A 58,486-nucleotide genomic window follows, 5' to 3' on the forward strand; every position below is an offset into this window, starting at 1 on the left:
CCAGAGGGCACCAACGTCCTTCCCAGTGACACAGCGCGACTGGCTCCTGGCCAGACCTGGTCCAACACTCACGGCTCCAGGTTTATCTGATTGGAACCCACATTACGATGGAGACCTCCTTTCTCTCCATGCGCAGTAGCTGCCCATGGGGCCACCCCCTGGGGCCCGTGAGGTTGTCTCATCTACCCCCGACTCTGGTTGTCCCTCGCTGCTCTGTCCTTGTGTCGACTACCCCAGACATCGACGCTGAGGCCGGCACTGGGCTCTTTGCACCGCGAAATCTCATCAGCCGGGTCGGGGCCCTGGAGCCGCTGAGCTGTGGCCCTGAGCAGTTGGCGGGGGGGGGGGGGGGTGTCTCTGCTCAGCAGCTGGTCAACTCGGCTAGGACAGGACAGGCAGGCTGCCTGCCACGGATCACCAAAAAGGGCCAGAGGCTTCCACCTTGCCCTCCCTCCTCCCGCCCCACCAGCTGGCTGGCCCAGAGGTTCAGGACCCTGCCCACTACTACTCCCCAGATGATGTGCTCTGGACCCGGGCGGCCACAGAGAGGTGAAGCTCCCCCACGGGGCTGGGGGTTCCAGGTCTCCACCTCATCTATATCTCTGTACCTTGCTCGTCTACTCCCCTACCCCTTCTGCCCAAACACGCTGTGACTTTGTAGCTCTTTCCTGCCTCCTCTTCTCTCTCCGCTGTGTGACCTTGAGCAAATCACCTAACCTCTCTGTGTTGCTTCTCTGAAAACAGGATGAGAAGAGCTCCTATCTTATGGGTTATTATTAGAATTAAATGCAAAGCCCCAAGAACAAACCTCAGGCCAATAGGAGGTGCCTTCTGCGCATTCGCCCCATAGAGAAAGTGTCCAGGGTTTCCTTCGGACTCTTCCTCGAAGGAGACCCCTTTAGGGTGTACCTCTGGCCTCCACCCCCGTGGCAGGAGCTCCTGATGTCCGGCCTCCCTGCGGGTCCCCATCTCCTGCCTACAATACGACCTTCCTTGGGCCCCGGGATTCAGGACAGCCCTGCTCACGTGGCTCCCGTTTGCACATGGAGTGCAGTGTCCACTGGGGAATCTCAGCCCCTCCAGAACCTTCCTCCCCCCTCTTCTCCGTTCTTCCTCCTCAGCAGAGACTGAGGCTGGGGAGGCCAGGCACCCCGATTCACCTTCTCTCACTAGCCAAACACTGCCCCCTTTGAGCCCACCTCATGCCCTACCTCCCCTTGAATCCCCAGGGACGCCTCCCGCCATGGACGCCCACAGTGGGAGCAATGGGTCCACGTGTCCTCCGTGAGCCCTAACTCTGGCCGGAGCTGGATGCCACAGCGAGCAACGCCAGTCAGCTCTGCCCTTTGGGAACCAGGGGTGTGGAAGGATCCAATCCCGCAGTCCGAACACAGAGGGGCCCTGGCATCTGTGGCTTGATCGGCCTCAGAAGCTGGAGGACATTGCCCACGGCATTTGCAGGCGGCTCGTGCAAGGACAAGGGTGGGCGGGACCACGGCCCGCGGAGAACTCGCGCTTGTCTGATGGGGACAAATGACGACCCAGCAAGGACCATAGCCAGACCTTCAGATTTTTCAAGAGAAACCTGACATTGTCTAATATGTAAGTGCTGGCCATTGATTCAACTCCAAAAAGAAGCAAATAGGAAACCTTGGCAGCCAATCAAAGCACGTCTGCGAACACCTGCGGCTCTAGACCCCAGGTGTGGACCCCTGGGGGAGACGAAGACCTCCAGGTCTGCAGGGCAGCTCAGTGGCTCACGCAATGCCTGTTTGGCCATTTTCCCTCTCCGGCTTCAGAGTCCCCTTGGGGCAGCTGGTCTCAAGTGGCCTCTTCCGTCTTAGGGTTCCAGCTGTTAGTCACCATGTCCTCTTGGATCCCCAGCTTTGCGTCCAACACTGTCGGCATCTCTCTCTCACCGGGACGACAGAGTCATAAGCCAAGACTCAGAACCACGGGCCTGGGTCGGGCCCGTCTTGCAGGAAGGTTTTCTAAGCTGTGTGAGCTCAGGTGAGGTGGCCACGCCCGTCTCCTGCCCTCTAGACCCCCAGGTTTAGACCCCAACCTCCTTGGGTTTCAGCCCTGTTCTCTCCACCCCACCCCCATGTACGGGTCCCTGCTACCCTGGGGAGCTCATTGAATGTCTCCCCATGGTCATTGTCGACTGCTCAGCCCAACATGCTGCCGCTGACAGTGGCCAGGTGAGCCAGCACCAAACCTGGGGGGATAAGCAGGGTCACCAGAAGGAGCACTGGCAACTCTGGGCTTACGGAGTTTGGAGGGGAGGTCACCTTGAATTCAATGCCCAGATGCCCAATATTCCCACCACCATGCAGGTGCCCCCAGCCCTGCCCCCCCCCATCACCTACCGCCAAAGGCCAGACAGACCCGGTGGACTCACTCCCTGAGGTCAAGTCCACATGCCAAGCCCTTGTGCAGCTCCGGGGAGTCAGCGATGAAACCATAAGCAAGGGCCGGGGATGCCAAAAGGAGGTGATTCTCAGGTTCCAGAAGAGTGGGTAGGGGTAAGGAAGAGATCCTGGGGACGGGTTACTTGGAGGGTGCACTTAGCAGGCTGGGCTCCTGTGTGGGCCAAGCCTGGAGCGAAGTAGACTTTGGTAGGTGATGGGCTGTGGCGTAGGGTGTTACGGGTTCCTAGTAGGATATTATGGGTTCACAGTAGCTTAGGGCTGGCTGGGTTTCAAAGTGAGCATGGCTTGGGTGGTCTAGGTTCCTGGTAGGCTGGGTTCAGGGTGGTCTTTTGCCTGGGTAGACGGGTAGTTTGTGTTTCAAGTTGGACTGGTCTTGGGTGGTCTGGGTGCCTAGGTGGGCAGGGCTCAGGTGATGCTGGCCCATGGGTAGATTTTCTGGTGCACTGGGGTCCTGGGAGGTCTGGGTCCCGAGGCAGGGACACTTAAGATGAACCAGAATCGCTTGGGGTTGAAAGACAGGGCCCGGGGTGGCAGGGTGCAGGGTCCCAGGCTTCTCTCCTGCCGTCCCCAGGAGCACCTTGCCATCTCCCAGAACTTCAGGGCGGAGCCAGGGGTGGGGGTATCCCTGCCTTCCAGAGCCTCCTGGGCTGGATCTCACCGGACATCGGGGCAGACCTGGGCCTGGCACTGGGGCCCTGAGCCTACGTGGACCCCGCAGTGGTGAACGGCATGGTCCCAGACCGTACCCCTCTGCTTGCCCCCGGTAAATGGCCGGCGCATGGACAGACTCAGCACTGTGCCAAGTGATTTTTTTTTTTTTTTTTTGAAAACAGGCGCGGACAGGAGTGGTGAGGCAGGGGAGCGGTCCTAGATGGAAATGCTGTTCTCTATCAGCACCGGATCCAGGTAGTAGTAGGGGATGGGGAGCCCCTTGTTGCGCTGACGGATATTGTGCGAGATCTGGGCCAGGCGGCGCCGCAGGGTCTCCATGCTCCTCCGCGGGGCCTCCTCCACGAAGTGGATGTCGGGGAAGTGGCCCAGAGGCCGCTGCGGGCACGCAACCAGGCAGCTGCCGCCCACCAGCCCGGGCGCCTCCGCCTCGCCCCTGCCGCCGCCGCCGTTCTCTCCCTGCCTCCGCCCTGGACACCCCCTCGCCTGTGGTCGGGCGCCCCCCGCCCCCAGTCCTCTCCCCACTCCCGCCTGCACCCCGAGGCCCCCGGGGCACCTTGTCATCGGGCTCCCGGCTGAGTGTCCAGAGCACCAACAGGGTGATGCACGTGGTCTTCACGTCGGGCAACGTGTCCATGAAGGTCTCCAGAGTGGTCAGCCCCTTGGCCTGCATCGGTGGGTTCCTCATGGACGATGGGAAGTTGGGCATCCAGGCGGTGTACTCCAGCTGGACAGGGGCGGGGGGGGGGGATGGCAAAGGGGGGAGGGTTCTGGGTCAGACAGCACCCTCGGGACTCTGGGGTCTGAACTGAGCTAGGGACTGAAGCTGGGAGCTGGACGGAGGCCTGAGTCGGGCTGATGGCCGAGGCTGGGTTCGCGGGCTGGAGCTGGGGCTGGCGAGGACGGGTACCTGCCCTGTGTTGACAGCGGCGTGCTTGGCCGAGCAGGTGTAGATGACTATGGTGACGTATCTGATCAGCTCGGGCACCGTTCGCAGGCACTGAGGGAAGCCTGGGGGGCGGGGAAAGGCCCGGCAGCGTCAGCCCCGCCCCCGTCCTGGATGGCCGGCAGAGGGCGCCCACGAGCCGGACCGCCGCCACCGCCACTCCCCGCACCGTGTCCGGCCAACGCTCCTCGCCTCCTTTTCGGGGTCCTGAGCTCATTCTGCCTGCTTGGCCCTCCTGTGACCACAACCCCCATCCCCCAGCCTCCCACCCCCCTCCCCCACCCCATCCAGCCCACAGGTCTTGGGAGGCAGACCCAAATGGCCTTGGCCATGTCCTCCAGGGCTGCCCGAGGTGGAGGTGGGGCCCTGGGATCTTTCCTGCAGCTCCCTTAGTGGGGGCTCCCTGGTCCCAGGACTCGGGGGCGGGCGTACAAGGCTGTGGGGGAATCCCAGCTTTCTTGCCCTGAGCCAGCACAGTCCCTCATCCATACCCACCCCCCTCACTGCACACACACACACACACACACACACACACACATTCTTTTGAGCCTCTGCACTCACGCCAGGTGGATTTCTTCGTCCCACACTTAACCAAGCTGCTCACTTCTCCTTCCCATCGTCCCCAGGTTCCAGAAGCTTAACACCGTCAAACCGGACCCATTGTCTTCCTCCCCAAGCTCGTCCTTCCGGGCCCCCAGCTCACAGCATGACACATACCAGCCACCCAGTTCCACGCGGTTCCGATAGCCCCAAACCTAGGAGTGGTCCTTGGCCCCTCCCTCCAAACCCACCACGAAACCCCAACCAGTCACCAAATCCTGTCATCTCTCTCTCCCGGCCAGCTCCGGAACTCTCTCCCTTGCCACAACGGCCCCCCCTGGCCAGGCCCCTGTCACCCCCCTCTGGACACCACAGCAGCTTCCAGAACTGTCTCCGGACTCCCCAGTCTCAGGGACACATCTGCTTTCCTCGCGGACCTCCTCGACGGCGCCCTCTGGTGGTCAGGGTAATTCCAGCCTCCCTCACCAGGCCTGCCACCGGCCCCTGCTCTCGGCTTCAGCCTTAGCTTAGCCCCATAGAGTCTGGCCAACTTCCAGCCTCAGCTCAGATGCAGGGACTTCCCAGGCAGCAACCGCAGCTCCCTCTGCCCGCTCTGGCTTCCCATCAGAGCTCTTCAACCTCACCTCTAACACCTGCTGGCTAACCTCCCCACCCTGCAGCTCCTAGCCAGATGTTAGCCCGGATGTTAGGTCTCAGCTAGATCTTAGCATGCTGCTACCCTCCGCTCTCCACCCACCACCCTCCTCCAGCTGGGTTAGGTGCCTCCCCAAGTCTCTTAGTGCACCCCTACCCCACCCATCCCCCCACCCCGGACTGCAGCAGTCCTAAGACAGCATGATTGCCCGTCTACTGAGAGGACCAGCCCTGAGACTTGAGGGCAGACCCCTTCTCCTGTCTCATTCCCTTTGCCTCCCAGTACCCAGCATTTATCACATCATAGATGCTCACTAAATATTTGCGGAGCGGTGCCCAAGCGGCATGACCTCAGGATGCTCGGCGGCCGTCCTGGAACCCACCAGCTCCCCGGTTGCCAGCACGCTCTACCCTTTTCAGTTTGAGCTCACACCCCATTTCTCGTCCCACGAAGGGTTGTTTCCAGCGTGGGGGACTGGGAGCCCCCCAGATCCCCAGAGATGACCCTGACCCACAGCCCCTGAGCTCACACAGGGACCAATCGGCAGCCCTGTTTCCTTCCCCGAGAATTTGCCTCTCCAAGCTTTGGCTCCCTCGGCCCCCAGCAAGACATGTTCCACCACCAGCCGGAAGGGCCCACCCCTTAGCCCCAGGTCCGTGCAGGTGCCCAGCGCCCAGGCCCATACCTGAGCTCTCACGCCCTAGGAGGCACTCCTTAAATATCTCCTGCACCCAGGACTGCAATTCCGGGTCACCCGCCACAGCTGCGTCACACGGGTAATAGTAGGTGATGATCTCTGTCACGTACCTGACCAGGGGACAGGCCTCAGTTTGGATCCTCCCCTTCCCCGGCAGCGCTTTCCCCCGCCTTCCGCCCCAGGATGGCCCAGCCTCAGCCGCCCCAGACCTCCCCCGGCCTGCAATTGGGCACCTCCTGTGGGGCGCAGAGGTGGCCTCAGCCCCAAGCCAGGGTCCAGTCCTCAAAGCTGGCCCATGCCTGCTCCCACCCCCCAGGCCGTCCACCCTGCATGCCACAACCCGCCGGCCCGGCCTCACCTCTCCAGTGCGTCCCACACGGCCAGGGAGTCATCACGGTAGTAATACCCCGGCAGGTCCTGGACCCCGCGCTCCACGAAGTCATTGGGGAGGTAGAGGCTGTCGTAGGTTGTCTCTGACAGAGCCCGCACCATGACCTCAGCAAAGCCTTCCAGGCCCAGAGACATGCCCTGGGTGGGAGGAGGCAGCCGCTGAGGGCGGTGGGGTCCTGGCAAGGCCCCGACTCTGAGGATCACACCTGCCTCGCAGAGAGCCCACTGCGTTCTCCCACCGCCGGCCCCATGAACTCCCATGCTCCGGGCCAGCACCCCTCTGCACCCTCGTGGGCACAGCACCCACATCCCCCGGTCCCCACCCGCCGTTCCCCTCGTGATCCGAAGGCAAGTAGGAAATCTTGCTTGAAGTCTAATGGCAACACCCAGAATGGCAGCAAAGGTCTTGCTGGGGCGCGGGCAGAAGTCTTACTCTGGCAGAGAGCCCCCCCTCGTTGAGGAGGAGGGCCCGCCCGATGCTGTTGATCTGGATGGTGTACCGGGTGTGGGGGACCAGCAGCTGCAGGAGGGAGCAAGGAGAGAGGACCACAGTCAGCCCCAAAGGACCTCAGCATCATCCCCCCTCTTGTACAGCATCAAGACCCTATCACTTTGGGAAGTTCCCACTCCAAACCCTCTCTTGTGGGTGCCCAGCTGCCTCCCCAAGTCTACCAGGGGTCCCCCCTGAGTGCTGACCGAGCCAGGTGCCTTTCTGGGGGGGCCTGGGGCCCAGCCCGTACCTTGTAGAGGGGGTGGCACATGGGTAGCTGCCTTATCATGGCCAGGCAGAAGGCCTCTGCGATGAGGTGCGTCTCCAGCAGGTGGGAGATGGCCTCGTGGCAATAGAACTCCGCGTAGCGCACCCATGTCTTGGCCAGCAACCAGTCCCACTCAGAGTCACTGGGCAGGAAGATGGGACAGTCGGGTCCAGGGGTCTGGCTGAGCTACGGATGGGGAAGGAGGGAGAGTTAGGTGAGGGCACACACACACACACACACACACACACACAGACACGGCCCCCACTGCAGGAAGGAGGCAGAGAAGAGTCTGAACACACCAGGGCCCTTCCTCCCTTCTCACATTTGCTCTTGCTATCCCCTCTGCCTGTAGTCCCTTTCCTCTTCCCTCTCTCTACCTGGAAGCTCCCATTCATTCAAGAAGCAGCTCGCAAGTTGCCTCTTCTGAGAAGTTTTCCTTATTTCGATCCCGCAGCTGCCCTATTCAGCTGTACACGTTGTGCACTGCACAAGGGTACCAGCCCTCTGGGGCAAAGGGAGTAACTGAAATCCTGGCTACGCTGTTCCTCTAATGGGCCAGGAGCATCGAGGCTTGGCTGATCCCCCCACCCCAGAGAGATGCCTTTTGCTTTTTTTTTTTTTAAGATTTTATTTATTTATTCAACAGAGAGAGATCACAAGTAGGCAGAGAGGCAGGCAGAGAGAGAGGGGGAAGCAGGCTCGATCCCAGGACCTTGGGATCATGACCTGAGCCGAAGGCAGAGGCTTAACCCACTGAGCCACCCAGGCACCTCAAGATGCCTTTTTCTAATTTGGACATGACGCTGGTGGAGACCACTGGGAACATAGCACCTCAATCCCCTTTCCTGCCAGGCCACTCTCAAGACAGCGGCTAAGTCTGATTAGCTCAGTATTTCCAGCAGAGGTCTGGCCCACAGCAGGTGTTGGCTTAACAAGTAAATGAGGGAACGGACCCAAAGAGACTAGCGCAAGCAACCAAGCATGTTCCCATCTTGTCACCTCTGCACATGTATGCACAGAGTAGGCACGCTCTACACACCCCTGCATGCACCAAGGACAGCATCAGGGACCCAAGTTCACTCGTGGGCAGACAGGTGGACAGGGGCAGGACAAAGTTGTATGCACGTGGAGACAAGAAGGGACTCAGCCCGAGGCTTACACACGGAGGCACACACACAGATAGGAACATGCATAAACATATGTGTGTTCTCAGGTGCACACGCAGGGATCGAACACTCATGTAAATGGGCATCTGCCCACGTGTGCACGCACGCATGCGCACACACACTTGCATTGGCAACACGCTCACGGGGCCCCAGGCCTGCACCCCAGGCACCTGGATGGCGATGGGCATCATGTTCCCCTCCGAGCCCAAGTGCAGCAGGCAGAGGGGCGCGCAGTGATGCTGCTTCCTTCCGTTGAGCTCAATGGTGGGGATGCCTTCCAAGATGCGGTAGTCGGCCAGGTAAATGTTCCCCTTCTGCAAGGGAGCCGCAAGGGGGGGGGCAGGTAGGCACCAGCAGGGGGCACCTGCGAGCCCCGCCTTGGGTGCAGAGTGCCCTGGCCCCCCAGGTGCAGCGGTTGGCTAAGGACCCGAGCAGGGAATACAGCAGCTGGTGGGACTCTGGGGACAGCGACGGTGGGACTGGAGGGACGGGGACGCCCGGGGACGGAGGGAGGCGGGGAGGCCAGGGATCTCCAGCGGATCGGGCCTCACCTCCAGCTCCGCTTGCAGGCACGTTCCCTCGCCCAGGAACGGGGCCACCATGTCATCTGTGACGGGGAACTTGTCCGGGATCTGCGTGCAGCGGCGGAGCAGGCCTGGGTTGATGCCATTGAGGTACTGATACCCGAAGAAGCTGTCCTCTGTCCAGTGCTCGGCCACGTACTCTGGGTGGGGGACCGTGAGGGCATCATGACGCGGCCGGGTGTCCCTGAGACCCGAGACAGAGGAAGACCACGGGCACCCGAGAAGCCCCCCCCCCCCCGCCCCGCCCCAGCCTCCCCTCGAGCCGCCGGCGGCACCCAGGGCGGCATCCTCCACGAAGCCGCCAGAGGGCGCGCCCGCCCAGCCGGCCACTCGGGCCTGGGGCTGGCTGCGCCTCCATCCCGCGGCCCCGACGGGGCGTCCCGCCTCTGGCCCGCGCCCGCAGCTCCCCCCGCCGGACACCGCAGGCTCCCCCGGGCTCGCTTCGCGTCCCCCCACCCCATACCGGAGATGAAAGACTTGTGGGCGGGGAAGATTTTCTTGATGTCCTTCAACCTCTTCCACGATTGCTTGCAGTCCACCAGGCCGCGGAGTTTGAAGCCCAGCGCCCTAGGGGACCCGGTTCGAGGGGGAGGCGCTCACACAGGCAGCCCTCCCTGCGTCCAGGGGTCTGGGGGCTCCCGGGCTCCCTAGGCCGTTGTGAGCTCTGGGGCTGCGGTGGAGGCCGAGGCGCACACTCCCCCCCCCCCCGCGCGCGCGCGCACACACACACACACCCGCGCACACTCACATGGGCCCCAGGCGGAAGAAGAAGGAGGCCGTCTTGATGAAGGAGTAGCGGAGGTTTGAGTTCAGGAACTTGGTGGCCTTAATGTTGATGAGAATCGGGAAGCCGGGGATATAACCATTCCACCTGTAGGAAGGAGTGCAGGGCTGGGCCGGGGCACCGGGTGTCCGGGACAGTGCAGGGAGCGGGCAGAGCCCAGGGGTCAACCATGGGAGGGGCCCCAGGGCAGCCTCAGGTCCTCACTCGGGCCGGTTGGGGTTTCTCCGGACAGGAGGGCGGTAACTGGGGATATGCACGTAGTTGGGCAGGCCCGGAACGAAGACCCTCCAGCTGCAAAGAAAAGGAAGTTGGTGAGGCCTGGTGCCCACGGCCAACCCAGGGACGGAAGGCCAAGCCATCACGGTCCCCTGGTCCCCCGCAGCCCCTGCCGCCCTCCGCTCACTGGTAGAAGTCCTGCTTGGCTCTGATCTCTTCCTGTCGATGCTCCAGAAGGATCGGGAGCGTGTCCTCTGCTCTTGTCTTTCCTGCCAGGAGACCAAGGAGGAGGTTCAAGATCTGACCTTGGCCCTGTCTGCCCCGGACCACTTAGCAAGGATCAGAATTCAGCTCCTGCCCTCTAGACTGGCTCTATCGGCCCACAGACAAGGACGGGGAAGGCTTAGCCTAGGCTGGGGAGGGAGGAAGGCTATGTCCTCCCAAAAACTCAGAAAGAGGGACCAGGGACCACCCTTCTCTCCCTGGCTCTGCCCCTGGATCCGGACTTGCTGCCGGGAGGAAGCGCCTCTTCTGGACCCACTAAAACAATAGTCAAGGTCAGTCACGTAGCACTTACTAGGCACTAGGCACTTTCCAAACACTCTCTCCTACATATATAAATATACATGTTTAGATTTTATTTATTTATTTGAGAGAGAGCACAGACGGAGAGGGAGAAGCAGACTCCCCACTGAGCAGGGAGCTGACGCGGGGCTCGATCCTAGGACCCTGAGATCGCGACCTGAGCCGAAGGCAGACGCTTCACATCGGAGCCACCCAGGAGGCCCGACTCTACTTATATTAATAACAATCCACACAGGAACAACCTTACCAGCAGGTGTTTGTTACAGGCCTGCAATCCTGTCTCCACAATTCCAAAACCCAGAAGACTATAGACACCAACCTTGTCTTTTTCACAAGTTGAGCACAAATTCCTTGGTCTGCAAAACCTGCTCTGAATTCACCGGAGGCTATACAGTCTCTACTGAACTCACTTGGCATAACTATCGGTGGTTTTTTTCTGCAGAAATATTCTAATATTTGGCAAGGGGGTGCCCTGGTGGATATATCATTTAATGTGTAGACTGTATAAATGGAAAAATATAGATATAGATGTATATATACATACATATTCTAAATGAGATCTGAATTTCTTTCTCTGAAGATTTATTTATGAGAGAGTATGCGTGGAGGGAGGGGCAGAAGGAGGGGGAGAATCCCAAGCAGACTTCCCGCTCAGCAGGGAGCCTGACCTGGGGCTCTACCCCAGGACCCCAACATCACAACCTGAGCTGAAACGGAGTCGGACACTCAACTGAGCCACCCATGTGCCCCTGAGATCTGAATTTCAAGACCACCCTGACCCCAAAAATTTCAGCTAAGGGACCATACCGTTGTGCTCGTTTTACGAGGAGAAAACAACCAATGTTACACAGAGAGAAAGTGTGAGCTGGGATTTGAACCAAGGCAGCCTGCTTGGGACCACTTACCGCCCCCCTAGCCACGAACCACACCAAGAGTTGTTAAGCCTTTTAAAATTCCTTTTAGAGGCTGTGTCCCTGGATTCTTGCATCAGCCCTATAAAGTAGACTCTGCTGTTAGACCCATTTTCCAGAGGAGAATACTGAGACTTAGAATCCAGCTAGTAAGTGGAGCTGAGAGCCACACCAGGGCTGTCTCTGTCCAGCGTCCTGGCTGGCGGCCCCGCTGCCGTGTGCCTATCACCGCAGCCCCGTCACCTTCCCTCGAGACCCCCTTCGCCACCTCTCCTTCCTGCATCTGCCGCACCTCATGTTGTGTCCCGGGTGAGCAGTGCCCCCTGGAGTTGTGCAACCCCCGGGACCCAACTGGGCTTCACCCCCTGGGTGGGGGCCAGACTCCTTCCAGGGCTGGGCCGTGACGCAAGCTTTCTGTCCCGCTGTTGCAAGCGGCCGCTCCACCCAGCGCCATTCCTGCACGGCACCTGGCCTCGTCCTACCCGTCCCCTGCTTCCCGGCCACTGGGCCACCGTGGGAAGATCCTGCATACCCCACCGCCGCCGGGTGCGGGGAGTCGGGGCAGCTCTCCCCTCGGTCTCCCCACCCTGCCCCAGGCCTGCCTCCCTCTGCCTCTGCCTCTTACCCCAGGTCAGGCCCTGTCTCCCTGCTCCCAGGGAAATGAGAGGTGGACCAGAGGGGTCAGCTGCCCGCCGGCCGGAACTCCAAGCCCCCTCCCCTCCCGGAGGGGCGGAGCCAAGGGGACCTAAGAGGACAAGCTTGCGGTCCCCTTGTAGCAGCCACCTCCTAGGAAGCTGAGCCAAGCCCACCAGACAAGGGCTGTGGCAGGGGTGGGCACGAGGAGCTGGGACTCCCTGTCCCTCTTCCAGGGAGCAAGCGAGTGTCGGAACACAGCCGCAGCCTTGACCGCGCTAGAGAACACCCCGCCGGTCTAGCATTAACAGGCCCTCCCCGGGGTTACTGGACGAAGGGGCCGGGAGCCGCAGTGAGTCCTGGGGGAGAAGTAAGGCGTCCGTCGGAGTGGCAGGGAGGGAGGCCTTGGGATGTTCCAATAGAACATCCCGTGCCCCGCTGGAGACCCTGTTGGCTCTGTTGAACTCCCAGGGCTTCGTAAGGGAACAGGCAGCAGGTGGGACGGTGACAAGGCATCGTGCTGTGACCAGTGGGAGTCAGGAGCAGGACGGCAGGGGAGCTAGCGGAGAGCACACTTGCCTTCGGCTAAGACCCAGGATCCTGAGATCCTGAGGGCTGCCCCGAGCCCCCCCATCTGTGTCCCCGCAGGGTACAGCCCCCAGCTGGGCCCTGGAGCACCAAGGACTGAGGGTGCTATGTGAGGGCGGCAGGTGGGGACAGGCCCAGCAGGTGACAGCCAGGAGGGAGCCAGGGGCCTGGTGGCAGGGGTGGGGTGCTGAGGGCTCACCTGTTGCCTCCCTGAGGGCCAGGGTCTCGTAGCCGTCCATCCACTGGTAGGCGGGGAAGTGGTAGACGCGGCCGTCGGGGGCTCCGATCTGCACGTAGTTGCAATACCAGGAGTTCTTGGGGAGGAAGGAGTAGCGCTCCTTGTGCAGGCGGATAATGACGAGCTCCCCCAGGTCCTGCTCGCAGCGGACAGTGTACTCGTCCACCTGGGCCGGGCACGGGGCTAGGTGAGTGACAGGATCCCCCCCGCCCAGCCCCTCAGCCAGGCTCTGCTCCTGCACTGGGGTTGATGCTCACCTCCCTGGGCAGCGGGGTGACCTGATCGTGGGGCTCCCCTCCCCCACTCCCACTGGGCTGTCAGCTGCTGGGCCCCTCGACCCAAGGCTGCAACACACCAGTCCCTCCGCCTCCATTCCCAGCCACCCGCCCCCTCTTCTGAGGCCACGGGACTCACGCAGCCCCCCAGGGGCTGGTCTACAAAGGGGTCTAAGTGGGGTCCAGGGCTCCCCCAGACCTCCTGCCATCTTAGAGTGGGCAGAGGTGGTCCAGCCAGCCTCGTCTTCTCCTACTTATCAGTGAAGACGTGGAGACGCAGACATGGCCATGCAGACAGAGTGACCTGCTCATTTCACGCAGCAGCAGGTGGCCGGACCTGACCCAGAATTAGGGCTGAGGGACCAGCAAAGGGCGCCTTCCATCGTGGAGAAGGCAGGCCCCACTGGACAGGCTGGTCGGATGCCATTTTAAATCACAAATAATCCAATGTGCTTTTAAGCCATTTATGATGCAACTGAACTTGGGAAGAGTAAGGATGGGAGGGAGAGGGATGAGGGAAAGGGACAGGCCATGGGCAGGAATGAGGGAAGGAGAAAGGATATGGGGAGGGATGAGGGAGGGGGAGAGGCCATGGGGAGGGATGAGGGAGGGGGAGAGGCCATGGGGAGGGATGAGGAAATGGAGAGAGATGAGGGAGCGGGAGAGGCCAAGGGCAAGAAAGGGAGGGAGAGGCTGAGAGATGAGGGATGTGGGTGAGTGATGAGAGAGGAAGAGAGAGGAGGGGAGAGAGGGCAGGGAGAGATGAGACATGAGCACAGAGGGGTGAGCAGTGACAGAGCAGGGATGAGGCTGGGTGGCCGGAAAGCAGGGACCCAGGGACCACTGGGAGCCAGATCTGGGGAGAGGGCATCCAAAGCTGCCCTTGGAGCCCCTGCTTGCAGAGCCCCCCCAGAGTGCCCCGTCACTCCCCGCCCCTGTCCTCCTCCTGCGCACACCTCCAGCCGTCCTCGTGCTCCCCGGACACACACACACGCACACACATTCTCACACACCACACACTCACTACACTCACACTCCACACGCTCACACACCACACACACTCCACACACCACACACTTACACACCACATTCACACTCCACACACTCACTACACTCACACTCCACACACTCACACCACACACACATTCTCACACACCACACTCACACTCCACACACATTCTCACACACCACACACTCACATACCACACACACATTCTCACACACCACACACTCACATACCACACTCATACTCCACACACTTACATGGCACACACTTATACTCCACACACAATTACCTCACTTTGACATTCAACACACTCACACAGCACACGCATAACACTCACACACACAGAGCACACACACTCTCACACACCACACACTCACACACCACACATACACACACAGCACACACACGCTCATACACCACACACATATTCACACTTCACCACACACACACACACACACATACATACCCACAAGTACTCACATGCCGCACATTCACGCAGCACACACATCACTCACATGCCACACACACACCACACGTTCACACGTACACACACAGACCACATACACACAGAGCACACTCATGTGTATACACACACACACATGCACTCACTCACCGCCCCAGTCGCAAAGTCTCTCCCGAAATGGTTCAGCAGCTGCTTGTGGCTCTCTCCTCGGGTCCCCACGATGGTCAGCGAGATGGAGTCCATCGTTCCCGACAAGAGGTCGGTACCCGTGGCCACCTTGACTTTGTAGGCGGCCATGGCTGCTCTTGAGGAAGCAGGAGGGACGGCTCAAGCGCAGACACCGAGGGGGGCCACACAGGGGGCGCCCAGGCCAGGCAGGGCAAGCCACACACAGGGAGACGTGGACGGGGCCAGCCTCCCGAGAGGGAGAGGTGAGGCAGGGACGTCTGGCCCAGGGGCAGCCCGGAGCCCGGAGAGGTGTTGCCCTTGGCGGCCGGGCGGGGAGCCGGGCAGGCTGGGGCGGGGCGAAGTCGGGCGGGCGGGCGAGCCGGTGTCTGGGCCGCCAGCCCTCCAGCAGCCGGCAGGGAGGACGGGCTGACAGGCTGCTGGGCTGGGTTCTGAGAGGGTGGATGGAACATGCCTCGGATGAAGGAGGCTGCAGGGTGGGGGAGCCAGTCCAGCCTGAGCCCGGGCCCCAGGGAAGTGGGGGGACAGGGCTGGGCGGGGCCCCCAGATCATTATCGGCCTAATAAGCGCCTTCCTTCTGCCCGCCCCCATGGACTGCAGCACTGGGCACCCCTGCTGAGCCGATCCAGGGGCAGCGGTCACCCCCCCATCGTGGGGGTGGCCCAGGGGGACGGGGCACAGCAGGATCTCTCTGTCCTGCTGGCCTGCTGCTGGGCCGTTCCTCTCTGGGCAATGGGACAGGCTGGTCCATCCTCCTGCCCCAGAGCCCAGAGCCCAGGGCCCTTGAGGGGAAGAGCAGTGGATGCTCCAGCTGAGCTCAGGGCCGCAGAGAGGCTCCAGGGAGAGGGGATCCGGGAGGGAGAGAGGGTGTCTGTTGCCTCCCGCAAGGCCTGGGTCCCCCGAGCCGAGGGACGGGGTGCACACGAGAGTGGATGACACTTGCAGTGAAGCTGGGGGCACGAGAAATAAGCCACGGGATGGACATATACTTTGTGGTCTAGTCCTAACAGAATTCTACCCAGCAATTAAAGAAAAAAAAAAAAAAAGGCCCAAACTGCGATGTGGACGATATGGACGAATGAAAGAACCCGGAAGGAAAGAAGTGCACGCTCTATCGTTCCATCGATTGGAAGTTCGAGAACAGACGAAACCAAGCAGCTCCTAGGAAAGCTCGGCAATGGCGACTGAGGAGCACCTGCGAGGGGGGGAGCCGCGTGGAGAGCTGGAACCTTCTGTGTCTTGATCTGGGTGGTACAGCAGGGAACTGATGCATTTTGTTCTATGCTATCCCTCAAGTTTACAAAGTACTCATCCTCGCCCCACCCCACGCCACCCCCAAAAAACAACGGAGCGAGGAAGAGGATGGGGGTCAAGGTTGGGCTCTAATAGAACTGGGTTTGTCCGGAACCAAATCATTCATTCCTTCCGGCCTGCATCCCCTGAGGAGGTGTCCGGGGAGCACACCTGTTTCAGGCACTGTTCTAGGCCCTGCAGATGCGGAGAACAAATGAAATCCTCGTAGAGCAGTAAGCTCTGGGGGAGCTTAGGGGGGAGAGAAGGAAACAATCTTTATGTTATGAGTTTGGACATTACACTCTGCAGAAAATCTGGAGCAGGAAGGGAGTTGGGATTGGGGGGGGGGGGCTCGTTTCCAGGAGCCACGAGGACTGGCCAGGGCCCCAGGGTAGAGCTGACTTTAGGAAGGTGTTGGGACTGGGGGTATATTAGGAGAGAGGGTGGGAGGTCTACTCTCAGGGACAGTGAGGGGAGAGTCACATTCCCGCCCACTCGGCTCGGAATTACCCTCTTTGCTTCTGCCTCCCAGGAGCAGCTCCCACCAACCAGGAAGCTCCAGCCCAGGTTCCCTCAGAGGTGTCACCCTTCTGTCACCATTGAGGGAAGGTCACACAATGCCCGGGGCCAAGTTAATGTCAAAGAGGGCTGGGATTCTGAGATGGAGAGAAGATTCCAGAAGGTTCCGGATTGGGTGAGGAATGGAGAGGAGGTTGCAATTCAGGTTGAGCTTAGGGACAGGGCTGTGATCAGAGGTAGGGACTGAAATGACCTTTTTAAGACCCAGACGTGCTCCTGTCACCCCCATGCTGTCCAACCCCAGCTGAGGCCTGGTGGCTGCTCCTTCTTCTGACCTTCCCGATAATGACGTCATCCATTCACGTAGCTCCCGTGGCCTGTCTCCTAGGTCTCATCCCAAAGCAAATCACCGCCCTTCCTCCTGGAGATTCCATTCTAGGAAGGAGGAAGACAATACAGATTACTAATGAAGTAAATAAAATATGTTGGTGATCGAGTACTGAGGAGAAGAAGGGAAGGAAATTATAAAGTATAACGGAGCAAAATTTAGATAGAGAGGGGTCAGGGAAGAGCCCTTCAACAAGGGGACTTTTGAATAAAGGCGTGAAGGAAGTGAGGTCAATCCCCTCGCAACCACAGGGCCTTTGCACATGCTGTCCCACTCTACCACTTGGACCGGGTTAAGTTTCCTCTTCCTTCTGATGTCAGCTTGATAAGGGCTTCATCAAGGAAGGCCGGATTTCACTATTAATGGCTCCCCGGCCCCGCAGCTAACATCTTTGACTGATGCCCGTCCTCCCCGCTGGATTAGACTGTCCTTCGTTTGGTTGGGCTTTCTCCCCACCTCCCGGCCCAGTACCCAGCACCTGGGAGACCTTGAAACGTGATTCTTAATTGGTAGGTGGGCTGGTGCGATGAGGGTGAGGAGGCCAGGGCTGAGAAGCACATCAGGGATGGGATTGGATTAGGGGGAGACTCAGAGAGGAGAGCTAGATTGGGGTAAGCACCAGGTGGGGTGAGGGTGGGGAAGAGGAACTGATTAAGGGGATGGAGACAGGATGGGGGAGAAGGCTGGGGATAGTCGTGCCTGTGTATGACTGTGGGTGACTGGCAGGGCTGTCTCATCCGTGTGGCACAGTGCTGCCCTGGGTTGAGGACCAGGAGCTGTTGGGCAGGTCAGGCCTGCCCTCCTGGGCTCCGCTCAGCCACCCAGATGACTCTTGGGGGATGCTAGGAGCCTGATGCTGCAAATTTGCATTATAAGATGCAAATTCCAAGCCAAGTTCTCCCAGCCTCGACCTTGCAGCCACTCCCCTTTCCTCGAGACTGTGCCCCCAGGGGGCTGCTAATCTTGGAGCAGGGCAGGGTGGCTTGGGGATTGAAGCTCAGGGGGTTGGGAAGCGGCATTTCGAGGCCCCTCTGGGACACAGAGTCCCTGGGGGAGGGGGGGGTGAGAGGCCCCTCCTGAACCTTGTAATCCAGTGGTAAAATCACATAGTGGGGTGTGGGGAGGAGGCAAGGCACCTGCAAGGTAAAGCGAGAGGGGAATTGGGGGGAGCAGGACAGGGAGCTGATGGTGTAGAAGTGTTTGGGTGTCACCCCAAATGGTAGGGATCTACCTCCATCCCCCAAAAGCTGCCTCCTCAAATCATAATCCACGATCAATAGGTCTCCCCCGCCGCCGGCCAATCCATTTGTCCCCCAAAAGCAAGAGCGCGGTGGCGCTGGGTTTGATCAGGACAAGGGTCTGGAGCGGGGATTCAGTCCCTGAAGGAAACGGACGGAGGTCAGGACGGTGGGGGGACGGGACACGAATGTGGCTGAGCACGTGGATGAGACTAGGCACGAGAATGAAGATGGGGCGCTCCCCACGTACGGCCCGAACGTGGATGCGTGCCTCTGGGTAGGTGCTCACTGGGCTGAAAAACTGGTTCTCCTGGACCAGGGCCGGACCGGGGAGCAGGGGAGGTCCCTGGGAAGGACGCGAGCTCGCTGGGTTGGCTCGCAAGGGCCACCCACACAGGAAGCTGAGTCCTCATGGCTGGGGCACCCCCTGCTTGCCCCACCCCAAGCCCTGCAAGGCGGGGAGCAACCCCTGGGGCCCCGCCCCCCAGGACAGAAAAAAATCAAATGGGGTCACTCTCCTGCTTAAAACTCACCGGCGCATCACACGGTGTTGCCCTTAGAATCGAATCCAAGGACGCAGCGTGGACGTCAGGACTGTGGGTGACCAACGTCCATCCACCCCTCTGTCACCCTATCCCAGCAACTCTGGCCCTCTGTTCCTTGAGCACGTGGTCTGTAACAGCACCGCACCCCCCCCCCCCGCACCTTCCCGCACCTCCCCACTGGGCTGTCTCTAGTGGTTTGCTCTGATCCCAGTCTCAGCTAGCCAGGCACCTGCCCCGCGAGTGGCTCTCCAGGACCACCAGACCTCAGTGTCACCCCACCCCCAGTCCTGCTAACACGGGCGCCCTGTTCCCAGCCCCACCTGCGGGCTCTGGAAGGATTCATTTGTTCCTGGGCTTGCTGTCTGTCTCCCGGGCTCCCCACCCAACAGGGAACGGCATCTAGGACACGGGAGGCTTGAGGCAAGTGTATCCTAGAGTGCCAGCACTGGAAGGGACTTTCCAGGTCTTCTTGTGCCTCCCGTTCATCTGCCACGTGGGGCCACTGAGGTTGAGGACTTGCTCAACACCAGCTGGGAGAAGAGGCTGGCGAGCTTCTCAAGGCCCGGGCGTAAGGGGCCGGACCATCCAGCCTCCGCCACAGTCCCGGCCACACAGGGGTGCCTCTGGCTAGGTCTTAGTCCTTTGATCTTGGTTTATTTTCTATTTTTTTTTTTTAGGTTTTATTTCCTTATTTGAGGGGAGGGGCAGAGGGAGATGGAGGAGCAGGCTCCCCAGGGAGCAGGGAGCGCCACACGGGGTTCAATCCCAGGACCCCAGGATCATTCCCTGAGCCAAAGGCAGACGCTTACCGCACTGAGCCACCCAGGCGCCCCACTTTGATTTGGTTCTAAGGTGCACAGAGTCTGGGGATTTGGCTAAATTCTCAGGTCGGAACCTGCAGGTGAGACATTCCCAGGCACCCCTGCTCCTGCAGCCTGGCACGGGGCTGCTCCTCCGGGGATCACAGGGGCAGGAGGTGGGAACCCCACCTGCGACATGGCCCCAGACTGTCCTTCTCCACCCCCAGCCCTCATCCCCTCTCCCCAGAGGCAGCCGGAGAAGGGGTTTGGCTGAACGGTGGTGGGGAGAGGATTCTTGGGCCTGAAGGCGACAGGGAAAGGGATCTGTAGGACCATGGCTGCTCTGGAGTTTGGGCACAGCGGGGGCCAAGGATGACCATTTTGGAGAGGAAGTTCGGTCCCTGGGTTCTCGTGGGGCTGACGTAGCTCGGCCAGCACCTCCCGTCATCCTCAACCCTGGCGTCCAAGGTCAAGGCAGCTGGAGGCTCCCCACTAAATGGGAGAACGAGCCAGGCAGTGGTCTGGCGCAGGGCCGGGAGACTCTGCAGCCTAGCAAAGCCCTCGCCCAGGGGACTCTCTGCATGGGTCACCAGTTATGGCAACAGAGAAGCCATGGGACGTATTCCCCTCCCACCAGCAATGGAGGGGTGGAGGAACCATTCCCGGGTCCCTGGCCGAAGACACAGCGACTCTGGCCAGAGAGAGGCCGTGACCAGGGTTGGTCAGGCACAGAATTTGACTCTGGAGGCAGAGGAGGTAAAGGGGCCGGATCCAAAGTCAGGGGAAACGGGACACAGGGAAGGGGTCATTGGGTGGCTGTGGACTGAGAAGGTACGCATGACTGAGCTGAGGGCCGCACAGATCTCTCTCTCTTTCTTTCTTTCTTTCTTCCTTTCTTTCTTTCTTTAAGATTTTATTTATTTATTTGAGAGAGAGGGGGAGAGAGAGAGCATGAGCCGGGGGGAGAGGCAGAGGGAGAGGGAGAAGCAGGTCTTCTGCCAAGCAAGGAGCCTGATGCGGGCCTCAGTCCTAGGATCCCAGCATCATGACCTGAGCCGAAGGCAGAGGCTTCACTGCCTGAGTCCTCCAGGCGCCCCAGGTCTCTATTTCTAAGGGCTTCAGAGCTGCAAGGGAGGACATCAGACGCCCCAGACTGCCATCTGCATTGGTAATCCTGCAACCACAAACCGTCCAAAATCAGTGGTGGGACCCACGGAAGTGTATTCTCGCTCAGCTCCTCGCCTAGCCCGGGTCAGCAGGGGAGCTCTGTCCTGGTCCCTCCGAGACACCAGCGGATGGCTATCCCGTCTCCACGTAGGCTTCTAGAACAGCAGAGGCAGAGAGACAGGAGCTCTAGAGGGTCTCATGCAAGTGACTAAGTGCCCCGGGCCGGAGGGGACCCACATCCCGCGGATCCCTTCCCCATGGAGCTGGTTGACCAGAGCTCGTCCTGACTCCACCCAACCACTAGAGGCCCAGAGACTGAGTCTTCCCCGCGTCCAGAAAAGTAACCAGATCCTAGGGGCAGCGATAATGACTCCCACACCCAGTAGCTGGATTCTCAGGGTTTGCAAAGCACCTGCTTTTTTCCTATCGGCCCCGTGAGTCTGGATATCCCCTCGCCTCCGGATGGGTGACACACTCTGGGATATGAAGGCAGGAAGGCGGGCGGGGCCCGGCTAGGTGCTGGGTTGAGCTGGGAGGCCCCTGTCTCCAGAACAGACGGTCCAAGAACTCCCTGCTTCTCCCTCCTCCTCCCACCCCGTCCCATCCCCCCCCACACACACACACCCCAAACCAAAAATGAAATGTGAGCCAAATATGTTGGACTTTATTAAATTCATTGGGCTCAAGGACAGGAAAACAGCAGGGAGGGGACAGGACAAGGGCTGGGGAGGGTCCCCGCACACACCCAGACTCCCTGGCCTGCAGCTAGACGTCCGTGGAAGTTGAGCTCTAATTCTAACCCTCTCCTTAATGATGCTGATGGGGTCACCGGGGACCCCAGTTTTCCAGGCTCTTCCAGAGAGGGAAGTTAGACTGGTTGATCTTAGGTTTGGAAGAAAGCTGGAAGGTAAGAGGAAAAGTTTGAGGACGGGGGGGGGGGTACAGGAAGGGGGAGCTCAGAGTCCCTGTGGGGTTCCCAATGGGAGGAGGTAGGTTCCCACAGGAGAGGAAAGTTAGGAGCCTGCCCCAAGTAGAGCACGGGGTGATGGGCTGCCTTTCTCTCCAGGGACCTGCTGTGCCCTCGACCTTAGGCAGCGACTTCTCACCCTGGACGCTGCTGTGCGGGTCCCTCACCGCTCAGGGCCCACCTGTAGGAGGCCAGCACCACCCTGGGTGGAGAAGCCCCCAGGTGCCGCGCAAGTCCGGCTGAGCGGGTAGGAGAGGACCCTGACAAGCCGGCCCTCCTCCTGTGCTGGCGCTGGAGGCTTTCTTCCAGGGTAGAGGGAGGAGGGGGTCAGATGGACACACTATTCTCGATGAGGGGAGGGTCCAGGTAGGCGTAGGGCAGCTCCAGCCCCTGGTTCCGCTCCCGGATCTCCCGCGAGATCTGGGCCAGGCGGTTCTGGAAGGCGGCGATGCTCCGCCGAGGGGCCTCCTCCGTGAAGTGCTCGTCGGGGTAGGTGCCCAGGGGCCGCTGGAAAAAAACCAGGTGGCGGTCAGGAGGACGTTGGGGATGAGATGAAGGAGAGTGAAGGACCACGTTGGCCACCGCACAGTCACGGTGGCTCCAAGGGCTTCACCCAGGACAGCCACTATTCCCCACTCCGGGGAGCTGCGCAGAGCAGACCCGACACCCTACAACCCCGGGGGGCGGCGGGGGGGCGGGGGCGAGCTGGCCGGAATGGTCAGCCCGAGGCTAGTGCTCCCTCTGCTGGTAGCCCTCTGCCTGACAGTCCCGCTTGGAGACCGTTTCTGCACCGGGAAGTGCAGGCCTTGGACCAGACATCTTTAAGGGTCCCTTCCAGGGGCGCTGGGGGGCTCAGTCTTAAAGCATCTGCCTTTGGCTCAGGTCATGATCCCAGCTCTGGGATCGAGCCCCGCATCGGGCTCCCTGCTTCGGGGGGAGAGCCTGCTTCTCCCTCTTCCGCTCCCCCTGCTTATGCGCTCTCTCTCTAGCAAATAAATAAAATCTTTAAAAGGTGGTATGGGAGTTTCACTTTACACTGAGTGTTCATCAGTAATGACTGTCCGTACTTCCCAAATGTTTCTTTCACGTATTGAGATGATTATATGGTGTTACTTTATTGATGTAATAAATTACATCGTTAGATTTCATCAGGGTGAACCGACCTCTCATTCCTCTCATTCCTAGAATAAACGAGACCTCAGTGTGGCATATTATTGTCTTACTATGTAGTATTGGCCTTCATTGGCTAATGATGTATTTTTAAGATCTTTGCAGCTAAGTGGAACACGTTTATAATTTCATTTTCTTAATTACAGCTAAGACGTTGCAAGCCCTTGACATGGGCTATCATGACAGCGCAACAATCCTGTTAGACAGGTGCTCTTATCATTCCCACTTTACAGATAAAGAAACTGAGGCTTGGAGAGGCCTGATTACACATCCAGGGTCACACCGGGGGAAGTGTGGATCTGGGACTGGGACTTTCTACCGGAGACCCACTCAACTTCCCTTCTTAACGGCATTACCTTGGCCAGCTGCGGGTATCAAGGGTCCCAGTAACATGATTTGGGAGTGTCCACTTTTTTTCTATACTTTCGAGAAGTTTGAGTGATTTAGGAATGACTTGGTCCTTGAAGGTTGAGTAGAATCCCCCTTTGCAAGAAGGGGGATCAGACTTTTTACACCTTTTTCCATGTATGTGTGGTTTTCATCTCTTCTGGTGTCAATTTTTCTTTATCATTTTCCTAGAAAATCATCTCTTTCACCTCGATTTCCAAAACTGCAAGTCGTGTTTTCTTTTAATTTCTTCAACCTTCTCAATTATTGGCTGTTTGCTTTTCCGCTCCTCCCAAATGTTGTACATTGGTCTCTCTCTTGTCTCTCATCTCTCTTGATTGGGATTGTCTCTGGTTTCTTTATTTTATTGATCTTTTCAAAGAATCAGTTTTATGTCTTATTTACCGGATTGACATCTAACTTCTAAAACGATAGTGTAGGGGCACCTGGGTGGCTCAGTGGGTTAAGCCTCTGCCTTTGGCTCGGGTCCTGATCTCAGGGTCCTGGGATGGAGCCCTGCATCAGGCTCTCTGCTCAGTGGGGAGCCTGCCTCCCCACCCCCCACCACTGCCTGCCTCTCTGCCTACTTGTGATCTCTCTCTCTCTCTCTCTCTCTCAAATAAATAAATAAATAAAAATAAAACGATATTGTAGCTGTCCAAAAAGCAGAATACAGGAACATGACGGGCTGGGTTAAAAGCCTGCGTACTAGCTCTGTGACCTTGCGCAACGAACGTACTTAGCGTCTCTGAACCAACTTGCTTAGTTTTCTTCCCTGTAAAATGCAACTACCATTTGGGGTGCCTGGCCAGTTCCACTGGTGGAACGTGTGACTCTTGATCCTAGGGTTGTGAGTTGGAGCCCCACGTAGGGGGGTAGAGTTTACTTAAAATTTTTTTTTTAAAGGGGGCACCTGTGGGGAACTTGGGTGGCTCAGTGGGTTGGAGCCTCTGCTTTCGGCTCGGGTCGTGATCCCAGGGTCCTGGGATCAAGTCCTGCGTTAGGCTCTCTGCTCGGCAGGGAGACTGCTTCCTCCTCTCTCTCTGCCTGCCTCTCTGCCTACTGTGATCTCTGTTTGTCAAATAAATAAAATCTTTAAAAAAAATTTTTTTAAAGGGGGGGCACCTGCGTGGGTAAAGCCTCTGCCTTCAGCTCAGGTCATGATCCCAGGATCCTGGGATTGAGCCCCAGTACTGGGATTGAGCCCCGCATCAGTCTCTCTGCTTAGCGGGGAGCCTGCTTCCCCCTTTTCCTCTCTCTGCGTGCCTCTCTGCCTACTTGTGATCTCTGCCAAATAAATAAATAAACTCTTTAAAAAAATTTTTTTTAAATCTTAAAAAAAAAGGAACTACCATCTATTGAACACCTATATGTTAGGCACTGTACTAAGCATTTTAAACAAAGCTCCTTACTTACTTCGTATTTAAAAATAGCATACATAAGCCATCTGATTTAATGACTGAGACATGCTAGATCCTCCAAGAAGCAATAGCTACTGTTATTGTTCTTTTTGCTATTGTTGTCATTTTCTAGGTTGGACCCCCCACTGGCTTCTAGGAAGGAGCCCTCCACCCTCAACCTCTTGCCTACCATGCCTCACCACTGTGATGTTGTGGTTTACAGTAAGGAATGTACATTTGCGGGGGGGGGGCGCACCTGGGTGGCTCAGTCATTAGCGTCTGCCTTCAGCTCAGGTCATGATCCCAGGGTTCTGGGATTGAGACCCACGTTGGGCTCCCTGCTCCAAGGGCAGCCTGCTTCTCCCTCTCCCACTGCCCCTGCTTGTGTTCCCTCTCTCGCTCTCTCTCTCTCTGTCAAATAACTAAATAAAAAATCTTAAAAAAAAAAAAAAAGGAGCATAAATTTAGCCTTCCTCCCATTCCTGGCACAGAGCTCCTAAAACCCTTACAATTTTGTAAGCGTTTGAGTGTTAAAAGTATTTTGTTATCATAATAAGGCCCTTTCAACCACACCTGGGTTTACATTTCATTTGGTGACTTCTGGAAAGCCCCTAAGGATGGGGGCGGTTGCCAGGAAAGCCAGCCTTGTGATTAGAGGGTTGGAACTTTCATCTCCAACCCCCAACCTCCAGGGAGGAGAGTGGGGCTGGAGGTTGACTTAATCCTCAGTGGTCAAATGATTCAATCAATGGCCCCTAGGTAATAAGGAGACAGAAAAACCCTAGCAGCAGGGGACTGGAGAGCTTCCTGGCTGGGGCACATGGGGAGGTGCGGGGAGGGTGGGGAAGCCAGGGAGGGCCAGTCAGCCCTGCACCCACTCCCACACACCTTGCCCACCGCATCTCTGGCTGTTTGGAGCTACGTCCTTTTATAATAAACCAGTAATCTAATAGGTAAACGGTCTTCCCTGAGTTCTGTGAGCTGGTACAGCAAATGACCAAACCTGGGGCTGGGGGTGGGGGGCGTTGTTGTAGAAACCTCTGATTTTTAGCTGGTGGGTCAGAAACACCTAGGCTTACGGTTGGCATCAGAGGGGGTTGGCATCTTGTGGGACTCAGTCTGAATCCATGGGACCCGACACTCTCTGCAAAGAGAGTGTCAGAACGGAGTTAAATTATCTGACACCTGCTGGTCCCACACACATTCAGTGGCTAGAAGGAATGAGTGAAAGTATTGGGAATAGTAATATTCTGCAAGTAGACAAAAAACAAAACAAAACAAAAACCAGGGTGTTGGGGTGTCTGGGTGGCTCAGTGCGTTAAAGCCTCTGCCTTCGGCTCAGGTCATGATCTCAGGGTCTTGGAATCGAGCCCCACATCGGGCTCTCTGCTCAGCAGGGAGCCTGCCTCCTCCTCTCTCTCTGCCTGCCTCTCTGCCTACTTGTGATCTCTATGTCTGTCAAATAAATAAATAAAATCTTAAAAAAAAAAAAACCAAAACAGAGTGTTTTCCTTTATAATGAAAAAAAAAAAAAAAGAACATCTCCAGGTCCTTGAGAAATGGGACCAGAAAGGAGCAGGATCCAGGGACAAGTTCCTGGCATTCCCAGGCCGTGAGATGGTAATTAAAACTTGTTAGGAAGATAACACACATCTGCACCGAAAGGTGTCAAGCATGAGAAATGACATTCCTGTGACGTCAGAGGGCTTGTGAACAAGACCAGGAGGGCAGAGGCGGGACAGATGACCCCACGTGTTAATAGAAATATTGGTAATTGACGATCAAGGGGCTGCTCTCCTGACCAAGCCGACCTGACAGCCTCCTTGCCTGCTCCTGCCTAGAACTGCCCCCTCAACCATCCACACAGCCACAGAGGTGCTCTTGCTAAAACACAGATTCAGCCATGTCACCCCGGGGGGCTTAAAGCTCTTCAGGGATTCCCCGTCCTCCTCTGAATGAAGGCTGTGCCCGCACTGAACCACTTGCAATCCTACCAACACACCAACGGACTCACCTTCACTTCATTTCACTTGGTTGTGTCCTTCCTCCTGCCTAGAAACTAACCCGGCCCTTCCTTTGTCTGCCGAGCTCTTACTTGACCTGCAGGTTTCAGCTTTGATGTCATTTCCTCCAAGAAGCCTTCCTGGGTTTGCCCAGACTCAGTCAGGTTCCACAAGTCCCCATTCTCACCTCTATTACGAGACTAAGCTCATGAGGATAGGGTTCATATCTGCCCACCACTGTCTGACACATTGCAAATGCTCATGAAGTACACATTTGTGCATAAATGATTCCTACAACACTGTGATGCCCTTGTTCATGTTCCTTTGTGTCTCCTCAACTAGACTGTTGGATTCCAGAAGGCAGGAAGGTCTCATTCAGCTTTATATGTCTGGTGCCTGGTGCCATCTTGACACGTAGGGAGTCCCCAAAATAACGTGTGGTGAATATTTAGATGAATGGATGAACAGTTAATGGATGAATGGTTGGTGGATGAAGAAGTGGGTGGAAGGATGGATGGTTGGATGGATGGATGGATGGATGGATGGACAGATGGGTGGGTGAATTGGTAAACTGGCAAATTTGTTTCAATGTATGTCTTTGGGGACCCACTAAACTGGTATTTGTTTCAATGTATGTCTTTGGGGACCCAACTCTCATTTCCTGAAGAAACCAAGGAATCCAAGACAAGCTCAGCAATGGGCATAAATGACAGCACTCAGTCCCCAAGCCCCCCTGGAACAGTTACCACCACTGTCACTGCCCAGGCCCTGTAAACCCCCACCCCCATCCCATCCCATACCCCGTACACACCTGGTCTTTGGGCTCCTGGCTGACCAACCAGAAGAGGAGAAGGTTGTTACAGGTGACATTCACTTCTGGGAGGGTGTCTAGGTAACTCTTCAGGGTGGCGGTGCCCTTGGTCTGGGGTGGAGGCTGCCTCATGGATGATGGGGTATTGGGCATCCAGGCCCCAAAGTCATGCTGTAGAGACCCCACCCCGTTGAGTCAGCTGGCCAGAGGGGGAGAACCAGCTCCTTCATCATTCCCGATCCTGCTCCTACCATCCCACGTCTCGCAGTTGAGAAACGCAAGGAAGGAGGAATGGGAAGGGGGACGGGGTACAGGGTAGTAAATTCCAGAAGTGGGGTAGGAGGCTCACCCCTTGTCACTCCCCACCCAGTGTTCTTGGACTAGGTGGAGTGAATCACCAAGGAAGGAGCAGAACCAAAGAGCTGGCATGCCACCCAGTGCGGCCTGATACTCCCCTTGGCTGTGTCCTTACCAGGACAGGCCCTATAGGTTTTCTTCCCAACAAAACACCAGCTGGAGTCACCATTACAACCCTGAACCCCACTCCACCCAGACCTCATCCGACACTGACCCTTCACTCCTCCACTCCACCCAGTCACCACCCAACCTCAGCCGCAATCGTAAACCCACCCCAACCCTGACCCACCCAGGCTCTCAGTCCCAACTCTGGCCTCACGTCCAGGGCCGAGCCCAGCCTTGCATAGTCCAGTGCCCCCAAGCCTGCCCCCTGCCACCTCACCTGCCCACTGTTGACAGCGGCGTGCTGGGCGGAGCAGTTGAAGATGACGGCAGTGAGGAACTTCACCAGCTCTCCTGGAGTGCACAGTCGGCGTGGGAAGCCTGGGTGTGGGAGGAAGGGAAAAGGGTGTGGAGGGAGGGGACCGGATTCCTAGGGGCAGCTTGGGGCTGGGGCTCACCGCAAGGGGAGAGTGAGGACGAGAGGGATGAGCATTTGGCCACTATTGTCTTTTGACTAAGATTAGGGCTGGGCTGAGGTTAGGGACGGTCATCACCAAGGGTTGTGGTCTCTGAAGGGGGTCAGGATAGGGGCTGGCTACCGGGATCGGACCACAAAATGCCCAGCCAGCAGAGCTCACAAGGAAAGAGCCAAGTTCAAGCTGACAGCCAATGTGGCTCTTCTCCCCACGTCTATCTGCAGCCCCTGATAACACTTAATGATCTTTTAAGATTTATTTATTTATTTATTTGAGAGAATGAGAATGGGGGTAGGGGCAGAGGGAGAGGGAGAGAGAAAATCTTCCCACCGAGCGTGGAGCCTGACATGGGGCTTGATGCCGGGAACCCCGAGATCATGACCTGAGCTGAAACCAAGAGCCGGATGCCCAATAGACTGAACTACCAGGCGCCCCAGCACTTAACGACCTAATTCTACCCAGTTCACCAAGACTTGTCCAAGCACCCAATGGCAGAACGTCGCAACAGCTGGGCTTAGGGACAAAGGCAGGTGACCAGAGTTCGTGACTCATAAGTTCACAGTGATGGAAGCAGAAGGGGGCTCCAAGACCAGGGCTCGGCTCTCCAAGGAGAGTACAGGCAGGGCAGAAACAGACCCTGGGGCTGAAGCGCTTAGGGGAGGCGTCCCTGCAGGAAGAGAAGAGTGGGTGAGCTCTGGATGGGAAAAAGATGACAGAGGAAGAAGGCATTTTCAGGCTCAGCTCTGAGTCCTCTCCTCTCTACATCACTGCTCTCGTCCAAAATCAACGGCTTTGACTGCTTCCCACAGGCCGATGACTCCCAAATTCACACCTCCCGCTCCGCCTGGCCCCCGAATTCTAGATGAAGCCGCGGGCATAATTGCGGGTGCCCCCCTGATGCTCCAAGATGGGTGTCTGTGCCACCTCTCAGACGACACACCTGCAAACCCTGATGCTTGGCCCCCTCCCCCGCACACTCCCCAGACCCGTCCTGCCCACTGTGGTCCCATTCCGGTGGCTCTATCCAGTCGCTCAGACCACAGCCTGTGTGCTCTTTCCTCTTTTTATCTCACGCCGCGCATATCCGGCAATACTTCCAGAAGCCAATCCCGTCTCACAACCTCCCGGTCCCCATCATGTCACTCTTGCATGAACCCACCTGCTTCCACACCACCACCCCCGCCCCCGACAGCCAGAGCGACGATCCTTTAGAAACACACATCCGATCTCGTCACCCCCTTGCGAAAACCAGTTATTTGCAGAACTAGCGCTCTCACTTCTTTTAGCTCTCTGGTCAAACGTCACCTCCTCCGAGAGGCCTTCCCGGACCACCTATCCGAAATAACTCCCTCTACCTCAACGTGCTGTTTCCTCTTCCTGAACGCTCCTAGCCCACCCCCTGACATATGTGTTTGTTGATTCTCCGAATCTCCCCGCCAGAATGGGAAGCTCAGTGAAGGCCAGGAGTTCCGTCTGTCACGTTCACTGCTGAACCCCGGCCGCGGGAACAATACTTAACACTGAGGGCCCAGTAATTATTGGTTGACAGGAGTGAATGCCTGAGAAGGTAAGAAGGCAGAGCCGGAAGGAATGAGGCATCGGCAAGGCAAAGGGGCAGGGAGGGTCCTTATCGGAGGCGAGGCCGCGGCATGGGCCAGGCCACGCAGATTCTGGGGACAATTCCGGAGGACTGTGAGGGCGGTGGCCCCACAGACCGGATGGGCAGGCAGCAAGAGGCTGGGCACGGTGAGTCCTATGGAGAAGCAGCTGCCACACTATGGGAAACGGGATGGGGTGGTGACAGGGGGACAGGAGGACGACAAGAGGAATTGGTCACCCAACTGGATTTAGGCAAACAGGAAGACAGAGTGGGAGCCAAAGATGGCTTCAGGGTTTGCAGTCAGGATGCAGAGCGGTGGGGGAAAGACCAGGCGTCTGACTGGGAGTCCGGGGGAATTTTCTGGATGTTCCCTTCGCGGTAGATAGTCTAACCTGGAAGGGCTGAGATTAAAAGGCAGAGGAAGTTAGGTCCTCTGTGGGAATTTTTCTGTAGCTCCTGTTGTTAATTTGTTCCCCGTGAAATATGGAAGCAAAAGTTGCACTGACTGAAGTTAATTAATGAGTGTGCCTCGCCTTGAACTCCGATAAGCTTGCAGGTGTCGTCCGGAGAATGCTCTGAGGTACTGAGTCAGAGACAGGTTGAATACAGTTAAGATAGGAGAGTCAGCCAGCAGTAATTAGACCCCCCGCTGCCCCAGGTCTTAAATAAGAAACAGTCCCAAAGAGGAAAAAAAAAAAAAAAAAAAGCCCTGGGCAGGGGGAGGAAGCCGTCAGGATCAGGTCATCCCAGGATTAACAGTGGGCTTGCAAAGCAAGGGGCGGTTCATCCTTTAAAGATCCAAAAGGGGGGATGCCTGGGTGGCTCGGTTGGTTAAGCCTCTGCCTTCAGCTCAGGTCATGATCTCAGGGGCCTGGGTCATGATCTCGGAGTCCTGGGATGGAGCCCCGCAACAGGCTCTCCGCTCAGCCGGGAGCCTGCTTCCCCACTCCCACCCCCCCCCACCCCCGCCTGCCTCTCCGCCTACTTTACTTGTGATCTCCCTCTCTGTCAAGTAAATAAATAAAATCTCAAAGAAAAAAAAAAAGAGAGAAACCCAAAAGAGAGACCCGGGTGGCTCAGTTGGTTAAGTGTCTGTTTCTGGCTCAGGTCATGATCTCAGGGTCTTGGGATCGAGCCCCGTGTGGGACTCCATGCTCAGCGGGGAGTCTGTGTCTCCCTCTATGGGTCCATATTGGAGTTTATCGTCAATTTTGTCGAGTGTGATGACAGTATTGTGGTTCTGTAGAAAAACATTTTTTTTGAGTTGCCTATGGATTTGGAGTAAAATATGAAATGGGTGTAATTTAAAAGACTTCAGCAATAAGCAAAAGCAAGAGAATAATCAAATGAGTGCTTGTTGAATCTGGGCGGTGGGTGAGTGGGTGTTCGTTACGTTATACTCTCTACTCTATGTTTAGAATTTGTTGTTTAAAGGGAGCAAAGAAGTCTCAGAACCTGTAGCTGGTAGTTTTTGTGTGCCGGTCTCAAGGGTGACAATGAGACAGCCCCGAAAATGGAAAGTTCTTCAGGGAATGGGGGGCAGGGGGCTTTCCAAGTCTGGAATCAGCAGCAGAGGAGACGTGGGAGAAGGGATCACTCCATTACGGGAGGGTAGAGAGGAGACAGACCCAGTTGGGACAAGCCAGTAGCTGGGATGGGGTCGTGGCAGAGGCCTGGGAGGAAGTTTCCTCCCTGGGGCTAAGGGAGGACATAAGGAAGGGATGGTCTGCTGAGGGTAAGCAAAGGAGGCGGAAGAGGGGGTCAGTGGTGTCGTGTCAGTGGGTCTCAAAAGCCTCTCAGGTAGTGTCAGAAGAAGGGGGGACGTTAGTGTTAGGTGTTAGTAGGGAAGAACCAGGCGGCAGCAGGACCACGTCCCTCCATGAGGCCAAAAACAATGAAAGAGGCTGGTGGCTAGAGGGGCCACCTGGTGGGACAAGCATGAGGAAGTACCAGAGAAGGTTCCAGAATCCTCAAACTTTGAGGCTGGAGACAGCTCCTACCACATGATGGGACACATCCACCTAGCTCTGCAGGCAGCAGGGAATGGACAGGCTCAAGTAAAGGTCGAGGACGAACCAGAGGGTCACAGAGCAGTGGCCGCGAGCAAGGACTTTGGAGACCGTGAGAGCCGGCTCTGGATCCCGCCTCTGCCCCTATCTGCAAAGCCTTCCCTATGCCGGTTCCTCATCTGTTCAGCGGGGCTAATAATAGGATGTACTTCAAAGGCTTGTCCCTAAATAAGAAGCAGGTAACAGGTGAGGCCAGAGGGAACACCGGGTCTTTGGGAGCTGGCGGGTGGGGGATGGGATACCTGAGCTTTCCCGGCCCAGGAAGGCCCGAGCAAAGATCTCGCCGACCCAGGCCTGCAGCTCCGAGTCCTGCTGCACAGACGTGTTGCCGGGGTAATAGTAGCCCACGATTTCTGAGACAAAGCTGCAGGAAAGAGATGCTAGTGCCACGGGGGAGACCTTGGGCTCGGGCCTGGCCAGAAATCCAAAGCCCAGTGCCACTCAGGCTGGGGAGAGCCAGACAGCCAGTGTCCAGTGTCTGAAGGCCCAGGTTTGGGGACTCCTGAGCCACGGGTGCTATGGGCCTCCTTCCCACCCAGGGGTCTGGGAGTGGGGAGTGCACTGAGGAGAGCCTGGGGGTCCCGGCCCACACCTCACTGCTGCACCTGCTCCCCCACCCAGTTCCTCTGGACACCCTGTTCTCTCCTTTCTCTGCTGCCGTGTGCATACACAACCCAGCCCCTCCCAAGCCTGCAGTCATTTCATCGAGGACCCCAATCCCAATTCTCACCCTGCGGGAGCTCCCTGCGGGGGCCTGAAGCACCCACAACCCCCAGCCCCAAACGCTCCAGCCGGCACGAGAACAGGGGTCCACACTGCCCCGCCCCCGGCCCCAGCCAGGAGGCCCTGGTGGGGCCAGACTGGCTACAGGGTCCCGGGCCCGCACCCCGCACCTCTCAATGGCCGCCCAGATCCTCAGGCCGTCGTCCCGGTAGTGGTAGTTGGGGATGGCCAGGACGCCGCGGGCCCGCACGCTGTCCGGAAGGCAGAAATCGGTGTAGGTGAAGTGGGCCAGAGCCGTGCTTATGAGGTAGAGGAGGCCTTGTCTCCCAACCGAGGTGACCTGAGAACACGCAACACAGCCCGGCTTGGGGACTTGGGGACGAGACGAGGCTGGGGACTCAGCCCAGGGGAGGCTAATCAGGGAGTCCAAGACGACGGATCAAACCCCCCCACGGGGACTGACGCGCGCCGCGGAAGCGGCAGCCCTACTACGTGCCTGGGAGAAATTCCTGAGGTATCGGGTGACTGAAAGAAAGCAGTGACGCCGGCGCAGGGGCCGCGGGGGGAGCGATCCAGGGGGCTGCCCTGCCCACCTCGGGGAGACTTCAGAGGCCTGAGGGGGCGGGGCCCGGGTTCGTGGGCGGGGCAAGTCGGGGAAGCCGAGGGGAGAGGCGGGGCTTGTGGGATGGGGCTGGCGGGGACGGCGAGGCGGGATTGGGGGCCGAAGAGGCCTGTGGGCGGGGCAAAGCGTCCCCGGGGCGGGGCTTCAGAGGCGGAGCGCGCGGGGGGCCGGGGGCGGAGGCCGCACCTTGTCCACGAGGCCCTCGGGGTTGAGCAGCGTGGCCCGCGCGATGGTGTTCACCTGCAGCGTGTAGCGAGTGTGCGGGAGCAGGAGCTGCGGGCGGGATGAGCGCACAGGAGCCGAAGGTCAGGGGAGCAGGCCGAACCGGCCCGCCCGCTCCGGCCCCGGCCCGGGGGGGGGGGCCCACAGACCTTGTAGATCGGATGGCAGAGCGGCAGCTGGCGCAGCGTGGCCATGGCGAAGGCCTCGCACAGCAGATGCGTGCACAGAAAGTGCGTGTTGTTCTCGTGCACCAGGAACTCGGAGTTGCGCACCCACGTCTTGGCCAGCAGCCAGTCCCAGTAAGAGTCCGTGGGCAGAAAGATGGGGCTGTCGGGCCCGGGGGTCTGGCTGAGCTGCGCCCCAGAATAATAAGGGGGTGAGGCTCGAGACTGCTAGCGCGCTCCTGCGCCCGCCCCGGCATCCCGCCCCCGCATCCCGTCCCGGCTCTCACCTGGATGGCCAGGGGCACCAGCGCCCCCTGCGGGTTGAGCCACAGCAGGCAGAGCGGGGCGGCCACGTACTGGGGGCGGCCGTTGAGGCAGTGGACGGGGGCCTCGGCCAGGATCCAGTAGTCGGCTAGGAAAATGTTCCCCCTCTGGGGAAGCCACCCACAGGCTCACAGCGCCCTCCGACCCGCGCTGCGCTGCCCTCTCTGTCCTCCGCCCACTGCCACCCCAGCCGGGGCCTCAGTAATGCTCGGTGCCTGCACTCCCGGCCGGAGCTCGGTGCCCCGCCCTCCCCAGAATGTCCGGAATGAGGTCCAGCTGAGTCCCTGGTGCGGCACCTCCCACCCGGGGAAGCTGGCGTCCTCTCCCAGGCGCCCCCATACCTGGTCCTTCCTGCTCTCTCAACTCAGTGGCCCTGTCAGTATATCCCACAACAGGAAAACGACCACACACTGAGAACCGACTGCCCCATCTCCAGCCTCCTGGAGGCTGCCTGAGGGCTTGGCTGCCCGGGAGAGACCGATGATCATCTCCCCCCACGCCCTCCGAGCTCCCGGTCTCCACGACTGTTCTCTTGTATCCAGTGGCACTGCCTTCCACCTGTCCTAAAGTCGCTTTCTTTGGGCCCCAGGACTGTGGATCTTGGAGGCCCCAGAACACAGGCAGGGTCTTCTCTTCCATGCCGTCCCGCTGACGTGTACCATCCCCCAAGCCTCCCCTCAGGCTCCCAGCCATGCCCAGCCCCATCCAGCCCCCCTCCCCATCTACTCCAACTCCAAGGTGCATGGCGGGCTGCAGACACAGCCATCCCACCGCTCCCCTCCACACCCATCCCTTGTCCATAATGGCACCTCACCCACCTCTAGTTCTGTCTGCAGGCAGGTGTCGGGTCCCAGCAAGGGGGCCACCATGTCATTGGTGACGGGCAGCTTGCTGGGCAAACTGGAGAGGCAGTGGAGCATGACGGGGTTGACGCCGTTCAGGTACTGGTACCCGAAGAAGGGGTCCTCGCACCAGTGCTCCGTAACATACTCTAGGGGGCAAGAGAGGGGGCTGCTTGGCCCGGAAACCACTTCCCAAGATCCAACCCTTGACCGTCTCCCAGGCAGGGAGAGTATTTCTCGGTCCTCACTCCCCTATTCCTGTCCCCTCCCAGAGGAAGGGGAGGTGGCATGAGCTCCTAAGGGGACTCTGTGAGGTGGTTGCCCAGGAAACCAGGAGCCCCTCATCCTGCAATCCCACGGTCTCCGTGAGGGCCCCTTCCCAGGATGGGGCGGAGGGCTCTGAGCACGGGGTCGGGGGGAGGATGGACATCTGCCTGCCTCTGCGCACCTGAAGTGACCGTCTTGTGGCACCAGAAGATATTCCGGATGTCATCCAACTTCTTCCAGGAGCCCTTGCGGTCCAACAGCCCGCGGAGCTTCATGCCCAAGGACCTGCGGGGGAGGGGAAGAGACGGTGGGGTCTGGGCTGCCTGGGGCACTGTGCCCCCCAGCCTAGAGGCCTGGAGGGACCCGACCGGGTCAATGTCCTGATCAGAGGTGCCTAACATTGCGCCCTCGAGAAAAGTCTACTGGCCCAGTGAGGCTCTGCAGGGGTGAGTCCACACGTGAACACAGCCAGTCTTCAACGGAGACTTGGCCTTTCTCCAAGCTTCCATCTAGTCACGGACCTTCGCCGGCCTCTGTCTGGCCAGGACGCCTGCCACCAGCGGTCCCGACCAACCATATAGCCTTCTCGCGACACATCATAACCGGAGGTGTACTTTGCACGCCAGACTTGGGGGGGACCATGCACTTTTCACTTTGTGGGTGTCTGTACTGTTTGAAATTTTTGGAGCTGGGCCTTCCTCTCCACCTTTGATCAAACCTATCCGAGACAGAGTCTTGTGTGCCTTGTGTGTCTTGTGAACAAGACACAAGCCACGGAGCACAGCCGGACGCCGCGTAAACACACACCTGGTGTGTATCTTCCACAAAAACGCTCCTCCCTCCCTGCGTGACACAGTAAATCCACGTCCTCCAGCCACCCTCTATTACACACGACACCGTGGGCCCCTTAGGGCCAGGACTGGCCCGGGCCCGACATACCGATTCATAATAATCACTCACCGACTGCACCGAGTCAAATGGAAGGGAACGCAACGCCTACCAGGTGGGTTTGAGGCAAGCGGTGGGGGAGGGAGGCAGGGTACGCGTGCTCAGGTGCCCAAAGGGTGTGAGTGCCATGACCTCACAACCCCGGGGACGACTTCCTGAGTGTCCCCCGAGCTGCTCTCGGTCCACAGCATTTGCCGAGTACCTGTTCTGTAAGGCCCCAAAGAGGGGAAACACTGGGTAGGAGCTCAGTGTTAAAGCAGAGAGCAAGGGGGGGCGCCTGGGGGGCTCAGTCTGTGAAGCCTCTGCCTTCGGCTCAGGTCATGATCTCAGGGTCCTGGGATCGACTCCCGCCTCTGGCTCCCTGCTCAGTGGGGAGTCTGCTTCTCCCTCTCCCTCTGCCCTTATCCCCCGCTTGTTCTCTCCCTCAAATAAATGAATAAGTAAAGTCTTTAAAAAAAAAAAAAAGAAGAAGAAGAAGAAGAAGGAAGAGGAGGAGGGGGAGGAGGAGGAGGAGGAGGAGGAGGGGGAGGGGGAGGAGGGGGAGGGGGAGGGGGAGGGGGAGGAGGGGGAGGAGGGGGAGGGGGAGGAGGAGGAGGGGGAGGGGGAGGAGGGGGAGGAGGGGGAGGGGGAGGAGGGGGAGGAGGGGGAGGGGGGGAGCAGGAGCAGGAGGAGCAGGAGGAGGAGACAGGTGCCTGGGTGGCTCAGTGGGTTAAGGAGGAGGAGGAGGAGGAGGGGGAGGGGGAGGGGGAGGAGGGGGAGGAGGAGGGGGAGGGGGAGGGGGAGGAGGGGGAGGAGGGGGAGGAGGAGCAGGAGGAGCAGGAGGAGGAGACAGGTGCCTGGGTGGCTCAGTGGGTTAAGCCTCTACCTTCCACTCAGGTCATGATCTCAGGGTCCTGGGATCGAGTCCCGCATCGGGCTCTCTGCTCAGCGGGGAGCCTGCTTCCTCCTCTCTCTCTGCCTGCCTCTCTGCCTACTTGTGATCTCTCCCTCTCTCTCTCTCTCTGTTAAAAAATAAATAATCTTTAAAAAACAAAAAAAGGCAGAAAGCAAAGAGGCAGTAAAGGAGAAAGAAAGTATCTTCCCTTTCCAAGGCCCTGGTGCCATTGTCCCACACTGAGACCCAGCTACCACCCCTGCCCTCCACGGATCCCCTGGCTGCCAAATGCCTGCCCCCTCTGCCCACGGGCCCTCCTCTGAGCCCCACGCAGGCTGTCCTAGTGGTCTCCCAGGCCTTCCCTTGCCTAGACCCACCCACATGTCCATCTAGGGACCAGCTCAGGTGACCCTGATCCCTCAGCCCTGCCCAGGCCTGAGGCCCGAGCCACCTGCGACCACCTTGTGCTCCAGGCCAGACACTCCCCGGCTCCCCGCTCACTCCACCTCTGCCCTCTTCCCGCTACTCCTTCTCCCAGTCAATCAGGCACAGAAGGCCCGAGGAAGAGGACCCAGCCTCTTGCCCCAGACTCCTCTGGGCCTTCTAAGGCAGTCCCTGCACAGATGGCCAGCCAAGCCTCTCTGTGCTCCAGACAAACCAACCCGACTTTGCCCAGGATGGCCCTCTCTCTGCTCACCTCTCCTCTCCATGGCCCAAAGCCCGCCTCAGTCCCACCTGCCTTCCCGGGAGCCACCTGCTGGCCCCTGCTGGCCCCAGGCTGACTCTGGACGCGAGGGTCGACCGCACCCCCTCCAGAAGCCACACTTAGAGCCGCAGCTGTGGACTCCAGCTGCTAAAGGCCCCTCGGGTTCCTAATTAGCTGTGCCACACATCTCCCTAGGGACACTGAGCTCCTCATGGTGGAAGATGACATCCTAACACTCAGTCTCATCCACTGAGAGATGTTTTATGCTGGGTGTCATCTCACTTACTCTCCCCCAGACCTACGAGGCAGGCAAGGGTGTTACTGCCATTTTACAAATGAGGATGTGGTTTAGAGGCCACGTGAAGATCGAGGTCACCCAGCTGGAAGGTGTGGGTTCTGGGATCTGAACACGAGGTGGTCTGACTTCACTTCCTTAAAGCTTTAGGACATGGCCTCCCTGTCCTGTTCAACAACGGTCCCACCTACAGGGCCCGGGACCAAGCTCTGCCCTGAGAAGGTGCTCGTTCATTTCATAGATTTGAGGACTGGAAAGAGCGGGGGTGACAAATGAGCAAAGAGGAGGTGATGGGGAGTCCGAGAATGGAGAGAGAAGGAAGAGACTGGAGACAGAGAAGGGGGAGATCGGGGACAGAGAAGGGGAGACCGGGACGGAGTGGGGGAGACCGGGGACAGAGGGGGGGAGACCGGGGACAGAGGGGGAAGACTGGAGTGGAGGGGGGAGGCAGGGGACAGAGAGAGAGGCCAGGGACGCGGCGGGGGGGGGTGGGGGGTACAGAAACAGAGCTGTGGATATGGCTGGCAGGGTGGAGGCAGAAGGGAGAGTGACAGGAGCGCAGGGAGGGCAGTGGCCTCACGCGGGGATGGCGTTGAAGAGCAGGGAGGCCGTCTTGGTGGCCGAGTAGCGAATGTTGGGCTCCATGTGCATCAGGGATGGGAAGTCAATCTTCATGGGGAAGCCAGGCAGGTACCGATTCCCACTGCTGTGGACGGTGGCGGGGAGACAGAAAGACAGACACCGGTCAGACGGACCTGCAGCCCACTCCCCTTCATTCCTTCCCTGGATCCTCCCCTGGCCCCAGACTCCTGCCCGACCCTGTCCACTTGAAGCCACATCCCCGCCAGACCCTCGGGGTCACCCCCCACCCCTGCCCATTCCGCCCGTCACTCTTGGATCGCCGCCACAGTCCTCTTTCCCGGCTGTCCGGTCCCCATCGTCCCAGCCTTCACTTCACGTCCCTCTATCTTCTTCCCCAGCCTGGGTCCCCCCTCACCTGTCCCCTTGGTCTGCTCGAGGTGTCATCTTGGTCAAGGCAAACTTCTTGTCTGTCTCCATCTCCTCAAAGCTGCTGACGTCTATCATCCCGGGGAAGCCAGGGGCGTAAACTTTCCAACTTCCGGGGGGAAAGAGGTCAGGGGTGGCTAGTCAAACTTAGGGTAAACATAGACTTCAGCTTTTTAAATTAAAACTCCCAGAAACCGGGTGCCTGGGTCATTGGGCATCTGCCTTTGGCTCAGGTCATGATCCTGGGGTTCTGGGATCGAGTCCCACATTGGGCTCAGGGAGAAGCTGCTTCTCCCTCTCCCCCCGCCCCCCCCGCCCCCGCGCCACTCCCCTTGCTTGTGTTCTCTCTCTCTTGCTGTGTCTCTCTCTGTCAAATAAATATAATTAAAAAAAAAAAAAAACCTCCTAGAAACCACCCACTTTCTGGGGTAGGTGATGAAGAATTAGAATTTTCTCCCTGAAGGCACTAGGCTTTAGGTGGGGGTAGCATTTTAGGATGACGCAAACATCCAGACAGGTTCAGAGCGAGGTCTGCGTTGAGATTAAGATCATGGCTGGTTTAGGGGGGACGCTGAGGCTAACGATGGACTGAGATCAGTCAAGGCCAGGGTCATGTCTGACATCCAGGGGCCATCAATGACAGCCGGGGGAGGGGGATGAGTATGGATTCACTGACGCTATTGGGACAATCGTTGGTACTGGTGTTCTGGGTCTGGACTCCGTGTCAAGCTCAGATGAAAGTTAGGGTTACACGAGGGTCCTGGTTGGAGCCGGGCCCCCAAGGTTGGATCTGAGGTCAGAGTTAGTGACTGTCTGATGGAGGCTGAGATCGGCATAAAGGTGGGGAAAGAAGTCAAATTAGGCCACCCTCACCGGTAGCATTCCTGTCGGCCCTGGAGCTCCCGTCTCCTGTGGTCCAGAAGGAGGGGAAGGGAGTCCTGACAAATGGTTTTTGCTGTGGGGAATGAAAAGTACTCATCATACACGCGTCTTTTCAAACAACATCTCCTCCAGCAAAGCTTGTCTGAATGCCCTAACCTTGAACCCAACCCCTGAGTGACAGGGATACCCCATGTTCTCTGCACGTTCATCAGCAGAAGGGACTCAAGGAAACCTCACCCCAAAATTATAACGATCGTCCTGATTGTATGTTTGCCTCCTTCCCAGGACTCTTTGGGGGTAGAAATTACATTTTAGTCATTTTGTGTATTCCCGGCACCTAGCGTGGTGCTCTGAACACTGTGCCCAAGCCGTGCTCTTGACAAATGACTGATGCATGAATATATTTTGGGAAGCGGTGGACAGACAGAAATGCTAGGGGCTGAGATTTCACCTCTCATCCCTAAGATGTCAACACTTGTCAACACTCGTGTCAACACTTGGACCAGCCCTGGCCATGCCTCTAGGGATCAGATGGCTCAGGACACGTGGGGTGGGGGTCCAGATGCTGAAGGAGCTCGAGCTCGGCATCCTTGAAAGGCCCCCCCCAGATGCAAGGGCGAATCCTAAGAGCACGTCACAGGGACGTTGTCCACACCGGAAAAGCCCATAGTAGTCATCGGTGAGGCCTTTCCAGCTTCTGCACCTGTCGACACCCAGTGACTCTGCTCTCAGCTCAAGTCTGCTCTGGGCGCAGGAGAAATTCACTCTGGGGAGCGCAGAGCAGCCGAAAGCAACTCGGGGCTCTGTATGTTTGCATTTGTGTCTGTGTCTGTGAGTCATGTGAGCGGCTAAGAGTGCGTGTGTCTAGTCTTCGCATCCCCAGAGGGGCAGACATTGCCTAGAAATTCCCTGCCGAAATTCCAGGGCTCTACAGGCTCAATTTTGTTCAGAAAGCATCGACTTGGGAGCTCTGGGTTCCAGTCACCTAACCCTAACCCTACCCACCCCCCCCATTCCTTGCAGGTGGGCACCAGGAGACCCCCACCCCCTGACCCCCACGGATGCCTCCTGCAGCCCACGCCAGCCCACGCCTCCCGCCCACCTGTTCCTGGTCGCAGCTCTATGGTGCAGTAGCCCTCAATCCACTGATAGCAGGGGAAGTGGGAGCGGGTGCCGTCGGGGGCCGTGACACAGAGGCAGCTGCAGTACCAGGAGTCCTTGGGGAAGAAGGCGTAGCGCTCCTTGTGCAGACGCAGCAACAAGAGCTCGCCCAGGTCCGCGGAGCAGCGGACCTTGTACTTCTGCACCTGGGGGGACCAAGAAGCCAGCAGGTGAGAGGGGAGGGACGGCGGGGGCATCCTTAGACCTTGCGGGCGTGCATCTGCACCTGCTCTGGCATATAAACGGGGGGGCCGCTAAGCCAGGCAGGGCCTTTGCATGAATTAGGAAAAAGCACCCCTTCATCCAGGCAGAAGCAGCCACAGCTCCCAGAGGCAGGGCGACTGAGCAGAGTGGATCCTGGACCTCAGCAGCCTCCTTGGCGTCGTGGGGCCTGGCGGAGGCAAGCAGATCCCCTCCAGAGAAGAGGAAACCCCCAACTCGCAGAGCCACTTGCCCTAGCCCACCTCGGATGATGGGAGGAGCTAGGAAGCAGGTAGAGTTCTCCTGACACCCCCCCCCGCACCGCCCCCCTTCCTTCTTCACAGCCCTGCCCGGGTAGAATGGATGGGCTCCCCAGGAAAGCCAGAGACCAGAATAGGACGGTGAGGAGGTCAGCGCCTGAGTTCTGCAGGGTTGGAGGAATGACCTGGGGGAATGACCCTCCCCTCCTTCAGGGTCCCCTGCCCACGGGGCCTCAGGGGTCCCTCCTCCCTCTCTCACACTTACAGATCCAGGGGCAAAGTCCCTGCCCAGGCGATCCAGCAGCTGTTTGGGGCTCTGTCCACAAGTGCCCACCAGGGTGACAGAGATGTTGTCCAGCGTGCCAGCCATCAGGTAGGGACCCGTGGTCACACACACGCGGTACACGGCCATGGTGGGGAGGAAGGAAGGATGCCCCGGCAGGTGGCCACAGCAGCAGGCAGTCCGCCTCCGAGCAGGGGAGCGCGGGCCAGGCGGGGCTGAGCTGTCGGGCTGCCGAGCCCCTGAGGAGGGGGCTAGGCAGGGGGCGGGGAGGCTTCCCAGGGAAAGCCCCGCTCTCTCTTGGATGCTCCGGGGCTTGCTGGCCTCTCTCCCCCGAAGCTCGCGGTGGCTGCCCCGGCTCGCTGCGGGCTCCCTCTCCCCACCCTAATAGTTGTTTGCCTGCGTCTGACACAGCCGGTCTCTCTGGCTGGCAGGACCGGACTCACCCAGATGGGTATCAGGAGCCCGAGCCCCGCTGGGAAGGGAGGGACCGGGGGCTGAGAGGGAGACGAGGAGCTGATGACACCTGTGTGACTGGGACACTGCCCTGCTCTCGGTCAGGGGCCCGCTGCTCCCCTGGGGCCCTGGTCCGCCCACTCCCCAGCGTGCCCCGAGACCCCTTCCGCCTCTCAGCCAGGCTTGGGCCCGGGGCGCCCGCATTCCCTACTTGTGAATCACCCGTGTGAATCAGTCCTCGCGAGGGAGCCATAGTCGGCGTAAGTCCCAGGTGACCGCGGCCACACCGAGGCGAATCGCCCCGGCAGAGGAGTCCGGCACAGCTCCCCTGTCGCTCCCCACTGCGCACCGCCGTCCCCACGCCCGGTCCCCCGGTCCCCGCTCCGCCGCACGTCCGATCTCGGTCCCTCCGTCGGGATGGGACCGGCCGGGGGGCCAAAGTGGGCTCCCGGCGTCTGAAGGCCCCGCGCGGCCTCGGTTCCGCTCGAGGCCCGCCCGCCGCCTGCAGGGCGAGCGCTGAGTGCCCGGGGGTGGGGGGTGCGGCCGGGGTGGCGCGCGATGCCAGGGATCTGGGTCACCCGAGCCGCGGACAAACCGCTCGGCCGGGGAGGCCCGCAGCCGGCAGCGACCCCGCGCGGCCAGTCCCGGCACCGCAGCGGCGCGACCTCGGCGGCGCTCCGGCCTCAGCCGCCCAACCCCGGCCGGGACGGTGCTCGAGAGAGGCGGGCGGAGCGCCGGCTGCAGCCGCTGGGCGGCCCCTGCTCGTTCCTGGTGCGCGCCGGGGGCGCTGTGCTCGTGCGAGCCGTCAGCCTCGGTTTCCGGGAGCCGGGACTTCCGCGGGTGAACAGCTCTTATAGGCAGGAGCGGAGCTCGCTAGCAAGAGCCCGGATAGCTCAGTCGGTAGAGCATCAGACTTTTAATCTGAGGGTCCAGGGTTCAAGTCCCTGTTCGGGCGTCTGCTTTTTTTCCCCTTCTTTTAAAGAGCAGGCGTGATATCTGTATTCCTTTAAACAAAACCAAGGGGAGGGGGAAAAAAAAAGATAACAAAAGTGCTGTTACATGATATTAAAATAGAAATGATAGTAACTCTGGCAGGGATTTTTAGTTTTCAGAAAATAGAACGGTGAGAGTGGAGGGAAAGTAGAGATGTTTTCTCCGAATTTAAACGTTCAAGTGGCACCTTCAAGAATGAACCAGGTGAGATTAATTTTAATAACATTTTATTTAACCCCATGAAATCTTACCATGTTAACCCGTAATCAGTATTTTAAAATTGTTAATGAAGTGTTAACCATCTTCTTTTCAGTTAGTACTGTGTCTTCTAAGTATAGTGTGTATTTTACACGTCTCCGCGCATCTCAGTTCGTATTTCAGGTGCTCCAGGGAGGTGCCCATCGGTTGGGGCAGGTGTTTTTGTTTTCTTTTGTCTTCTGGGAATGGCAGAATAGGGGGCGGGGTGGGGGGGGGGGCGGCGATGCGCAGAGCAAGAACTTCAGTAATATATACACTTCCAGAAAAGGCCTAGCAGCAGCGGGTTCCATGGTGTAATGGTTAGCACTCTGGACTCTGAATCCAGCGATCCGAGTTCAAATCTCGGTGGAACCTTTCGTTTTTGCCTCTACTCGGTACCAGCTGGGCTCTGTTCTTTATCAGCTTCGTGTATGAGCGTCTCTTGTCCCTGGAGAGGGTCGGAGAAGGAAAGGAAAAGAAGGCGCTGCCCTTTTGTCTTCCCAGACTGAGTGATCGGAGCCCCCTGCACACCAGCAGAGCACAGGTCAGCACTTAGAGATACAGCAAGTTGCGTTAGTTTTGAGAGATAAGAACGCAATTTCCGGACACTTTATGAAGAACCGAGAGTCTGCCGGGCAGTCCCCACCAGGTCCTGCCTAGCACCACCCGGGCTGTCCCGCAGACCAGGGAGGGGATGGTGCGACCCTGCACGCAGTCCTCGTAAAAACAAGGAGCATACATCCCGCGGGGAAGGGGCGGGCTGTTTTGAGTCGTAGGGTGGTGCAGAGGCCACCAGAAAAACTCCACCTTGGCAGCGGTGGGATTCGAACCCACGCCTCCGAAGAGACTGGAGCCTAAATCCAGCGCCTTAGACCGCTCGGCCACGCTACCCGCGTGGAAGCGAACCCTCCCCGCGGTCCTCCTAAGAGACTAGAGGGGCGAGACAGGCCTGCGGTGGCTGTGCTAAGTCCCTGGGCCTTCTTCGGAAACCGCAGACCCAGGAGCAGCGAACGGCGAAACAGACAGAGAGGAGGAAATTGAGACACACCGATATTTGCAGCGAAACAAGTTTATTTTCGTGGGTGGGGCCGCATCTGGGGGCGGGGTGCGCCTGGGCGGGAAGCACCCCCCAAGCGGGCAGCTGGAGCCAGGTACTCGCTCGCTCCTGGTCGGTTGCTCTCGCTCCCCGTCTCTTCCACCCGTGCGCGCCCGCACTGCCACTTGGCTCTCGCGCTTCTGGCCCGCTACCTCTCCCCGGCAGGCCTGCGAGGTCCCAACCACGCGCTGCTGGCATGCCCCGCCCAATTCCCTCACACCCCTCTCCCTCCCCGCCCCTTGCCCATGCTAGTACCCGTAAGCCGTCAGACGCCGCCGCCCGCCAGGTGGCTCTGTGGCGCAATGGATAGCGCATTGGACTTCTAGTGACGAAAGAGCGATTCAAAGGTTGTGGGTTCGAATCCCACCAGAGTCGATTTTATTTCAATTTTTTTTTTTTCCCCTTCCCTCTTTATCTGGTTTTTCCTTAAAGGTTCCCATCCCTTCTCCCCCTTCCCTATTTTCAGTGTTTTCCACCTGTTTCAGCTCCAACCTCAGTCTCCGCTCTGCTCTCTTCTTTACTTACCTGTCTGCCCCGGGGCTTGGGCCGTGGAGAGCAGGACTGGGAGGGGCGGGAGACAGAAGGAAAGGGAGACAGAAGGAAAGTGGGCGTGGACGCCGACATAAAGGCAGGCCCCTGGCTCGGGGACACACGGGGATTTAATAACCACTTTATTCCATGCACTAGGGACTCTGGAGGGGACTGGGGCTGGGCCGGGGGCAGAGAGGGTACAATCCTAGACGCAAGGGGGGCAGGGAAAAGGGACAGGAACCGGGGAAATATATATTTATATAGATACTCTAATATAGACCACATCTCACCCGCGCGCTGCGCCCGCGCGCCCCGCCGCCCTCCCCAACACCTGCTCGCCCCGACGCCCGGGTCCCTCTGCTGCCCTCGGGCTGGAGTCTCTACCTCACCCCCAGCCCCCGCCCCCACCCCACCCCCCAAAGCTCAGGGCCAAGGTCTCCAGAAAGCGGGCGGCGGGGGCGGCGGGGCCTTGGGCGCCCCGTCTTGTCTGTGCGGCGGCGGCGGCGGCAGCAGTCCGGTGAGGGGCGCCGGCGCGCCGCAATCCCCGGCGCGGGGCGAGCAGGGGGACGGGGACCAGGCGCAGCGCGGGCTACGGGGGCCCTGGTGCACTGGGGGGCGCTGGTGCAGCGCGGGGCCGGGCGCCGGGGCGGCGGGGTCCAGCGGTGGGCGCGGCGCTTGGGGCCTCGGATCTACCGGTTCCGGCCGGGGCGGCTTGGGGCGCAGGTAGCCGTGCAGCGCGGAGAAGAGCTGGGCGCGGGCGGCCGGGCTGGCGTCGTGCGCGAAGGCCGCCAGGCGAAGCAGGCACTCGCGGAAGCCGGACAAGTAGCAGCTGGCGAGCGCCTCGGCGTCCTGGGCTGGGGACCGGGGAACCCCTGGAGCCGCGGCGGCGGGTGCGGCCGGCGGGAGCGCGGGCGGGCAGGGCAGGGGCCCAGCAGGGGTGAGGGAAGGGGCGGGGCGCAGAGATACCGAGGCGCGACAGCCGCACAGACAGAGACAGGAAGCCAGATGGACGGACAGAGGGAGAAAATGAGGGAGACACAGAGACAGACACGCGCGGGTGTTATTAACCTCGCCTCGGAGCAGAGCCTGCCACTCCCAAGCCCACCGTCCATCGCAGGGTCCGCCCCAGCTACCCCGGCCCGGGCCTCGGTGAATCCCCCCTCCCGCCCTCCGCTGCCCCACCCCCGCGCTGTACCCGGGGGCTCCACCCGGCTTCGCTCCCTCAAGTAGCCCACGGCGAACTCCAGTATCTCTGCTTTCTCCAGCTTCGGGTTGCGGAGGTTCTACAGACGGGAGGGGGAGGGCGCAAAGACAGAGAGGGGTGGGGAGAGAGGGGGAAGTGGCAGGGGGAAGAAGGGAGGGGGGATGCGGGAGCTGGGGGTGCCCCCGATCGCGTGTGCGCGCTGCCCACGGAGCACGCGACCGAATGCCGAGTGGCGATGACCGAGAGTGGACCCGGGAAACCGTGAGACTACACCGTCCGACCCGAGGGCAGGAAACCAACCCCCAGTGCGAGGAGGGGGTTTGAAACAGCAAACCCGGGGACTGAAATTAACCACCCTGCCTGCTGTTCTGAGGGGGTGGGGGGGGAAGCGTTTACAGACCCAAAGGTTGAAAACTGACGGACCCTGGGAGTGAAATTTACAGGGCCGGGTGTGAAACTTACAGACCCGAGGGGTGGCCATGAAGATCGCGTTCTGAGAGCGAGAGGGGGCTCTGGGATGGGATTCCAAGGGCGGGGCTCGGGTCAGGATGCCTTGGGGCCTGGGTCGCCAGTGCAGCATGTGTCCCCACCCCAGAAGGAAGCCCTGGGACGCGAGGACGGGACGCTGGGGACGGCCCGGGGACGGCGGAAGGACTGACCTGGTCCCGGGTCCGCTCCAGCAGCAGCAGCCTGAGCTCTTCCAGGCTGCGGTTGATGCGGTCCCGGCGCCGCTTCTCCACCAGCGGCTTCAGCATCTGCGACCACCAGGAAAGGGAGAGCGGGCCGACCGGACCGAGACTCAGCGCGGCCGCGCGGGCGTGCGGATCCCGCCGCTGGGATAGTCCCAAGCCCACTCCTTCCCCGACACCCCAGCGAAAGCCTCCGGCCGGGCCCTCTGGATCCCTCTCCGCTCCCCCTCCCTCCCAGCGCCCGCGGGGTCAATGTCTGTAGCTCGCCTCCTCTCTCTCCCGGGTCTTCTGCATTCTCCTCTCTCAGTCTTGGCCTCCCTCCTCCCCTCTGTGTCTCTCCTTCTCCTCCTCTTTTCTCTCTACGTCTCCGTCTCGTGCAGTCTCTCTGTCTCAGTGGAGAACTTTGCGGGCCCTCTTTGCGCCCAGACACGTGGCCCGCAAGGTGCCGGGCTCTGAGTTCCGGCCCTGAGTGTAGAAAGGGAGATACCCAGGGCGACCGCGCCTCCTCTTCTCCCTCTAACCCGTCTATGCAGTCAGCTTTCTCCACTGCTTCTAAAAGCTTCCACCCGGTCTCGGGCCTCTGGAACCAGTGCCTTCCGGGCCTTCTCTCTAAGGCTGCCCTGGGCCCGCTCTGGATCACGACGCGCGGGGAGCAAGTGCCTCGCCTCTCCGCTTTTTGTTTCCACCCGCCTCCCTTAGCTCTGTGCTCCCCTCGCTTATTTCACTCAAATTCCCGGCTCCCCAGCCCTGCAAGCCGCAAGGTGCCACATCCCATTACCCAAACCCAAGACCTCTACTTCTGCTGCCCACGCAGCCCCTGCTCTGACCCCGTCCCCTTCTTCATACTATGCAGTTTCATTCCCAGCTCCTGGCGCCCTGGGTTCCCCATGCGCTTCTCCCCCTCCCAACCCTGCGACTCCAGCCTCTTTCCTCACCCAGGGTCTCAGGGACGGGGTCCCCGGACCGGACCAGGGACCTCTGCTCCCTTCCCTCCCGCCTCTCACCTTGGGGCCGTCCCTATTCTCCGCTCGATCCCGAGTGACCATCGCTCCTCCGGACCCTGGTGTGGACCGAGCCCCTGCCCTCCGGGCTCCTTATATCCCGCGGGCTCCTGGGGGTGGGGGGGGGCGGTGTGGGACCCGGACCCGCCCCCTTCGGCACCCAGATCCCTCCCCGCGCGGCCCGGGGCACGAGGCTCCCGGAAAGGGGAGGAGCGCAAGGGGGGAGGGGAAGGAGTGGAACTGGCCTGGGAGTGTGGGAAATGAGGGGCCAATGCAGCACCGGCTGGTTTAAGGACCCTTAAGGCTGTATAATGAGGCGGAACCCAGCTGAAAGGAGGAGGTTATTAGGGGGAGAGGGAGGTGAAGTGATTTGGGACCGGCCTCAGGAATGAAGTTCAGAGTCCGCCCCCCACCCCAATTGCAGCTTTCTTAGGAGTTCTCTGTTACCCCACGACTCTGAAATAAAAGTCAGCATCCCTCCGCCCGCAGACTGGACCTTATACACCTTCCCCCCAAATCCACCTCCTAGTTGGGTAAGGGAGCGACCTGAGCGTGCTGGGCTAATCTGAGTCAACTGGGGCCCTGCCGGGAGGCGAACGAGCCTCCCTGTGCGATCTTAGCGAACCTTATTCGATTCCCCCAACTCTGCGCACCCTGGTCTAGGCTTGGGTTGGCGCAGCTGACATAAGCACCAGAGGCCCAGCTTACTCCTTACAGGACCGAGTGCAAAAGCTGGTGTGTTATCAAGTGCCACAATAGACCAGAGTGAAGTAGACACTGGGGAGAGGGCCACAGTGCCAGATAGCTGGACTGGGGAAGAGCGGGACCCTCAAGAAAGAGGAAGCAAGGGTGGAGAGACCTTCCCACTTAGAAGTATTTGATTCAAAACTAATTATAGGAGGTTCCGGCGTGTGGTTTCCAGGCCACCTGACATAAGTCGTGCTCATGCTGCTTGCTCCTGGGGACCCCTCCTGCGGATGGGGGAGCAGGGAGCAGGCAGTTTTCTTAAAGAGACAAGAAAGAGATACAAAAAGCCATCATCAACACCCACCTCAAACCAAGAACACGACCCTCTGCAGAATGGTGCGTGAGCACTCGGAGGCTTCCGGATAAAGTGTCTGAGAAGATAAAATCAGAGATTCTCGCGGGTCAGCCGGACTGCTCCGGACAAGGACGCGCAAAGACAAGGTTGCAGACCCAGTCGGAAGATAAGCTACGGAGTCAGAGGGCGAGGAGGCCCTCCCGCCCTCCCAGGGCCTCTCCACACCTTGGGGTTTTGTTTTGGTTTGTTTTTTTTCTCGGAGCCTGCCTCGCCAAAGCCCAAACCCGGACAGACACAGACCTTGGGGAGGGCGCTCCCATCTGGGATCAGGGCCTCCGGTCTATCCCACCTCCCCCTACCTGGGCCAAATGGGAGCGCAGATGTGTGGTCCCCAGCAGCCCCCCTCGCCCCCCTCCTTGGGAACCTGCGCTCGGGCTGAGTTTTTCTCACCTGCACGCGAGGCTCGGGGCCCCGGGCTGTTCGCACCCGGGTGTGGGGCCGCCCCTGGCCATATGGGGCGACTTTATGGCCGGGCGGCCGGATCCGGGCGGGAGGAAGGCTAGCCTGGCGCTCCACCCCCGTCAGCTACTCGGGGCCACTCCTCCGCCGCGCCCCCGGCCGGCACCTTCGGCCTGAGCAGGGCCGCCTCCACCTCTTCCAACCTCAGGTAGAGTCCCCAAAAGCCACCAGCCACTTGCATTGGTGGTTCAGTGGTAGAATTCTCGCCTGCCACGCGGGAGGCCCGGGTTCGATTCCCGGCCAATGCAGAGCCTCGCTTTTTTTTTTTCCCCCTTCCTCCTGTCCCCAGATAAGGGAGAAGTCTGATAAAATGCATGAGAAGCATCTCTAACATTTCTAGCAAATATTAATACTCGACTTTTTTACCCTATGGCAGAGTTGGAGGCTCTGGGTCGGATCAGGATTCCCAGGGTCCTCCCTCCGAACGCCGTCCTCCCAGCCCGGGGGTCCTGCTGCCTTCCACACCGCTCCCCCCGCCCCCCGGCCCCCGGCCCCGCACCTCCGCAGGCGTGACCCTGAGAAAGGACCCGCCGCTCGGATCCCTGCCCCGGGGGTCCTCCCACCCTCCGCGGGGGAGGGCGGGGCCTGCCCGCCTGACGCTCCCCAAGTCCCGGCTCTACTGGCCCTTCTCGTCCGCGCTCGCTCTCTCCTGCCTAATGTTCTCTCCGAAGCGCGCTTGCTTCTTCCAAGCCCGTGGGGCCCGACCTTTCGGTGCCGCCGGCTTCCCGGGCCGCACCCCTCCCCGCGGCGCGCTCGGCGGCGGCATCTCTCGCCAGGTGTCCCGGCAACGTCCGCGCGGCCTCGCGGGGTCTGCACCTGCGTCCGCGCGTCTCTAGCTCCGGCCGCTCCCGCCCGCGCGGCTCGTTTCCGGCGCGCCGGGTCTCTGATCTCTCGTGGTCTCTCCGGGTCTCTGTCCCCTCCCGGCCCTCTGCGCTCCCACGCTCCTGCCGGCCCCTGGGAAGCTCGCTCGCACCTCCGGGCTCCCCGCCGCCTCCCCGCCCGCCCCTTCCCCGCCGCTTTGATCCCGCACGCGTCGGGCCGGCGGGCGGCCGGGCGCCCCCGCCAGCTGCTGCGGCCGCTTGGGAGCCGGGCGGGAGGGGGGACGGAGGAGGAGACGGGGCGGGGGCGACCCCGGCTCCCCCCCCACCCGCCCCCGGCTCGCCGCCGCTCTCTCCGCTGGGCTCCGCGGCTGCCCGGGTTCCTGCGGGCCCGGGCCTCGGGGTCTCTCCCCCGAGCTCGCCCCGGGCCTGCTCGGTCTCGGCTTTCTGCCCTCTGTCCGTTTCAGCCTGTCTGTTTCACCTGGGGGTTCCTGTCTCTGGATCGTGTCAGTGACGCGGGACGCTCTCTCGGCTACTCCCCCGCGACCGTGGCTCCCAGCAGGAAGCTGTACAACAATCTGGGCATCTGTCTGCGAGCGCGGCCGCCCAGTTACTCAGTCGGTATCTATGGAGTCCCTCCTGGGTGCCAAGTATGGGTAGGCACTGAGGGTGCACTGGGTCTGGGCTCTCCTGAACCTACATTATGGGGGGGAGAGAAGTACAGAAAATAACGAAGAACGCAGAAAATAATATAATAGAGTTGTTAGTCTGGGGGTATGGGGGGCTGGCTACCGCCGGGGCCAAGGTAATGGCTTGAGAGCGAAGTGCTGCTTTTTTTACTCTGGGTGATCAGAGACAGCCCCTAGGAAGAGGAGATATTTCAGCCCAGCAGATTCCGCAGAAAGAAGCAGATGACAGACACAGCAAGTGCAAAGGCTCTGGGGCAGGAATGGACTTTGCTTGTGGGAACTAGAGAAGGAGCACCAATGTCCCCGGCAGGAAGGATTTGGAGTGAAGCAGAGATAAGAGGGAGAGACGGGGCCCCATCACACAGGGCTTTAGAAACCCAGCAAGGACTTTGGATTCTATTCTTAAGTGCAAGGGAAAGCAAGTGGAGGGTTTTAATGGGCAATGTCATATTCAGGGACTTCTCTTTTAAATGACCCCTTTGGCTGCTGTGTGGGAGATCATTTGGGTTGCTGAACAGCCTTCTAGGCAAGAAGACATTGATGTTGGCCTGTATGAGGTGGAGGCAGTGGAGAAGCAAGTGAATGGGTTACTTCTTGGTTTTTGGCTTAAGTAATGGGCTGGTTGATGGTGCCTTTTACTGTGACGGCAAATGGGCAAATGCCGGGCGAGTGGACCTTTGGGAAAAGTTTGGAGAGAGAGACCAAACATTACTCTCTAGTTAGCTTAGTTGAGATCCCCTTAGACATCCAAGTGGAAACCACAGGTAGGCCAAGGATATATGAAGCTGGGGGTCAGAGGTAGAGGATAGTGTGTGGGGGGGGGGGGTCACTGGGAGATAGATGAATTTAATGCTAAGAGACTAGAGCACCCAGGGAGAGAATGTGGGGAGAAAAGAGAGGGGCTGAGCAAGGAGCTGTGGACACCTCCCCTCCCCCCATCACTTAGAGGCTGGGGGTGGGGGAGGAAGAGGAGGAGGAGGAGGAGGAGGAGGTGGAGAGGACCTGGCAAAGGAATCTAGACAGATGGGGAAGGCAGCAGAAAAGCCAAAGGAGTGGGAGCTTGTCCCAGGCCGGTGTCCCTGGGACAGAAAATTGGGAAGCCAGGAACAGCACGTGTATAAAGGAGGGAGCCACCTGTTCTAGCTAAGCTGCTTTGGAAGGTCAGATAAGGACGAGAGTGAGAGCGAAGGGACCCTCAGCTTAACATCTTGGACATCACAGACGACCTGGGGGTAGAGGAGCCTGGGTGTAGTCCCACCAGGGGGGACTGACTGGAGAATGGGGGTGAAGGCATGGAGACAGCAACCGTAGACGTCTCCAGCAAGTTCTGCCACGAATGGTGAGCAGAATAGTGTGTGGCACCCAGGGACACGGGCCATCCTGGAGGATGAAGGGAGTAGCTCAGGGAGAGAGGGCAGGGAGGAGGGCACAGGCAGGACGGTAGACTCCTGGGCCTGGTAGAGAAACCAGCCTCAGGTAGCAGGGAAGGCTCCTCACCCACAGGGAGATGGGGGGAGTCAGAGGGTGTGGGTCAGTTGGGGTGCGGGAAGGGTGAGACGGGTTCTCCTGGTTGCTCTCATTTCCTCAAAGAAGAAAGAGTCCAGCTCTCTGATGGAGGGGAGAGTGCTTATAAGGTCCTTTGAGGTGGAAGAAGGTGGGGAACGTTCATTTGGGAGAGTAGGAAAAGCCTCGAAGCCTTGTAGGCCAAAGGAGTAGGATTTCTTGGCAGGTTAAGTCCATTCGAAATGTGGGATCCAAAGTTTCAAGTGCGGAGGCCAATTCACCATGAAATTAATTCATTTCATACTTCAGGACCCCCCCCCTTACATGGGCTTTGGGGGGAGCGGGGAAGGCCCTAGAAAACGTGTTCACATGGCCATGTGCTTCTATAAAACTGGCAAAAATAAGATGTTTTAGCTGTAAACGGCGAAGACCGCTGTCTCTGTCCGCTCTGCCCGCCTGCCACCCTTTCCCTCTGGGGCTGCGGTGGTTGTCGCCGTTTTAGGATCCAGTTACCGGAAAGGTGACTTGGAGAGACATACAATGTCCAGTTTCGTGGGCTACGTCAAAGTGGTTCCCAGGGATTTCCATGGATAGTGGGTTCGCCCGGCTACCCCAGTGTGGGAATGAGCTCCAGGAAGCTCCCATCGCCTGTGTCCGTCACCAGGCCTTGTGCCCTGAAGGCGCAAAGCCAGGGCACATACCCTATGAACGCGTCGTGTGGCTCTTGTCACCGTAAGTACATGGATGGTGGAGGAGAGCAAGACCGGACATAGAACCAGTAGCTACTCTGTGGAAAGTAGTACAGAGACGTGAAGGCAGCTCATGAATGCAAAGAAGTTGTTTTTCCGGACTTGGTGACGTTGGTGGCATCTGTCTACGTTTTCAATTTGTGAGCTGTTGTGATCTCGGTACAAAAGTACTATTTACCATTATTTTTGTATTATTTTCTTTACAAGCCCCCTCCCAAATTATAGATATATCAGACCCTCAAAACCTGAGCCCCAGGGTCCCGGCTGCACAATTTTCTCCAGCTGTGACTCCCCCTGCAGATATGAGGGGGAGAGGCCAACCTCCAGGCCGATCGATGCCCAGGGTTTCTGAGGGTTTGGGGTGGGGGTCTCTGTGTGGCTTACAGGCCTCTGTCCCTGTGGGCCTGGCTGTGGGTCTGCTGCCCATGGTGTGTGTATGGGTGTCTGGGCCTCCCGCCTCTTCCTGGCCACCGCCATCCCGACAGTGACAGCATCTGGGCTTGGGGGAGGGGAGCTCGTGTCCCACACGCGCTGGGCCCCCAGGGAGGCGGGAGGCGGGGCCGGGAACTGAGACTGCACAGCTGGTGGAGTGCCCGGGGGCTTCCCCTCCCCCGCTGGGACGTCTCCCCAGGCCTGGGTTCCAAGGTTCGGCTCCTTCCTCTTTGTTCTTCAAAGGGGAGGCTGGCTTCCTGGGAACCCCCCTGGGTCCTGGGTAGGGGGAGTTCCTGGAGGGTTGGGTCCTGGGGGTGTGGGGGTTGGGAAGTAGGAGGACCAGACCCTGGGGTTGGGGGGTGGGGAGCAAGGGAAGAATCCGGATGGAAATCACCAAAGAGCCCAAAACAAAACGGGATAATCCCCACCCTGACAGGCCAGAGGTGCTTGTAGGGGAAACAGTCACAGGAACATTATGCAAAACAGATTTGTGAGGTGGCGGTTAAGTGCTTTGGAGAAAAGCCGGCAAAGGAGTCCCACAGTGGGAACTGTAACTGCAGAGGGTAGGAGCAGAGGAGGACTGAGAAGATGAAATTTAGGAGGGGAGAGCGGCCAGAGTGCCTGGGGGAAGAGCTCTCCAGGCAGAGATCAGCTGGCGGGAAAGTCTTGAGGGACGCTGTGCCTGGTTTGTTAAAGGAGCAGATGGCGGGCCTGGGACGAGATTGGCCTGGCCAGAGTGGAGGTAGCTCCGGAGCTGAGATCAGAGAGAGAAGGGGGGGGGCGGGGCCTGATCCCCTGGGACCCTACAGGCGGTTCCCAGGACTTTGTCAGGAATCACCCATTTCTGAGGGAGATGAGGGTGCATTGGAGGGCCCTCCCCCCCACCCCCACAACTAGCTTTTTTTTTTTTTTGTCTTGTTCCATTTCTAACACTTTCAACACACCTGTACAGTTATCAATATTATCACTATCGGGATATGAAAATTAATATAATACCATCATTTCATCCCTCAGTCCATATTCAGATTTCCTAAGCATTTCAGGGATGTCCGCGGAGCTCTCTTATCCTGTCGCAGTACCCAGTCCACGATCACGTGGTCACGTTTCAGGGCCAGGTCCCTTCTGTCTCATTTGATCTGGAAGAAGCTTCGTTGTTGATCTTCACAGTTTTGAAGAGTTCAGACCGTTGTTTGGTGGGTCAGATGTTTCTTCACGGTTAGAATCAAGTTATTCGGAGTATGTCTTCTTGGCAGGGACATCACCACGGAAGTGACACCAGGTCCCTCTCCGTTTTCCATGTTGTCGCATCAGAAGACACAAGGTCAGTTTGCCTTGACACTGAGATACTGACTTTGGTCACTTGGTTAGCTGGGGTCGGCCAGGGCTGTGCACTGTAACGTTATTCCCCGCTCCGAGGAGGAATTAATATATAACTTGTAGGAACATACCCTGAGACTCTGCTACTTACAGCCCCATTGAGTTTCACTCTCTATTTTCGTATTCATTGACAATTTCTAAATCAATATTTATTAGCTGCCAGTTTACTGTAAAAAAAAAAGCCATCCCCTTCCTTCCCATTTTACTTATTTATACTGCTACAAACATTTGAGTTTTACCTGATTCAAGGAATTATAATCCATCATAATCACTACTGATTTTAATACTCAATTTGTCCCAGATTTAGCCAGCAGGAGCTCCTTTAGCTGTAACCCCTCGCTGCTATTTCTTTTGTTTTTTTTCAATAGAGATCCCAAATTCTTTGAACATCAATTTCCTGTGTAACAAAATGTTCCAAGAGCATCTTGTAATTCCCTAACTGATGCCCTGGGATCAGCCTTTGTCTATAGGAGCCCTGGTTTATTTTAGGGGAAAATGATATTTATTTGACAGAGAGAGAGCAGGAGGAGCAGAGGGAGAGGAAGAAGCAGGTTCCCCAAGGAGCCTGATGCGGGACTTGATCCCAGCACTCTGGGATCATGACCCAAGCAAAAGCTTGACCAACTGAGCCACCCAAGCATCTAGAGCAGAATGGTAATTAGTAACCAAGATCTGGTCCCTAGTGTGCTTATTGCTATTTGTGTATCATTCCTTCTAGGCTTTCTCAGTGGAAAGAGCTAGGAAATATATAGGTATCTATGTGTGCTTGTTTGTGTTTATGAATGCATGTTTATATGTCACTATAGCATACATTTATTGCTCTATCTACACACATTAAAAATCATGACTTCATATTGTTATCCTATTGGAAGATTTTAAAGAGAGGAATGACAGAATCTTATTTATGTCTTGAAAGTATCCGTATGCCCAATGTGTTCAGAGTAGACTGCAAAGAAACAAGGAAAAGAAAGCAAGCAAGGAAATAATCAGGGGGGCTGTTGTAATAATCTCAGTGAGAGATGTGGGTGGCTTAGACCAGGGTGTAGTGGTGACATGGTGACAAGGAGCCGAGTTTTTAACATGTTTTAAATAAGAACTTACTGACTGATTCGATGTGGAGCGTGTGTGTGAGGGAGAGAGAGAGTCAAGGATGATCCTAAGGTTTTCAGTCTGACCAACTGAAGAAACGGAACTTTCTGAGATAGAAGGTCTACAGGTGAAGCTCATTTCGGGGGAAGCCAGGAGTTGGTTTGGCCATTTTGTTGGTGATTAGATATCACAAACGAAAATGATATTAGATATCCAGGCAGAAACGATAAGTAGGTAATAGTATATACACATCTGTAATTCAGGAAAGAGTTGTAGAGCTGGAGATTAACATTTTGGATACATTAATGTATTATTAGTTGATATTTAAAGAGATCACTAAGGGCGAGCGTACAGATAGAGAAGAGGTTGGAAAACTGAACGGTGGGAACATGCTGTCATTTATAGATCTAGAAGGCGATCAGCCAGCAAAGGAGTCTGTGCATGAGCTCTAATGATGTAGACGGAAAATCAGAAGAGTTAGGGAGTCTCAGAGGGCAAGTGCAGAGAGCACTTCTAAGAGGAGGTACGTAAACATGGGTAAGTAGTGATCAATGGGTTTAGCAATGCATGGTCATTTGGTCACCTTAACAAGAGCATCTTGGACCAATGGGATTGGGAAGCACTTGATTGGAGAAGGTTCAAAGGAGAATGGGAAGATGGAATGGGCGGAGAGTAGGTAAATGATAACATGTTTTGTGGAGGAGGGGATCAGAGAGAAGGAGTGGGAGCTGAGAGGGGTGTGTGTGGTGTCAGGAGAGCTTTTGTTGTCCTGCTTGCTCCAAATCGGAATCCGTTTCAGAATGTGTGCAGGGTCGTTTCAGAAGGTGTGCAGAATGTGTGATGGGAGTACTCCAGCTAGAGAGGAACACTGATGGCACAGGACGGAGAGCAATGTCCTTGAGCCCTTGCCGGCTGGGGCAGTGGGAGATCTGGTGAGCACAGGGCTTGCCCTTGGTTGGGTGGAAGGAAGGTTCATCTACACCATTGAGGGAAGGGAGGGGCATGTAACCGCAGGCGGGCAGGCATCAGGTAGGTAGGCAGGTGAGACTGCGATATCGATGGGGAAATCTCTCCAGAATGCCTTCTTTTCTCAGTGACCCAGGAAGGCGGGCCGAGGGAGGAAGAAGGGACTCGTGGTTTGGGGCGAAAGAAGAGATGAAACAGTCGTATGGGAGACTTGCAGGGGGGAGGGACAAGGCGGATGTAAGACGACTGCCACCCGGGTTTGGGGACGTGAAGGATTCGAAGTAGTAGTTCGGTGACTTTCGCAGGACACACCCGTGGGAGGAGGCGCAGGCCGGAGCGTAAGACCCGCGAGGGGGCGCTCGCGCGTTGGTCGCGGGTGGCCGGGGCCGCGAGAATAAATGCGGTATCTTCCCCAAGGGAAGAAAGCACAAGGAAAACGAATGGCTTTCTCCTCCGAAGGCGGTAGCGCGCATTCCCAAAAGTACACACGCTGTGAGCAGGATTCGAACCTGCGCGGGGAGACCCCATTGGATTTCGAGTCCAACGCCTTAACCACTCGGCCATCACAGCCGCGTGCGGCTTGGGGCCTGCGCCACTATAGCTGCCTATCAACGGGCCCGCCTCCCGCCGGCCCCGCCCCCCGGCCTCGGGACGTCCGTGCGCGTGCGCCTCTCCCTGCGGCGGTCCGCGGCGCTGCGCAGGCCGCGGTGCTCGCGCTCTCTTTCCCCGCCCGCCGCTCAGCGCCGCCCGAGCAAAATGAGCCCGAGCCCAAGGCCAGGGTCCCACGTCCTCGAACGCAAGGGATGCCCGCGTCACCCCGGTTCCCGAAAGCGAAGCGGGAGTCAGCCTGCGAATTTCCACTAAAAGTGCGCGCGAGGGGAAAGCTCCAGGTGGGATTGGCGGGGGAGGAATAAGAATCCTGCGAAGGATGCCCCATGGCGAGGCTTCGGAGGGCGGGCAGCGCGTCGCCCTCGCAGCAATAATATACCACCTCGTGCGGGGCCAGGCACCGCTGGGATTCGAACCCAGGATCTCCTGTTTACTAGACAGGCGCTTTAACCAGCTAAGCCACGGCGCCGGCGGAAGGTCGCTTCAGTCTGAAGGTAGATCAGCCACTCAGGGGAGTCGGTAGGTGAGACCCGCAGGACGGCGGTCGCCGCGGGTCCTCCGTGACGTGGGTTCCAAGGGTTTCCCCTCCTTTTCCAGGTCCCGAGCCGGTGGCTTAACGCTCCGCCCCTCCCGTCTCCCACATCTCGGGGGCCCGACTCGAGCGTGGATGTGTACGTGACCTCAAGTCCCGCC

The 58,486-nt window shown here is 58.6% G+C and overlaps 3 protein-coding genes across 3 annotated transcripts; all 3 read right to left on the reverse strand.

Annotated features, from left to right (window-relative positions):
- Positions 1–3,257: 3,257 nt before the first annotated feature.
- ALOX12B (arachidonate 12-lipoxygenase, 12R type) lies at positions 3,258–15,157 on the reverse strand. Its single transcript, XM_080826474.1, has 15 exons — positions 14,687–15,157; positions 12,754–12,958; positions 10,025–10,106; positions 9,826–9,912; positions 9,586–9,708; positions 9,301–9,404; positions 8,805–8,977; positions 8,424–8,567; positions 7,070–7,273; positions 6,763–6,849; positions 6,298–6,467; positions 5,928–6,049; positions 4,012–4,112; positions 3,658–3,828; positions 3,258–3,479 (listed from the first exon to the last, which is right to left on the reverse strand). Exons 1-15 carry the CDS (start codon positions 14,831–14,833, stop codon positions 3,300–3,302), a joined length of 2,100 nt encoding a protein of 699 aa, XP_080682600.1. The 5' UTR covers positions 14,834–15,157; the 3' UTR covers positions 3,258–3,299.
- Positions 15,158–21,309: 6,152 nt separating this feature from the next.
- ALOXE3 (arachidonate epidermal lipoxygenase 3) lies at positions 21,310–41,965 on the reverse strand. Its single transcript, XM_080826744.1, has 15 exons — positions 41,779–41,965; positions 40,994–41,198; positions 39,883–39,964; positions 38,999–39,118; positions 38,582–38,707; positions 35,360–35,463; positions 34,888–35,060; positions 34,033–34,176; positions 33,731–33,934; positions 33,546–33,632; positions 32,908–33,077; positions 32,257–32,378; positions 28,150–28,250; positions 27,411–27,581; positions 21,310–22,146 (listed from the first exon to the last, which is right to left on the reverse strand). The coding sequence occupies exons 1-15, from the start codon at positions 41,923–41,925 to the stop codon at positions 21,967–21,969; spliced, it is 2,136 nt and encodes a 711-aa protein (XP_080682870.1). The 5' UTR covers positions 41,926–41,965; the 3' UTR covers positions 21,310–21,966.
- A 2,570-nt stretch (positions 41,966–44,535) lies between these two features.
- Positions 44,536–49,554, reverse strand: HES7 (hes family bHLH transcription factor 7; the record flags this gene model as incomplete). The annotated part of the gene is made up of 6 exons (XM_080826808.1): positions 44,536–44,742; positions 44,831–45,978; positions 46,302–46,389; positions 46,970–47,065; positions 49,052–49,118; positions 49,493–49,554. The coding sequence occupies 5 exons, from the start codon at positions 49,552–49,554 to the stop codon at positions 45,530–45,532; spliced, it is 762 nt and encodes a 253-aa protein (XP_080682934.1). The 3' UTR covers positions 44,536–44,742; positions 44,831–45,529.
- Between the last annotated feature and the right edge of the window lie 8,932 nt (positions 49,555–58,486).

This window comes from Martes martes (assembly GCF_963455335.1).
Source record: "Martes martes genome assembly, chromosome: 16".
In the NCBI taxonomy this organism is placed as follows: Eukaryota; Metazoa; Chordata; class Mammalia; order Carnivora; family Mustelidae; genus Martes; species Martes martes.

Bases quoted from the DNA above. Each gene is read 5' to 3' on its own strand.
- ALOX12B (XM_080826474.1), bottom strand. From the start codon at position 14,833: ATGGCCGCCTACAAAGTCAAGGTGGCCACGGGTACCGACCTCTTGTCG. The intron at 10,107-12,753 runs GTGAGCCCTCAG...GTCTCCTGGCAG, and splicing joins GGCCCTCAGGGAGGCAACAG to GAAAGACAAGAGCAGAGGAC. The intron at 9,913-10,024 runs GTGAGCGGAGGG...TTTTCTTTGCAG, and splicing joins GCCAAGCAGGACTTCTACCA to CTGGAGGGTCTTCGTTCCGG.
- ALOXE3 (XM_080826744.1), bottom strand. From the start codon at position 41,925: ATGGCCGTGTACCGCGTGTGTGTGACCACGGGTCCCTACCTGATGGCT. The intron at 41,199-41,778 runs GTAAGTGTGAGA...TGGTCCCCCCAG, and splicing joins GGGACTTTGCCCCTGGATCT to GTGCAGAAGTACAAGGTCCG. The intron at 33,633-33,730 runs GTCTGTGGGCCC...TCCCGCCCGCAG, and splicing joins TCTGCCATCCGATCTACAAG to CTCCTGCTCCCGCACACTCG.